This window comes from Seriola dumerili, unplaced genomic scaffold (assembly GCF_002260705.1).
Source record: "Seriola dumerili isolate Sdu_G_001 unplaced genomic scaffold, Sdu_1.0 BDQW01000068.1, whole genome shotgun sequence".
In the NCBI taxonomy this organism is placed as follows: domain Eukaryota; kingdom Metazoa; phylum Chordata; class Actinopteri; order Carangiformes; family Carangidae; genus Seriola; species Seriola dumerili.
In genome coordinates this window covers 6,207,366-6,273,435 of record NW_019174323.1, presented here as the reverse complement: position 1 = coordinate 6,273,435, position 66,070 = coordinate 6,207,366, and the positions used below count along the sequence as shown (strand labels likewise).

At 41.2% G+C, this 66,070-nt stretch overlaps 4 protein-coding genes and 1 non-coding gene across 9 annotated transcripts in view; all 5 read left to right on the top strand.

Moving 5' to 3' along the window:
• LOC111219839 (metastasis-associated protein MTA3-like) overlaps positions 1-3,540 on the top strand; it is a 26,905-nt gene extending 23,365 nt beyond the window's left edge. Inside the window, exon 19 of the mRNA XM_022742662.1 lies at positions 2,916-3,540. Coding sequence (XP_022598383.1) covers positions 2,916-3,087 — 172 coding nt within the window. The 3' untranslated portion in view covers positions 3,088-3,540. The remainder of the gene's footprint in view (positions 1-2,915) is intronic.
• A 3,356-nt stretch (positions 3,541-6,896) lies between these two features.
• On the top strand, positions 6,897-6,990 carry trnai-uau. The gene is made up of 2 exons: positions 6,897-6,934; positions 6,955-6,990. It is a non-coding gene; the product is annotated as a tRNA-Ile (tRNA).
• A 5,236-nt stretch (positions 6,991-12,226) lies between these two features.
• LOC111219773 (protein phosphatase 1B-like) lies at positions 12,227-33,294 on the top strand. 5 transcript variants are annotated; one of them, XM_022742556.1, is made up of 6 exons: positions 12,227-12,595; positions 21,028-21,870; positions 24,192-24,309; positions 24,883-24,994; positions 26,416-26,473; positions 31,803-33,294. In XM_022742556.1, the coding sequence occupies exons 2-6, from the start codon at positions 21,040-21,042 to the stop codon at positions 31,830-31,832; spliced, it is 1,149 nt and encodes a 382-aa protein (XP_022598277.1). In that variant the 5' UTR covers positions 12,227-12,595; positions 21,028-21,039; the 3' UTR covers positions 31,833-33,294. The 5 variants fall into 5 exon arrangements, with proteins under 5 accessions (XP_022598277.1, XP_022598275.1, XP_022598276.1 ...); XM_022742554.1 differs by lacking the exon at positions 31,803-33,294 and adding an exon at positions 31,525-31,790; XM_022742555.1 differs by lacking the exon at positions 31,803-33,294 and adding an exon at positions 29,274-31,496.
• A 10,394-nt stretch (positions 33,295-43,688) lies between these two features.
• Positions 43,689-45,889, top strand: LOC111220214 (homeobox protein SIX3). Its single transcript, XM_022743225.1, has 2 exons — positions 43,689-44,432; positions 45,118-45,889. The coding sequence occupies exons 1-2, from the start codon at positions 43,738-43,740 to the stop codon at positions 45,254-45,256; spliced, it is 834 nt and encodes a 277-aa protein (XP_022598946.1). The 5' UTR covers positions 43,689-43,737; the 3' UTR covers positions 45,257-45,889.
• A 5,691-nt stretch (positions 45,890-51,580) lies between these two features.
• Positions 51,581-66,070, top strand: part of prkce (protein kinase C epsilon) — a 34,948-nt gene continuing 20,458 nt past the window's right edge. Inside the window, exon 1 of the mRNA XM_022742524.1 lies at positions 51,581-52,762. Coding sequence (XP_022598245.1) covers positions 52,418-52,762 — 345 coding nt within the window. The 5' untranslated portion in view covers positions 51,581-52,417. The remainder of the gene's footprint in view (positions 52,763-66,070) is intronic.

The following is a 66,070-nucleotide window of genomic DNA, read 5'->3' as shown; positions in this document are numbered from 1 at the left end:
ATGCTTGCTTTCCTCCCGACGGCCAGCTGAACAGACAAACAGCAGAGCTTTAGATAATGTGCCACCAGAGCAAAAATCTGTTCCGTTCCTGCCCGGTTTATATTCTGCTCTGACTCTAAGCGACAATATGTATGTAATGCTGTGTACCAGTACAAGTACAATACAGAGTATACGACATTATAGAAAAATGGGGGATGTGTGTGTAGATGCGTGACAGTTGCATGCACTTTTGAGACGTATTTATTGAGCGAGGATATACATGCACATAATGTACAGAGTCTGCATGAGAGCTCTATAGTGCTGATTTTATCAACAGCGGGGATCTGGAGGGGATGGATGTGTTTTCCTGTTCACTATACAAGAAAAACATCCCCGGTGCTGAGGAGAGAGCAGTGAAAGAGGGAGAAAATGATAGCACATGTAGAGGGCTTTGCAGTGCATTAGATTTGAAAGGCTTCTCCTTGACCGCCTAAAGGGAACAATGAATAATCACCTATACATTGCGGTGCATTTGCATTCATTTGTCTCCAAATGAATTCCATTAGTGGCGTGTCCGACATTGGTGAGTGTGCCACGTGGTCTTTGTGTTTAGTGTCTGAGGCTGCTAAAAGAGCCTCCCTCTCGCGGCACAGAGCCCCTCTGCAGTCTGGAAATTACCAGTGAGCCACTGAAAAATCCCGCAGAGATGCCCCTCTCTTTTGCTTCATAACAGAGCTGCGTCTTCGTAATTCTATTCCTGACGCTCGAGACATGTTGCACTCTGCTTCAGTGAATCCTCCCGAAATGAGAAAAAGTGACTGTCTCTAATTACTTTCTCAGCGGCCTTGAACCTTAATTTGGTGCCCTTAAACTGAACTCTTCTTCTTGTATTTAATCATTTGAACTGACTTAAAGTTCACAGTCTTCCCTCTTTATTACTTTCTCCATCTTTTGGCTCTGCGCTTTACACCTCATATAAAGCTGCCGCTCGTAACGGCAGGGCCGCTGAACAAAGAAAACAAACTATGTTCTTAAAACGGAATTGATTGTTGAGTAATGCCATTTTTACAACCAAGCAATCAAGCAATTAACTACCAGTAGTTCAGCATCATGCACTGTTTGTCAAACTGCCGGTAGACCAATAATATACATGACGAATAAGCCATCTCCTAAAGCCCACAGCCCACAGCCCACAGCCAATATTTCTATGTGTTGCCACTTTTTTTCCCACTGCAGGCTGCTGCAGCCAAACTGCAGAATGGCCACAGTAATGAGAAGCAGCTAGAAGCACTAGACACATCAAGCCTGTAGTCAGCTACATATAAATAATGTATTCAGACAAACATTAGCTGTAGACGTAGTCACTGTTACTCTCTGAGACATAAAGATGCAATCATAAATTTTTGGCTACTACTGAATTTTCAGCTGTAATGTTTAAATGTAAGGCCTCAAACATCACATTCAAAACACGTTTCATGAAGAAATGCAATGTGTTTTGAATCGTCAAGCTTCTCCTGAGTTTCCTGTAAAATAAAAATGTCCTAGTTGAAGTAAAGGTTAAAGAAAAGAAATAAATGCAATCAAATCCAAAATCCGCAATTTCCCAAATCACAAAACATGCAGTTAAGAAAAAAAACCTTAAAGGAAAAGTTTGACACATTTGAAAATATGCCTCTTGACTCTCTTGCTGAGCGTACAGTAAATATGAAGCTAAAGCCAGTAGGGGGAAACGGGGAACACTTCGCCTGGCGTCCGTCCAAAGGTAACAACACTGACCTATCAGCACCTCTGAAGCCCCCTACGGTATCTTGTTTGTTTAATACGAATAAAAACAAAAGAAATAGTTTGGCACATACCCTTTGCTTAAAATTGTGAATTGCCATTTTTTACTCTTTGGCTTTTAAACAAATGACATGTTAAGCAGTGAGTTATAAAGGCTGCGGTAGATGAGTTCTGTTAACCTTGGATGGAGGCCGTCGAGCTGCTTCCCCCCTGTTTCTAGTCTTTTCGCTAAGCTAAGCTAACTGGCTGCAGACGGTAACTTCATATCTACTGTGCAGAGTGGCAGAGTGGCATCAATCTTCTTGTATAACCATGAAGAAAGTGAATGAGAGTAATTGCCAAAATGTTGAACTGTCCCTTTAAAGCACTCAAAAACAGTGAGTGTGCTTTTTATCAAAGTGAAACTGACCAAATATCAGAGGCAGAGATGAATCATTTTCTCCTACATCAATAAACTCAACAGACCAGAGCGCAGTGCAGCCACAGCGTACGTTGTGCTCTGAGTGAGAGTTGTGACTCAAATTAAAATGTCATCACTACTACTCTGTCCACCCACTCGCATAACATAACAGCTGAGCCCGACAGGTTCAAAACAGTCTCAGCACAAGTCATCAGAAAAACAAGGATTGAACAGCTGTGATGGAATTGTAGAGGCTTTATATTGTTTATCAACTCAAACTCAAGTTAATGGGCAAATTGATATATTCAAAAATACCAAAAGTGAGAAGCACTCATTATGCAGATTGCCCCATTTTAAGTTAATGTATATTATTGGATAAAAATAATTAATGCATTAATGTTGCAGCTGGTAAAGTTGGAGCTAATTTTAATTACTTTATATTCTGCTGGGTAGTTTATTCCAAACTAATGCATCTTGGTCTATTTGTTGATTATACTAATTAATATAAATCTGTAATGTAACTAGCAACTACAGCTGTAAGATAGATATAGTGGTGTGAAGACTATAATATTTGCCATTGTATTGCAATGGAGTAGAAGTATAATGTAGCAGAAAATACCTTAACTTGAGTAAATGTACTTAGTTACCACCACTGCAACTGTTATTACTGCTATGATCTTTCAGTCTGGATATTATTCTGTTATCAGTGTATGTTCTCCTGCACTTATGTCCTGTCTTGTCTCCACACCCCCAGGAGGGCCAGGCGGCTGCTGTCCCGCTCCCAGCTGAGGCACGCCTGCCGGCAGCCCTGCGAGCAGATCACCCTACGCAGGGTCTCCCAGGGCCCTCCGCAGGGACTCGTCCTGGCCCCTCCGCACCCTCACCCCAGCCTGAGGATGCGAGGCCCCATCGTCATCCACGACTGACCGGACACAGCCGACCTCCGACCTCCACACCCCCACCTGCATACACACTAACAAATTCTCACCTCCTGTTCTCTCATTGAATCCTCAAAACCCTCCTTTGCTTTTAGTCCTGGAGTTTTCTTCATAATCCACGACCACACTTAAACAAGCTGTCTCACTGTTTGGCAACAGAAGGATGTGATGAGCCGTGATGCAATAGAGACATACACCTGACCTGACTGCAAGTGCTGCCTGTCTTTAATCCCCTGGGAATGTGTTTGTGTGCATGTGAGTGTGTGACAGAGAGGCAGAGAGTGTGTGTGTGTGTGTATGAGTGTGTGCGTGATCATGCCAACAACACATGAGCGAATGACGGGGATGCTGACGTGTGCTGTTCTTAGTTTTTCTGGATGAACATAATGACGGAGCTTTGTGTGACCTTTGTGTTGATGGTGAATTGTTGTGAAGTTTTATCGGTTTGTATAAAGTTATTTTGGGAGGGGGGGCTGGGGTGGGGGCATGGGGGATTAAGGTGGGATGGGAATGGGATTGGATGGGAAGGGTGGGGGGGTGGGTGGGTTTTCATTTGTGGGGGACTGAGGGTCTTGTAACAATGGAGGCAACTGTCCGATGCTGACATACAAAAAAAAAAGAAAAAAAAAGAAAAGAAAATGCACTATACTGTGAGTGAAGCAGCAGCCTCTTGAGAAACGGCTTGCTTTAAATTGTGTTTTACCTGCAGTTTTTCACGCTCATCTCAAAGTCTAAATCAAAAAGCTGGAGCCAGCGATGACGAATGACAAGCTGCAGACATTATTTAACAAACCCTCTGTAACTCTACCCAGAAAGCGGATTCACGGCGAATCTGCAGGTTCGGAAACATAACAAGGCAAAGAAATAGAGCATAGAGCTAAGCCTCCCTCATGAACCAGTGTATAATATATTGTATATCTCATTACAGCACTGTAAATCTACTCATCCTATTTCTATGGGCGACTGTACCTACCTAGCCCTAACTTGGGTACTAAAGCACTTCCTTTGCAGCAGAAAAGGGCATGGATCTGTCATATTTTACTCAAGTCTGTGATGAACCAGCTATATTTTGAGGCCAAACATGAGAGCAACTTTGCCAGCAGCTGTTTGCTATTTGCTAGCAACATCTATTTTCTTCATTGCATTTGTTCTTTCAAGCTCCTGGTCAAGTCTTTCCAGTTTTCAGACCACTCCCTCCCTCTCTCTTTCTCTCTCTCTCCCTGCTGCATGACAGTATTGCCAAGGGGGCCTCAAAACATTGCCGGTTAACCCATCCAGGCTTCAGGTGTGTTTATTAATGAGTTTTAAAACTGGCATCGCCGCCGCATGTCTTTGAGGTGAGAGCCTCCTCTGACCAATGGGTCACGTGATTTCTTCTCTTTCATTCAGAATGTTTATGTTAGTGTTTCCTGTATGTATTGTGTTGAATTATGAATATGCTGAAAATAATAATAATAATAATGATAATAAAAAAAACCCAACAACAACACAGTGCCAGATTATGCTGTCCAGTCTCAGTGAGTCATTTCCGGGTATTATATACTGACAGCCTGTCCTTTCTCCCAGCCTCCTACTTCATCTTTGTGTCTCTGTCTCTCGTTGTGTTGCTCTTGAGGGGGAGTGTGATATATGGGACCTGATACACACTGTGGCCTGTGCGAGGTTGTCGTAAAATACCCCCACAAAATATGGCAATTTGACACAGTGATGAGGAATAGGGAGCGCTCTCAGATTATAAATCTTGCTCTCGGAAGCTTGCAGCCTGCCTCGAGGTACTTCGCTGTGTGTGTTTATGTGTTGACACAGCCTCCTTCGTTGTGTTAAGAGAGGTTTTTCATTTGCCACTTTGCCCTCTCGTTGCAGCACGCAGCTTTAAAACGTGACCGTGGTCGACTGCTGCAGCTGCTGGGTGTCTCCACCATATTTCTTATACAGTCTGTGGCACCCAGGGGTGAAAATGAGAAACAATGTTTAGATTGAACCTGACATGCTGTAACTGGATTTGTCTTTAAGCTATATGCATGTGGGGCTTCAGTGGATAAGAAGAAAACTGCTGTGTCGACACAGTAGTGGCCAAAAGTATGTGGACAGCTGAATGTGTATTATAGATTTTCCACAAGATTTTGGAACCTGGCTGCAGAGATTTGTTCCCTGTCAGCCACAAGAGCATTACTGAGGCTGAACTCTGATGTTGGGCCCGGCTCACAGTCCACACAGTCCATGGTCCAGTTCATCCCAAAGGAGCTGGATGGGCTTGATGTCAGGACTCTGTGCAGTCCAGTTATTCCACACCAAACTCAGAAAAGCATTTCTGATAACACTTTACTATTTAGCATTTATAAGCAATATATTTAACACACTACAAAGTAATTGTAAGCAGCTATTAGGGCACGTAAATTTTTATGAATGTACTGAAGTTGTCAAAAATGATATCATTTCCTATGAAGACATGTTTTATGTTGTTACTATATTATGATTTGTTATCTGCTTATCCAGCAGCTTCCACTTATGTTTGCTCACAGGTGGAATTATTAACAAATACATTAATAAACACTTGGCTCTGTTTACAGTTATATTATAGTCTGTTATAAACCACTTGTTACATGTTTATATACTGATTATAAATGCAAGATAAGGGGGGGCTTAAAGTCAAGTGTCACCGCTTCCCTTAACTGGAGCTATGAGTCCTAAGCAACACGCTGAAAAATATCCCAAATCGCAGGAGTGTCCACATACTTTTGGCCAGGTAGTGTATATTGAGTTAATCAGTAGCACAGTCAGCACCTGTAAAAATCTGCTGCCTTCACCTGCTGTCTGAAATATTGAATTTAAGAAAGGACTAGCTTCAAGCAATATGTCACAGTAACACCAAGTGAGTCTGATGATTTATCAGACTATGAAAGTCTTATAATCAAAGTGATATTTTTTTTACATATTAACATGAGTATGGGTTTATTAGCACTGTTTTGAATTGCATTACTAATTTCACTTTCTAATGAACCTAAACTTGCCATCTACCTACTACATCTGTCCAGTGATGGAAATGTAGCCTTCATACATACATTTACTCAAGTCCTCAAGTAACTTGTAGCCTATGTGCTCTGCTGCTTCAAATCAAGTGGAAAAGAAGCCCATCGAGGCCCCCAATCCCAAAAGTATCCAGTTGTCATACAGTAGCTAGAAGAGCTGGGGCAGTGGTGGTGCATTGTACAGTGACTTTATGGGAAGGTTTTTAGTTGTCATTGCAAAATGTGCCAGTATTAGTGGCCATTGGGGCACTTTTTCCAAACCTTTTTGGGGGGACCCTGAACATCACCTTTATTCTGAGGCAATCTATATATTAATATTCTCCAGCTATTTCCTTTTTACTTCATTTTTTTTCACTTTTGTCTTGATTTGATGCATCATATTTTGATTTTCTCTTTATTTTGTCATGTGTAAAATACTTTGCATTTATCATCATATCATATCATTAGCCTATCAGAGTCACCACCACAAAAGTCACATTGTTTATTTGTTTGTTGTTCTTTTTTAAAAACAGGAACAGTAAAACACACAAAAGGCTTAAATACTGCTGTGTCGGAGCTGTGTGAGAAGTACTTGAACGCAGCATGTGAGTCGGCCCGTGTGTAAGCTGTTGACTGCCGGACTCTCTGCGACCATAAGTTCTCATCCAGTCTCCATTATTTATTTCGCTGCACTGACTGAAAACACAACACGACGTAATTATAACATATTGATTGTAAACGAGAGCTTTCGTCTGTCTTAAACCGATTTCTTGACCGAGCATTGCCGAAGCTCCAGTGGCGCAATCGGTTAGCGCGCGGTACTTATATGACAGTATTCAGCAAAGCAATGCCGAGGTTGTGAGTTCGAGCCTCACCTGGAGCAGAGTTTTTAGATTAACACTCACCTGGTGACAGGCAGGTAAATCCTCATGAGCCGAATGTGAGGGGATCACATGTGCTGAACACCGACGACGTCACACAGTAATCCCCTCTATAGCACTTGTGGTATATTCAGGAGCCACTCTAAAAATACACTTAAATGTCCTGGCTTCTTGCTTCTTGTCATCAGCTGTTTGTCATCTATAGACTAAAGGTTGGTACATCAGTCAATGCAAAACATAACTGGCACATTACATAATTAAATCGTGACTGTGTCAATATAATGCAAGAGGCAGGTTTTAGGACTCTTTAGGATTTTAGGGAATAAAATAGCCTATATTCAGGAAAACACAAGGTGTGATATATATATATTCATATTCTTGTGACTTTTCTGGAGTAGAAAAAGACATCTTTCATAGGGTTAGGGTTAGTTAGTGGATTAATTAGTTAGGGTTAATTATTATTGGTCTATTTTGTTTTTTATTCTAACTATTGCAAACTGTAGATTAACTGTAGAACTGTATAGATTTTTTCATGAATGGTGCAAACTTTCAGTTCATTATTATTATATAGCTAAAAGTAACATAATAAAAATAATACAGGTAAAACAAGACATAAAGCTTTTTTCTAAATACTTAATTGGTAACATTCTTCCTGGTCAATCATATTGTTTGTTTTTTTTGTTGTTTTTTAAAAAATCTTTTTCACATGAATACTCTAGATATTTAACTTCTGTTTGTTTCAGGAGCTTTGATTTCAAGAACTTTACTTTTTGGTGAAGGGATAAAATGTAGCTGCAGTTTCTACTCTGTTGGTTAAAATCCTTCATTCATAAGTTTTGTGTCATCACAGCCCATTTTATCTGCTTCATAACTATAAGTATACTGTCTTGGATTATTGATATAAACTGCAGTAAAGCAAAATATTTTTATTTTATACAAATTATGTCTATTGAAGACAGAGTTGCTCCTGCTAACTTTAATTCACCTGCCTCTTTGCTCTGTTGTTCAGCAGCACCACCTGTTGGTCACTCTGTGGAACTACCACTCTATTGTAAAACCACTTTTCTGCCACTAGAGGGCGATGTGACTGCACCAAACAGATACATTGAACTTCCTCCAGAAAACAGGTGATTGCTGCAGGGCAGTTTGTTACTAGTCCACCTCAGGTCATACTTGTAATCATTTATAATCATTTATATTCATTTATGTATTTTATGAGTTTATAAGAGTGGCTATTCAGAAACACTTTAATTTGGCATACACACATCTTTAAACAGCATGTACATTATTCAGTTTCTTCAATGTAGTTCATCATCTGTCTTACTCAGAAGCCTAAACATCATTTTATCTTCTTTCAGACGTGATCTATTTCAACGTTTGCAACTGTTACATGCTGGATATATCTGTATCCTTGTATGTGTGTGTGCTTTGTGTCAATGTTTGTCTGCAGGTCTGTCACTCTAAGCCCCGTAAAGCTGGGAATGAACAAGCAGAAGATTGCAGTAATGATGTGACCCAGATGTCCCGGGTGCAGATCTCCAGGCTGAAAATGAGAGTGCAGATCAGGGCCTTGTACCGCCTGTCACCCCACCCCCCCCCCCCACGCCCCACCACCATCCACCCCTCCTTCCCTCCCACCATCCGGCCTGGTACACAATCACAGAGTATTTACCAGCAGGGAATATGTGTGCTTGTATGCGGTGTATGTGTGTATGTCATTTAAGAGGGAATCTTGTGTTGAATGTGTGTGTGTGTGTGTGTGTGTGTGTTTGTTTAAGCTCATCCAGATCCATGTAAACACGAAGGATCAGATTTTGTGTGCCACTTGTTCTTGGTGCTCCGGATTAGACGTAACAGTTTTTTAATTTACTCTCCTCAGCTGCCTCCATAAGACGCTAAAGCCATAGCATCGTATCACAAGAGACCCCCCCCCCCACACACACACACAAAGACACACACACACACACACACCCTCACCCTCACCCCCTCCCCCACCTCCACCCTCCTCACCCCGTCCCCTGAGGTGACCAGGTGGCTGAACAATCACACACAACACCCTGACAGTAGGCTCAGTGGGCCACTTTCCTCAATGAGAAGCTCGGCAAGCATCTGTACGTGTGGAAATGTGTGTGTGTGTGCGCGTTTGTGTGTGTGTGAGACGGATTGAGGGGAGAGGGGTCAAAAGACAGAGAGTTTAATATTTGGGATAAGCTGTGATTGAACATCCTGAGATCAGAGCAGAACGATCAAATTCTGCTAGTGATAATCCCTCATCTTGGAAAATTAAATACCACTCTGCTGCCTCTCTTCTGCTCACTCACACTCTCTATCCTTCTGTAACACACACACACACACACACACACACACACACACACACACACACACACACACACACAGAAAGAGTATTTAAACAGGGTCTTAGTCTGACCTGTGTCTCATAACGCTGGTTGGTTCCTTAGGGAGCTGTTCTGATATCTGATGAGTTTTTCATTAATAAGACACAAGTCTAATCCTGAGGGAGAAACACAAAATGACAACGGATAAGCCCCGCTTTCCCCATCCTGCCATCACACACACTGATTCACTGATACACTATCTAACTAAACATCTTTATACATGCACTTAAACTCTGTGCTTTAATCTCCCCTACCCCAGTTCTATTCACTCCAGCCTACATTTTATTTCTTTGCATGTCTTTGTTATTCAGATCTTTATTTAGAATTTGTTGGTGCAAGAATTGCTCCAGGCTTCTCAAAAACCAATCGATGTAAAAGTCCTTATATTCCATTTTCATGAGTATAATCTTTTTACAACATTTTTTGTTTAAACAAGCCCATACACTGCACAGTAAAAGCACCGGTATACTTCATCAGCACTGCTTCAGAAACCCACCTCTTTCCAACATTAACACCCATTGCGCTTCACTTCACTTCAGGTGAGAAAGGAGCTTCACTCTCAGGAGTCTTCCTGGAGATTGTGTTGTGTTGTATGCCTATGTACAAAACATTTATGTGAAGAAATGCAATGAGAGGAAAAGGGTCAAAGGTCTGTTTTATTTTTCACATGATTTCCCAAAGAGAGACTTTGAATATGTCTTGGGTCTAACTATTCATCAGACTGCCGATAGAAACTGCACAAAGCTGTCTACTTCTTGACTATCTCAGGTAAGACTCATTCGTCTTGAATTCTGGGTAAATTATAACTTTTTTCAAACTATACATGGTTGACAAAGTAACCGCATCAAGCAGTTTGGGGCCATTCATGGCTGTTGTGTCACAATTTTTATGTTACTGTGCCCAGTGAGAGTCATATCTCTCGCTGTGAGACCAGGCAGAACTCATGTAAAACACGTTATTCATTACCCATGTCACATGGGGAACCATCTGACCTACTGCATTTTCATGAAAAACTTCCTCATTGTTTCCTATTTTTCCTTAAAACCCAAAACTTGTATCAGGCCAAGGAAAAAATAAAAGACACCTCCTTGTATTGCATTTATTTATTTAATGACTCTGGTCTGACCGCAACAAGAAGTTTGCACAGCTTCTTGCAGGTTCAGTCCTGGCTAGATTAACCTGCTGGATTGCCCAAATGAGTAGTTGGCCTCCTGTTAAACTCTAGCTCCTCCCACTTTCTATTCAATATGTGCAGTTTTCATATACTGAAATACTACCTGTTGGCACTTGTGCAGCCCTGAGGGAAGTTCCTAACTGATCCTAGATGGTAACTTGACTTTGGGCACAGTATTAGTTAGTGTTGATTGCAGGTATGTGTTGTAGGCTGGATTAAGCTTGAAGTTTCCTTTTGCTCTATTAGTTTTCCACTTGACTAGATTCTGTAGAGAAATTGGAGTGACTCAGGAAACGAGATCCAACAGTTGAGGAATAAACATCTGAATCCCTCAGTGGTTTCTATAGAAGAGCATGGGAGTAATAATTATAAATGCCACCCCCTGTGACTTTACTATAGGTACAATCAGTGGAAAGATAACGCTGTCATTTGTTTTGACGTATGCAGAACAATATGTGTTCTGCAATAACACAGTGGCCAATGTTCAAATGTCAGTTTGTCCCAGACAAGATGCAGCCGTATGCTGAGGACCAGATAAGGAGTAAAAAACATTATACAATATATAAAGAAGATGTTTTTGTACAGTACAAACAAGACTACATGTGATTTTATTACGTGTTTTGTCATTCACCCAGAGCAAGGTGGCGGTAAGAGCATATTTTAAGGAACAAGTGTAAGCTGACAACGTTTTTAGTTTTGACTGATGAAAAAACTATAGGATATTGATTAGGTTAATCAATGACTATGTGCTGGGCCTCAACAATAAAGGTGATTCAGTTTCTCAATGTCCTTAAAAAGAAGAAAAAGAAAAGAAAAAAAGATTTTTGTCATGCTTGATTTTGTTTTACCATGTGTAACTGTCTGCACGAAAACATTCAGGCTAAAAGGAGTGGTAGTGGAGTGACTGACAACTTATAGTTATGTGTAAATTCTTGTCATTCCAGAATTTGTATTGAATTTTTGTAACAATTAATTTTATTATTATTATTTGTCACCAACTGGCTTGTACATAATGTCATATGTTTATTTTTGCTCAGCTTTGTCGTCATTGTTTTTAAGTATGTCCATGTGTACCTCCCTGGATATTATTATTGATATTCTGTACTGGGTCTAAGTACACTGAGAGCCACCAGAGACCGGTGTCAATTTCCTTGTATACATAAACATACTTGGCGAATAAAGCTGATTCTGTTTCCGCAGGAGACTCCCCCTAGAACCCATTCAGGCATCCCTGCTGTACTTGAATTATGTTGCGCTTGTTATTGACTACGGGGCACTCGGCTCGTGTGTGGTAACTTGAAAACATATTTAGGATAATAAAATATTTATATCTCAACTGTGCCAGCTTTGGTTTTATTTATATTTTGATTCATGGTCGTCATGTTAGGTTCAAAAGACTCCCACAACAGCGATAGGCGTTTTTATTTCAAGACTGACTCCGCCTACCCAAGGTAGCTTCGGCGTGCGCAAGTAAAAGTTACGAGTGTATCCTACCGATCCAGAGCGTCAGAGAACTTCGGTAATAGACCAATGAAAATGTAGTTTTGGACAGGGGCAGAGCTAATTGACATAACAAGTAGCCAATTAACCGACGTTTCGCCTAGCAGTTGTAACCAATCACCGAGCATATGCCAAAAATAACACCTCCTCTTGTTCAGCACCCAAAGTCGAAGGATAGCTCTGGCCTTTCAATGGAAGAAAGTGCTAGATTTGTCAGTGTTGTATAATATAACCAATTCTCAGTGTCCATATTTGTTTTGGAACGATCGGAATTGTCTTCATTTAATGTGAGAGACAGAACTGGCGTCAAACATGCGTAAAAATCAACGCTGTCCAAGCAGGGAACCACCGAGAAAGGAATTATCGCCGCTCATCTGAGGCCAATCTCGATTATTTTAGTCAAATAAGGAAACATAACATAGCTAGCCGGCTAACGTTAGCTCCGTAGATAGCTAGGTTATCGACATATCTTCACACAAAAGCAGAATCCAGCAGATAATCAAGATTGGATCTACATTCGCACAGCAGCAGGAAAACGTAAGTAGCATGCTAGTATGTGCGCTAACGTCATTAGCTAGAGTTTGACAACCTAGGGAATTGCGTTGGCTCCAACGGCAGCTAACTGTTAAGTTAACATTAGCACGCCAGCTAACGTTAGCGCATATCAACACACTAGCAAACTAGGCCTTTCCGTGGAGGGACCAGTGTTAAGAGGACTGGAGTTCAGCATGTGGTCAGTGGATTGGTATTTAACACAGAAACGCATTTCCTAAAACAGTCAGTCGATTCATGCAACATGAACTCTGTTGTGCAGTTACGTTAGCGTACAAACAGACCATTTCCAGAATAAAACCTGGCCCTTCATGTGTTTCAAGTTTCAAAGTAACTCTGCGACCGCCAACGTTAGCGAGCCAATTCTGAATGAAGAAAATTTAAAGTAACACCAATGTTAACAGACAGACGACACGTTGGTTTCCAGTTCTTAGTCTGGTCCCAAGCAAGCTAATCTAGCATGGTACAGGCTACATATGCTATAACCAGCTAATGACAGCTTAGCGGACTTTGTCATATTGGTGTCAGTGGTTAGCTTGACAGTCTTTTGATATTTCTAACGAAATATATGTTGAAAATATTGTTTTACTTAAACAAGTACACAGCCACAGACCGCTATAGGTCCAATTAAGATCAGTGAGTAACCATTTAACGATATTAACGTCCAGAGTTTATCGTCATTATGAGTCAAATAAACTGCATGCAGTGCCATTTGGATAGCTAATGTATGTCTTGTTGTGTATGCAGCGACCTTAGAGGGTAATTATAACTACAATGGACCATTTTTACATCCAATATCTTGTGAAGTCAGTCAGTATATATGAAACGTAGCAGATAACACTTATTGTTAGTCACATGCTGGTAAGGTGTTTATAAAAAGTCATGTTTCACTGCGGCAGCAACAGAAATGCTCCTCCCAACACTTAACCGATTCTCATTTGTTCATTTTTTTTCTTACCTAGAACATTTCATATTGACTGATAGACTTAAGTATATGACAAAATATAGTGTAACATTTTTGGTGAGCTTCAGTAGTTACCGTGGAGTTGGAAAATAATTTTATGTGAAATGAACTGTAACAAAATATTGTAACTCAAACTGAACATATAAAAACAAATAAATAGTCACAATTGTTTTAGTTGAAACTTTGCTTGTTAGCTTCTCAAGTACCATACTAGTTGTACAGTTTTTAGTTTGTGCCTCATGCCTCAGTTGATTGAAGGTACTGCAAAGACAGATGCTATGTATGTTTATTTCTTTGTAATATTTTTAAAATATATATTGCATATATCTCAGGCATTCACAGGCGCAGGGAAGCTGTGTAAAATCTATAGGGTTTGCCCTGACCACAAACATGGGCTTGGTTGGTAACTCCTTAGACATACAGCATTATAGGTTTATATGGACTTGTGTGATCAACCATAACTTGGAGACTTTTTCGCTAATATGACAATTAAAAACAGCCAACAAACTCGGGCATATTATAATTATTATATGATACTCGATGCACTGACCCAGATCAGTAATCAGACCTATCAATCATCCCTATTAGTTTCTTTTTCCCCCATACTGTGATAGGATTGTCTTAAACTTTTAATGCAATGAGGGTTTATTTTTAGTTTGAGCCTGCCAAAACAGAGTCTTTCCTATAGGTTGTTGAAATGACAAGGTCTACTCTGACTTGACTTATTATTAAGCAGACACTCCACCAGCAATGCAATGAGTGCTCCAGCAACTTCTAATGCGTGTCTACTGATTTCATGGCAAACAAAATGTTTGCTTAGATTTTACATCTAAAGTGAAGTTCTTGACTTCCCATTTGAAGAGGGCCAAGTGTGGGAGCTGTCTTTTTATTACCCTTAAAGTTTGGGAATTTCATATGATCTTAGATCATTAAGTCATCTTAACTTGCCCTACTATATTGTAGCATAAAAACTTAGACGTGTGGTTAATTCCCAATTCATCATCAGTTTTGTATTGTGCAGTGTTAAAATTGAGTCTGGCAGCCACCCTGCTCACCTTCTTTAGTACATCAGATTGCGATAAGGTGCACAGGTGACCAGTATATGACATCACTTGGTGTTGGGCTGGTGCCCTGAGAGCCAGATACGGGAGGAGTTCAATAGCTGATAATCTTATCTGAGTCAGCAGTCACTGTGTAAAGACAGAGGAGCAGATGAAACACAGTGTCAGTGTGAGATTGAGACAGTCATCAAGCTTAATTTTAGCCCACATTGGTCTGAACATTGAAGACTTTGCATCAGTTAGAAAATTTTCACTGCAACAGTTTTCAGTGGAGTAAATCAGTTTGACTGCTGCTGTCTCATTTGCTTACCTAAATTACTCACTTGGAGCAAGAAGTACATATCAACATGAAGGAAACTGAGTAACATTTACCATTGAATCATGCAGATATTTTTTGTGCTGATTTCATTAATGAAATATTCTTGGAATCCTTGGATGCTGTTGCATATTGTAGGACTAGATATCGGCACTAATCTCCCGATTGGATTTTGATTCACAAGTGCACAATTCATTCATTTCCATTTGATTCTTGATGATTCAGTTATTTCAGATCGTGTTAACAAGATATCCGCCCAATATTTACCTAGCTACCCGGCAGGGTCAGACTGAATTAAGTATAATCCACACACTGCTCACTCGACTTCCATGACATCACATATTGTAGCCAGAGATAATATCTCTTAAAAGACAAAGCAAGAGCTCAGATCAGTATGCAGTCGTTTTTTCAGTCTATCCCTCTCGTAGATGTGATGTATAGTTTTGTCACGAGATAGCCAGGGTCAGCTAAACATCCTGAGTTATGACAGCCCCGTAAACTGCTGCGGGTCCACTTTGACTGTAATGTCATTAATGTTACAGTTTACAGGACTGTTGTGAATAAAGTTGGTTCATGTAGCCAGCTGTCATCTATGTTACTTAAAATAACTTTTTCATACATGTTGTAATAACTCAGCTTCCACAAAGTCGACATTTTACACATCATGCAGCCTGAGCTGAACTACTTGCGTATCTATAGTATACTACCAAGGAACAATACATGTTTACTGAGAAAAGGCACAAAAGCAAAGATTGATCTTGGGATTTTAAGAATCAGTATTGGATCATTCAAATAAAACTTGTTGTGTTTTCAGAAAATTGTTTCTTCATACCCAGATCATCTTTGTTTTAGTTTGTAAGTCACTCTTGTTTTAAGAAGATTTTTAGGAAACTGGTACTTCGACTATAGTTGAGCTGAGTTTGTTCTTGAATGGACGGCCCAGATTCAGACAAAATAGAACCTTTTATTACAAACTGTGTTTGACTGCCTCTAGAGCAGCTAGTCAAGTAATTATTAGAGTTGTTTAGTTAAGCACAAATGGCAAATATTCCTTGTTCCATCCTCACAAATATGAAATTTTGCTGTTTTTCTGTGTTTTATTTTATTTTCAGTTGGATCTTCAGGGTTTTGAAGGTTTGGTCAGAGAAAAAAAAACATCTGCAGATGTAAACTTGGAAACTGTGATGTTATTCATAGACTAAAATAATAATCTCGTAATTAAAAATGTAACAGCATATTTATCAAGAATGAAAATAATCATAAGTTGCAGCTGTAATTGCCTCTCCCTTCATGTGGAACTAACTTGGACTGTGAGACGCTCACTAAATTATAAGTTGTGGTTGTGTTGATTGTTGGTCTCCGCATTGTGCACCTTGATGCTTTTGCCTCTAAGGATCGCAGAGGTTTATCAATGTCACTATTAGCCTAGCTTTGAAGACTAGCTTTTATTACTCTTGTCATGTGTCACTTTTTGTCAATGAAGTTTATGTTTCAGAGCGTATGCTGGGATCTCGCAGTCATGAAGTGAAATTCAGATTGACTGCCAAAGGAATGAAAACGCATGAGAGCAAGTTTTACTGGGATGATTTCCATTGATAGGTATGATTCAGGACAGGAGCTGTATGGCCGGCATTGGAAGCACTCCGCTGCAGATTAGTGCGCAGAGTGAAGATGAAGAAATGAAGGGTCAATAAAGTATAGTGAAGTGCTGCATGTTCGATCTGTGCACCTTTGTTCTGTGTGTGTAATAAAAGAAATGTTAAAAGGGAGGCAAGGTCAGTGTTGGTGTATAGTAAAGGTTAAAATAGTTTCAGCAGGAACCTTTTTAAGAGTGTTGGATAAGATAAAAAGATAAATGTAAATATGTAACAACAGATGTAAGAGGAAGGTGTGGCTTTAGAAGTCATTGCTGTTGCTCAGGGGACCAATTACACAACATAAGCTGTGTCCCAATTCAGTGTTGCCGGCTTCAGAGTCCATATTTCATGACGGAATACGTCATAACAGTTCGACGGGGCTGTTCCATTCCAGAGACTTCTCCAAATGCGGCTGTGAAATGTGACCCGGTGTATCCTTTGCAGTCCTCACTCACTATCCCAGAATCCACTCCGGGTTGGTTAGGTTAATGGTGCATTCAGGTGCTACTTCTCTCCTCGTAAATGTGGTGAAATATCATATGACCGTGTCACATTTATTGGGTGTTTTCCTTCAGATGGTCATCACTCACTAAATCCATCACATGGACTGGACCAATGAAAAAGCCACAGCAAAGTGAAAATGCTGTGAGACAGAGCTCTGATTATTCTTGTAAGCTTCCTGGAAAATTTAGTAATCACGGGATGTCGCAGAAAAATATTATGGATACTTGGTACTGGAACTTGGTACATTGTTTGCTAGTGTCTTTCACATGTAGAGCTGAAATGTTCTGCTGATATTGCTTTGTTAGTTGGTTTCAAGGTAACTCAGGATTATCTAATCTCGAGTTGAGATGCAGGTATAGCTACGTCTTCAGGTATAGAAGAATCATCAAGAGGTTTGGTGTAAAAGGTCATTGTGCCAAGTCCATTAACTGTAAATACATTTTTGGTAGCGTAGTATTCAGATTGAACGACCAATTTAATCACCACTCCATTATTCAGTCGCTGTTGCCTTCTTGAAACTTTTGTGAAGATGTCCTCGTCTGTCAGCTTGGTATGGTACCCACTTTAGTTCTTCGTATAATGGCCCTTATGGGCTCCATTGTTTATCCAGTTATTTATGACAGCAACACCAAGCCAATGTCTAATGCTCAGCAAAATATGACAACTCAAATGTCTGGAAAGTTTCTGGAAAAAGCTTGAATTTTTCTCAGTTATATTACCTAAATTTAAGGTCTTAAACAATCTTTGAGAAGTTTAAAAAAAAAAAAAAAAAAAATTCTCAGACGCTGTGACTCTGAGACTGTAATCTAATCAAAATCAAGTAATCAACAAGCTGTTGTGTCCCTGGTTATCACGTTGTCATGGGAGTTAAACATAAACTTACAGTCCCAGTGATTTGCAACATATTGTGTATGCTTGGATAGTACTGGAAGCTGTGTGTTAAACTCTTCTGAGATAGCTTTAACTGTTTTGTGTGAGTATGACTGCTTTCAGAGCAGCACTAGGGCTCTCTGCAGCATTATGTAATCCCCGACCTTCCACTTCCCTCTTCGTAGCCAGTGGTTTTTGGCAGACGTGCGTCTCAGCATCGGGGGTGTTAGTTTTGACCTGTGGTTATGGCATGGGTGACAGGAGTTTTGAGGGGGTTAAGTGGTTGAGAGTTCCTGGTTTCAGTGTGATGTCTCAGTGGAGATATTTTCTGGGCTTCTTCTTGTGTGTACGCACACACGCGCGCGTGTGTGTGTTTTTGCCAGCAGTCTCTTGTAGCGTTGTCAGCCAGAGAAATCTCATAGTATTTGCATGTGTTCTTGCAGTCTGCACGTCTCCTTTCAGGGTCTCGCTGCTGCGACTGCTTTAATGGATGGATGATGCAACTCCCCTTTCCTCTCTCTACCAGGCAGCTGTGTGTGTGAGTGAGTGTGTGTGTCAGAGCAAGTGAGAGAGACATGGAGAGGGGGATGTCGTTGAATGAAGCTTAGCCTGGATGTTTGCACTGCAGGGTGGGTGGTTGCTAGGCAATGGCAGTGTGTTTGTTTTATTTTTAGAGAGAATCACTGCTGGTGAACATAACAGATTTCTCTTTCTCTCACACACATATGTGACACTGTTTCCTACCATACATGAACATATAGGCTACTTTTGAAACTCAGTAGCTGATGAAAGCTTGATAGAGGGAATTCTGTTTATATAATCATTTAGCTGGAAAGCACTAGAAATGTGAATGGCGTGGCCCACTGCCCCACCCTGGACATGAAATCTAAACCGGCCTGGCGTATTTATAGAGCGCCTTTTTCTCGCACATAGACCATGACACTCCACTACACATGCGCTGAGCAGACACAAACACACGCACACACATACACGTTCCTGTGAAACCAGCTGTAGTCACTCTCCTTGCATGTACCAGCCTTTTTTGGGCACACGCCTGTCATGCCGTGTGTGCGCTCATGTGGGAGGTTATGCAGAGCGAGAAATCAATATGTTGAAAAAAAAAAAAAAAAAGACACACTCAGGGCGCTTTCAATTTTATCGCTTTTTATTGATTTCAAGATCTCATAACTGCCACAACCCCAACTAAGCAATGCATAGTGTAAGTAGCTCCATACTGCAGCAGTTGTTGACATTTAGGTTCAGAATTGGTGTGATGGGAAAATATAGTGCAGGTTAAAAATGCCAGGGATGTGGTGTTGTGTGTTTGGATACTGTGGCCAGTGTAAGTACCAGGAGGAGCTGCTGGTTGGTTCAGGTGCAGTCGGTAGTAAAGCACAAGCAAAAATGACAGAAATAATGACCAAAATAATATATAAAATAATGTGTCTTTTCATTGCGTATAGTAGAATAGTCAGAGTTCACATTTTACATTTCCTTTTCAGCTGTAGCTGCAATCAGGCTTTTCAGGGCAGATGACTTATTGTATACATTTCCTGCATTATATACATCGGAGATGTTTTGAAAGCCTGCCCTTCATGATGAAGTGTTACCCATGGTGTGTTCAAGTACGATTCAATACTCCAAAATATTGTTGGATCCCTCTGTACTCGAAAGTAATTTCACAAGTGTTTTAATTCCATTCTTTGTCCATTTCCTGTCAGCTACTAAATCCTTTTCCCCTTCAACATTCTGGAAAGATTTCTCTTCCCCTTTTGCCTCTGTGAATGATCACATAGCAGCTTTAGTTATTAGACAACAAAGTAGCTATTTCAGTTTGATTTTTTTTTTTTTAACCGAATTTCTTAAAACAGCATCAGGAGATGACCACCTCTATCAGCTTGTTCGCAAGTAGCATGCTGTCACAGATTCCCAGTTTAAAAAAAAAAAAAAAAAAACAGTTCATCCACTAACAGACCAGAGATGCCGTCTGCGTGGCTGACTACATCAACACCAATAACTAAGCCTTTGATAGTGATCAGTTCATGATCAGAGAAGAGTGTATGGTGTTAAGAATGGACAAAGTTTAAGTAAAGACCAAATACTAACCCTCCAAGTGCGATTTCATTCCCCTTCAGCTCTTGGTAGAAAGAATTTCAGACCCCACATCAGTGATGTTAGTTTATTTCCCGCCAGCAAGTTAACTAATAGTATTAGTTACTGTGTGTTGAGAGTGAAAGAGGCTCTGTGTGCTCAAAGAAGCTTTACAGCTTCAGTGTAATCCTCAGCTCTGTGGTTCCTTCTCTGCTATCTTTGTCTTGTTGTCAAGATCTCTGGCTCTCACCATCCATTAAGTAATTAAAAGTGCCCTGTAATATTAGCACGAAGCAGCCTAGTGAACTACTAACACAAAAAACCTGCGATTTACAGAGGAATTTATAGGTCCAAGAATATTAAGTAATCTTGATATCTGTAGGTCTGATGAAAGGAGTCAGTTGTGCTCACATTTGTTTAAAACACTGAACTGAAAAGTTACCTGAGCATTGAGGCAATGCCCGCTTCTCTCCTCATTTGAGTTCTCATTTCTACTATCACATTTTTATTCTTTTTGTGAATAAGAATCCCTACATGCTGATATTGCCTATATTCTTTCGATTATTATATATTCTAACTATATCCCAACTGGTCCTGGATTTGGAGGCTGAAACAATATTGATATCTGGGGGTTTCAAAATGCCATAGATTTGTTTCTGAAAAGAATTTTGAGAAAGATGCGTACTGGACATTTTAAAGTTGAAAAACTATCCACTGGTAACACTTTTTTTCATTTTATTACCTCAAACCCAGCTTGACATATCGACAAATACATCAGTACTGATTTATCTGCTAATATTGGCCAAGTTTTCAGTACAGCTCTAATTCTAATTCTGTATTCAGTATATTTGTGGTACAGTAGTGCATTAGGTTAAACATGGCTGACTTGGTGAGGGATAGATTATCTGCTTTGTCCTTGCTGGTGATGGTGTAATGGTTCCATTTCTATGTTTCCTGCTTCTCTTCATCTCCAGCTATAGGCAGCAATGGGTGCATTCCTGGACAAGCCGAAGACAGAGAAGCATAGTGCCCACGGTGAGGGCAATGGGCTGCGTTATGGCCTGAGCTCCATGCAGGGGTGGCGGGTGGAGATGGAGGATGCCCACACAGCTGTGGTGGGTCTCCCCCACGGACTCACCGACTGGTCCTTCTTTGCTGTCTACGATGGCCACGCAGGCTCCCGGGTGGCTAACTACTGCTCTGGCCACCTGCTGGAACACATCTTGTCAGGGGGGGCCGACTTCAGTTCAGGACCCAGCTCCGTGGAGGGCGTGAAGGACGGCATCCGCTCGGGCTTCCTGAACATTGACGAGTACATGCGCAGCTTCACTGACCTGCGGCAGGGCCTGGACCGCAGCGGATCGACGGCGGTGTGCGTGTTGCTCAGCCCGACCCACCTCTACTTCATTAACTGCGGTGACTCGCGGGCCGTGCTGAGTCGAGACGGCAAGGTGGGCTTCTCCACCCAGGACCACAAGCCCTGCAACCCCCGTGAAAAGGAGCGCATCCAGAACGCTGGCGGCTCAGTCATGATCCAGAGGGTAAACGGCTCCCTCGCTGTGTCCCGGGCCCTAGGGGACTACGACTACAAATGTGTGGATGGTAAGGGCCCCACGGAGCAGCTGGTCAGCCCTGAGCCCGAGGTGTGTGTGTTGGAGCGGGCGGCCGAAGGAGATGAGTTTGTGGTGCTGGCATGTGATGGAATCTGGGACGTCATGTCCAACGAGGAGCTGTGTGAGTTTGTCCGCTCACGACTCCTGGTGTGTGATGACCTGGAGAAGGTCTGTAACTCAGTGGTGGACACCTGTCTGCATAAGGTAAGCTTTTTTTCCCCCACGTATATTCTCACACATTGGAGGTGAAAGTGTACACATAGATAACTGCTTTTAAGAATTTGTATTTAAGAATTTCTAATGAAAATTTTAACTTATAAACTAAATAATAATCAAAATCTAATATTGAAGGAATACTGGACAGAGCAGTATCCTAATTTACAATATCCTGGTGATACTGATTTGAATGTGTAAAGTAAATCTTGACTTATCGGTTCAGACATTCGATTTACTCGCGCATGTTTTTGAGTATTAATGAGGAGACTTGATTTGCTCAGTTGTTCTGGTTACTGTGACACAAGCAAATAGTTAAAGCTGTTGCCTCTTTGCTTTGACTAAATTTGTGATTAAGTGGCTGGTGAAGAGGGTTCAGTATTGCTTGACTTATAAACATTTAAACAAAAAAGCGACCTGTATTTTTCCTATTAAAAATACGATACGTATAATCATCAACTATACTAAAGTAAATGATGGATAACGACATCACAATGTAAGAAAAATGATCTAATGTTTAATCGAACTTAACATCTCGCAGTGAGAGATCAGATAAATCAGACGATGGATAATGTATCACTGCTTTCAGATCAGTCCCTGTCCGTTGGCCTTCTCAGCCTATCGATCCAAGATGAAGCAAGAACCAACTCTTTGCCTTAGCTGAACTCATCCACCAGTCTGCATCTTAGACTTTTTCCTTCCATGTATCGCTTAGTTTTTCTGTCTGGAGCACTCCCAAGAACGAGCGAGTGCACAGCAGCCGGGTTATTTTTACTTTACTGGATGGGTTATCTCAAGTAACAGCCACACGCTGTCATAAATCTCCTCTGCTGCCACTGCCTTTTGTGATGTATGTGACACTGTACACTTACAGAAACTTACTCTGAGCACATTGACTTTTACATGGTAATGACAAGGTGACTAGCCATTGGTTTAAGGCCAGAGCTCTATCTTGGCTGTAACAGACTGTGTTCCCCATGAATGCCAACTAATGTGCTGTCTAATGTTTAGACAGTGGCTTCCAGCCTGATGTTGAGTTGTTTTTATAATACACATACTGCAAGAGAATAAATTCCCTAAAAGTGCTAAGAGGTTCATAATTAAAGATTTTAGAGCTGAAGCAAAAAGTGAATTAACAGAGAAATAAGTTGGCAAGTGTTTTAGTAAACGGTTAATCCCCCTTTTTAAATTAAATTATACTAATTTTAGCTTCTCCACTGTAATGATTTACTTTTTTGTATGTTACATGATTGTAAATTAAATATGGCCTGATGGTCTCAAAAAAACAAGACATTTGAAGAAGACGCGTTGGACTCAAGGAAAATGTAATGAAAATTAATTATTGCTATTTTCTGAGGTTTAAACGAGTAATCCACTAATCATTAGTTCATTAGCCCTAAAAAAAAGATATTAAAAGGGACACAACAATTGTAAAAGATTATTTGGAATCCAGTAAGTTGCTGAATAAGGTCAAAGTGTATGACAGCGACATGTCAGTTTATCACAGCCAGGTTGTTTTTCTGTAACTGGAAAAAAAAACCTAATTTAAGACATTTGAGAACATGCATGTTAGCTTGTCTTCTGTTGTCTCCAAGTCACAACCCATCTTTCTCTTATAATCCTGGCAATGGCACAAGAAAAAGGAGTTTCCCTTAAAGGTGTCCGGTAAACAAACAAAAGTTGTATTTACATTGAGAGTTACTTACAAAAATGACATGTATGTATCCTTGAGGACCAACAAACATGGTGAATACATTTCTTTACATTTCATCTGACATGTTTACTGTTTAAAAAAAAATCCTTCTCCAAAATGTTGAAATTGTCCAAAAGTACAAACTTAAAACCTCTCTTAAAACATAGGTCACCTACATTATTACCAGCTACTATTGCTCAACATTTACACCATGTGCTGGATAGCTTTGCATAGGAAAAGATGTAAGAGGTATTGTTGAAATATAAATAACAGCATGCAACGTTGCCTGTTTTTAAATATTTTCAGCAGCAACTTTACCCCTTGATTCTTGTGATAAGTGATGTTTTTAAATAGCGAGAAAAAACACCCTGACTGTTAGTTTTCTCAGATTTATATTAACCAGGAAGTTAGTATAAGGAATTTATTTTAAATGAGTAAAAGGACTGTTACTGCTGCCTAGGTTCCTGGTCAGTGAACCAAAACATTGCCAATATCATGCTGATCTTTCAAACCATATTTGTGTCAAAGTTGTTAAAAAATAATAATTTCCGTATACAATAAACCGTCACAAAATAAACCTTATGTACTTCATAGATTTGTATTTGTTCTGTCTCTGCAGGGGAGCAGGGACAACATGAGTGTGGTGCTGGTGTGTCTACCTGGAGCCCCCAAGATCTCAGACGAGGCTGTGAAGAAAGAAGAGGAATTGGATAAATACCTGGAGACCCGTGTTGAGGGTCAGCACGCTTGACACACATGTACACCCACACCTTCACACACATGAACATAATAGAATGACGGTATGCATTTATCATTGGTGTTCGGTCGGACACAGTCATATTCATCTAAAATTAGCTTCACGAAGACTTAAAAAAATGGATAAAGTTTGATAGTTGATCATCATTAGTTTCAGTGTTTTTGCAACTATCACGTCTGTATTTGAAACTTGGGCTGGATTATTTTAAACAAAATGCCTACACTGTCCTTTCCACCCAGAAATCTTTCAATGCTTTTTTTTCAAAAATTGTTTTTTTCAAAAAGTTAACTGAAATGTGTGGCCACATACTGTGCTCAGTTTCTGTGTACATAACCAGGACAAAATAAACATTCTTTAGGGTAGTACAAATATTTGAAATCTGTCTGCTACACAGTCAGTGCTGCTGCAAGCAGTGGCGTATCGGATTTTTCCACTACTATGGATGATTTCTCAGCCTCTGCAGAGAAAAATGGCGGTTTATAATATATCGTAACCGTGCCTCAGCATTCACCATAACCTCTCACAAACTTGTCCTCTTTGTGTTTGTGTGTAGAGCTACTGGTAAACTGCGGGGAGACGGGAGTCCCTGACCTGGTGTCTGTCCTGAGGAGCATTGCCACAGAGAACATCCCCAACCTTCCACCTGGCGGCGGCCTGGCCAGCAAGTAAATACGCAACTACGAACAACATTTAACTGCATGTTATACACTTCAAACTATTTATTTACTAACTTTGTTTGTATAGCACCATTCTCAATATAGTTACACAGTGCTAGTTAACAAGGGACATGAGCGGCATGAATAGGATTATACAATAAAAAGAAAAGACGGATAAATATAAGATAATCAGCCAAAAGTTTCTTTATTAATCACCTTGTCTATAAAATGTCAGAAAATAGTGAAAATGCTATAATTTTCTACAGAGTGATGTAATAAATTCCTTATTTTATTCGACCAACTGTCCAAAATCCAAAGGTATTCAGTCTAATATCAGATATGACAAAGAAAAACAGGAAAATCTTGATGTTTGATATTCTGCAACAAGAGCAACGTTGTCAATTTCTGTTTGCTTGAAAAAATACTAAAACCATTACTCGGTTATCAAAATAGTTGCAGGTTAATTTTATGTCGAGCAACGAATGAAATAATCATTCTATAAATACAGTCTAATAAATACAGTGATATGATGGTATCCAGGAGATTTAAAATCATATAAGTCAGTGAAACTGACTCTTTGTGACATTATTTAGAATAATCGACAGATAAACTGATACTGAATTGTTACCGTAACTTTAGTAACACACAGTTGCATGCATTTTAACATAGACCCAGTGTTGCCAACATGAAAGAGAGAAAAAGTAGCTAAATCAGAGCCTGCAACCCACAGTCATAAAAATGAATGAAAAAAAGGTATGTTAATTTAGGAAAGGGTTAATACGTGTCTTTTTGATAATATTGCATGTAATACTACATGTTCACATGTTACAGTGTTGACATATATGAACAGATGCAAGTTTTTATAATTTATATATCACACAGCCATGGCAAAATAATAATTGGACTAGGAAAAAAAAAGTGAGTCGATTTAATTGGAATAATCTGAAATGACATTTGGTTTTGACGCTCATCAGTTATCAATCAGTGCCTGTCGGGCTGAGCCTACTGAGCTCAGCCCACTGTCATTCTCAATCATTCTACTTGGAGGAGAGGACGGGTTGATTTCTTGAAATATAGCTTCACTTGTTGGAAACTGCCTAAATGGTACAAAGGTAGCTCACATTATCACAACCCGGGCCAAACAATTTTTACCCACTCTATTAAATAAGAAGTGGAAATGGACGTACACATAAAAGCTTGATGATAACACTCTTCAAAACACCTTAATGTACATATGAATAAAGTGATTCTGTAGTCTCTTTATGCACGAGTAGCGGATACTCAAGTATCCACTCGGTTGCTTTCTTGCTTCCATTTATAATCTCAATCAATATACATTTGCAAAGAATGAACAGAGACTGTTTATGTTATGTCGGGTGGTGTTCTCTTCTCTAAGCAGAGAGCTGTGTCCTGCTTGTGTGTGTTTGCAGACGCAGTGTGATCGAGGCGGTGTACAACAAGCTGAACCCTCACAGAGAAGAGGAAGGCGTGAGTTGATCTCTCTCTAAACCCCTCACCTCTTCAACCTTTCACCCCACCCCCTTAACATGACCACATAAACACACACCAGCCCAGACAAGGACACTCTTTTGTGTGTGTGTGTGTGTGTGTGTGTGTGTGTGTGTGTGTGTGTGTGTGTGTGTGTGTGTGTGTGTGTGTGTTAGAGTGAGAGAATATGAACGTGGTTAAAGTGTGAAAGAAGGTGGAGGATAGACTAAACAGAATAGCCTCGGCAAGCTTAGTGAAACTCGGTTCACTGCATTCCATGTTGAAAAGCATTGAAGGCATGGGAGGTCACCTTCAATTTGTATTTATAATTGAAACAGGATATATAGCTAGACCTTCAGAAACCTATTGAACTCCTCAGCAATGACCCCTTTAAACCAGCAGTCTGATGCTATTTAATGCCTCACAAACCTGTTTTAAAAAGATCTCAATTTGACGACTGAAAGCATGTCAAAGCATGTCAAGTGTAAATTGATTGAATAAACCAGCGATAATATCCCAAACTTTGAGTACAATTATTAAAAAAAAAAACAGGTAACGATAACGTTAAATATATGGCTCTTGATGATGATAAACTAAGTAGCTGTAATATCTCAGAGTCAGCAAAATGTGTCAAAACTGCAAATTAACTTCTATGATAGAGCATGTCATTGTCAAATTTATTGACCGGCACAAAGCCAAGTGAGAAGCTTTGATATATATGATGTGCAGAAATACAGGCACTTACGCAAGCACAGGTTTGAAGAAGGAAACCGTTATTGCTCACCTGTTTGAGAAGTCTTTATTCACTGTCTTTTATAAAGCTATTGATTGACCATCACAAAACAGCAAATAATATCTTTAAAAAATCATTTACTTTTAATTTATTTACAATTTTCAGTCTTGTTTTTTAATCAGGTGGAAAATCAACCAGTAGTACAATTCAGTTTTACTAGAACATTTCCAGGAAAAAACCTTTTTAGAAACCTTCTAGAACAAAGCCTGAATTAAAATAAGAAATGTGCTGAATTTGTAAAGTAATAACTATGCTGCATTGACATTGTAATGCGTGTTTAAGTCTGAGTAACGTGAATGAGTGGGATAAAACACAATCACACAAGTCCTACATTCTCAGACACATTTTTCCTACATACATCAAAAACAACAAAAATGTAAAGTAATTCAGTTCAGTGGTTAATTTTGTCCTGGAGTGGTAATTTCATTTCTTAGTACATTATAAAAAAAACATAAATTGCACACTGAATTTTCATCTTAAGACTTTGAACAAATTCCAGGGTAATTTAAAATACATGGTGCACAAGGTGGCTACCAGGAAGTAAACTCAAAATAACTGCATTCCAGTATATACAGCTACAAACAATATAGCAACACTTTAAGCCAGTGGAAAATAAAGCTACATAATCTGAACACTAATGTCATCTCTAGATTTAACTCAAAAATTCTGCCTCTGTTGTAGGAAGTTCATGTGTAGATATCAGAGGAAATCCCGCAACCAGCATCTTAAAGACACAGCTGTGAAGTTTTACAAATGTTATTCTGAAGAAAATATGGCTGTCAGGATCCAAACAGTCTGGGTGTGTTGGTGGAGGTGTGTGCGGATGTATGAGGTCACATGAGCGTATTTGTCATATTAATGTAAGTGGAGTCTTAACTTGCAGGCTCTTTTCTCTGGGCTGTGTGGGTGCTGACCAACCCCCTCCTATCTGTTACACCATACAGCGAATATCACAAAGGGTTGTTGGTCACAGGGTCAGAGGTAGCGCTTGCATGGGCTTGTCCAACTGGCGCAAGAATGTCTCTGACATTGTCACGCTAGTGTGTGGTAGATATTTGTGTGACAATGATGTGAGTATTGTGCCGCTGCTTGTTAGATGTATATGTGTGTGTTTGACCATGGAGCGTGCCTGCAGAGTCTGACCCCTGGCGTGTCACCTCAGGCCTGTGCGGGGGGAGAGGAGGAGAGTGAGGAGGGAGGTGGCAGTACGGCGGCTCATCTGTTGGAGGCTCTGCGGCAGTTCCGCCTCCACCACCGGGGGCAGTGCCGCGCGGTGCTGGAGGAGTCCCTGGCCGCCTACCACCTGCGGGGGGAGAGCACTGCCGAGGGAGCAGGGGAGAGAAGGAGGACCTCAGACGACGGCAACGACGGCCAGGAGCAGCCCGCCTCCCCTCCCTCTCCCCCCTCGCCCCCGCCCTCACCTGCCACTGCAGAGCTGGAGGCCAGCCAAGATGCGCCCGCGCCCGCCCCCGCCCCTGAGTTTGATCCCTCCTCTGACTGAGCACCCCGCCCGCATACCCACCCCCTCATCTGCCCGTCCGACCCCTGAGCTCCAGTCAGATGTGCAATGACCTCTCCTCTTTCCCTCATCACAGAACTTGAATGGACACATCGGCCATTTCCGGCTCTATCATCTTCTGCAACCTCAGCTGCCATTGCCATTCATGAATATATCAATGAAAAAAATGGCTGGAAATAAAAATGGCCCCTCTGTCTATTCAAGTTCTGTCTCTGAGCCATATACATACCATCTACCTAATGAGGACTCTCTCTGATTTGTTTCCCCTGTCCTCTGACCACCTTGGCTTGGATTCCCCAAACTTGCCAGCCACTTTTACAACCTTACCACACAGACTTATGTTTACAATAGCAAATAATCTAAACCAATTATTATTAAGTGCAAAAGTGGCTGGTGAAGCAAATAAATGAACATTGCACTCCATGATCTACATTTACCAGTGTTGGCTTCTGGCTGATTTCCCACCTGACTCCCCCCCTCTCCCCCAGCCTCACCCCCACACCTGCTTACAGTGGACGAACTGACAAAGAAAAGGAGAGGAGACACTCTGAACTGCAGCTGTGTCTCCAGGCCTACTCCATCTACAGACTCAGAACACACTCTTTTGTGTATATGTATGTATGTGTGCGTGTGTATTTGTGTGTGTCTGCATGAGTTTGAGAGACCGAGCAAAGAGACCAGTCATCACTACAGAAATACAGAAACTTGAGTGTTAGCCCTTTTATCAGCATGTTAGGGTTGTTCAAATCACTGGGCGATTTAACCACGGAGGGATGTTGGTGTGGGTGGGTGTGTACTTGTAGTTTGAGCGACAGTTCATTGAAATCATTCTACCACCACATATCCCTGATTCCATATCGCCACAGTTTAGTAGACTGCCTCACAATCATGCACAAAGGTTCAAGTTTGTTCCTTTTTGGTGTTACTCTGGTGGATGCAAATGTGTCAGTAACACTCAAGAAGGCTACTGTTAGCACTGGTATCATGCTATTGTTAGCGTTCATGTGAAAACACAGCTGAGCGTAAGAGGAACTATTCTGACAAAGCACATCTCAGACGGATGAAAGTTGAGCTCAGTCAAACCGTGTAGAGCTGAACCTGACAAGTTTGACATAAAAAAAAAAAGTCTCTGTAAGTGATTAACTCGCTTGCTTTATCTAACAACATGGCCTTTCACCTAGCGACACCCTCAGGCTAACTCATACCTAAAGTTGACATTTTAGCACACATGCTAAACTGTTAAATGTTACCATGCTGACATTTAGCATTTAACTTGTTAACATGCTAACATTCAGCATGTGATGTTTGTCCTATTGGCTAGCTAATATGATAACATTTATCATGGTGTTCGTCATCATATCTCAGAGGTATTCTGTGATGAACTGAAGTGTTTGACCTGATGATGGCGCTAGATGTTCGATTGGGACCACAAATGTTTCTTCTAAATATCACTCCATCCAGCAATTGTTTAACATACTGCACCTCTTGACCAAAATTTTAGACCAGCCAACCAACATCACATCCCTGATGTCACACTGCTCGCAACGTCCAGTCCAGGCCTTAAACACCCGATTTAGCACCTGTACAGTCTGTTACACCTGGACAACAGTGAATGTGTTTTATGTGAGATGGTTGCGTTTCTGAAATCAGTTCAAAGTATAGCTGAAGTATTAATGTACCTGTTTTTTTTGTTTGTTTTTTTTTTATATAAATTTCCCACAGCTCAAACTGCCAGATGCTGGTGTTAACTGTGGCTTTATGAGTTTCACAGCTTGATAAAAGCCCCCCCTACAGCATATTTTATTCCTCACAGGTTATGACTCAATATCAAACTCTTACCTCATTGTGGAAGTTTGATTGAAACAGACTGCTGAAGCTAGTGTTTATTCTTCCCCTTTGACAGCAGGTAGAGGGAGTCTGTATAATGCCCTGTACCCAATGACTCTGGTAATGCATGCACTGCACTTATCTTTTACAATATCTAAGGCACTTAACTATCGGAGGGGAGGTTATGCTAAACACTGTGCGTGTGTGTGTGTGTGTGAGAGAGTGTGTGTATGTGTATGTATGCGTGTTTGTGTATGTATGAGTTGTATTTGTATGGGCTTACGTGGGCCAAATCAGTCCCACACAGTTAAAAATGACAAATGAACAAATAAAAATGATTTGAGGTATAATGCTACGATTTTGTGTGACGTGTATGATCTCAGTGTGAACGGGCTGCACAGCTGTGTTTCCTTTCTGCCTTTTAGTCATGTGCCAAATGAGTCACCTTGAAAATGTGTAAATCAAGGTTGTGATTAGGGATTCAAAAAGGAGAAAAAAATGTGTTTCTCCATTGGATGTGAGTTAAATATCATGAAATATCACTAGTGAGCTGAAGATAATACAGTTCAGAGGAATTTTTCAGTGTCCTTTACAATATTGAATGTGTTGTGTATGTGTCTGTGTAGGCTGTGAAGTGTTTGGGAACAGCTCATGCAGAAAATAAATCCTTACCTTCCTCGCCCTCCTCTGACAGCTTTTAGCCTCAGCCTAGACTTGTAATTTCATGTCATCTGTTTAAAGACATTTTAATCTGTTGCCTCTTTTAAAACAATAGCAACTCTCAGGTTTGAGACGTGTCAAACAAAATAAACGCCTGCCGCTGCCGTTGATTGAGCTGGCGGCGACGAGCGAGAGGGAAGCTGCGTAGACTTGTAGGGACTCCATTCTCTCCATTTCTCCCCTGTTTTTCAGTCTGACAGTTGGCCTCGTGATTCTCCGCAAGGTGAGTCATCAGAGGTCTGGGTTCTGGTTGTGTTAACGTACAGGCTGGGCAGGGGAATCTCACTCACTTTCACCATTATCCATTCATTTTGAGTAGATAAAAGAGGGCAGTGAGGTTCAAAGTTTGCCATTGTTTAAGGCATCAGGAGCTGTATCTTTACTACTGTGTGAAGTGGAAGACGCAGCAACAACAACCAGAAAAAGCTAACGCGCATCTCTCCATCTCTTTTGCTTTTTTACTCACCCAGAGTGCCGGTGAGCTGGAGGACCCCTGGTAGCCGTGGCGACGACCCCCTGTCTCCTCCATGGTGATTGGTGCATCCGCCCAGAGGAGGAGTGTCTCTCCATTGCGCCATGTCTTTCTCCACTAAAAAGAGGACATGTGGTGTGTGTTGGAGTGCGTGAGTGTGCGTATGTTGGTTGTGCATGTGTGTGTGTGTGTGTGTGTGTGTGTGTGTGTGTGTGTGTGTGTGTGTGTGTGTGTGTGTGTGTTTGCAGCAGTGGGACAAAGACGACAAACGACAACAACTACACACACACGCATACTGCTTTAAACCTGGAGGAAAAACAAAATCACTTTTCAGACATGTCAAGATTTTATGAACTGAAGCATTGTGATGGTAGAGATGATTTTTACCATTGAGGTGTTTTTTCTTTTCTTTTTTCTTGAATGTTGACATTGAACACCTGACTTCACAATGACATGAGGACCTATAATTTGTGTGTGTGTGTGTGTGTGTGTGTGTGTGTGTGTGTGTGTGTGTGTGTGTGTGTTTGTATGTGTGAGAGACGAGTTTGTGAGTGTTTCGAGGAGGGCCAAGAGAAGACAGATGGTGGACAAAGACTTTATATGTACTACTTCTCCTGGACGTTGTTTTTTTTTTTTTTTTTTCTCCTTTCTTTTTTTTTTGTGCTCCTGGGTCTGATAATTGCCTAACACCCTTGCTTCTCCCCTCTTAAAAGACACACACACACACTCTCTCTAACACACACAGACACACCAAAATCATAAACGCCCCTCCCCACCCACCCCCGCTTCCACCTGTGCACGTATGTGATGTGCCACCTTCGCAGGGCACTGCATGAGGACTTTGGTTCCACATGTACAGCTACGTGGTTTTCTCGTCGACCCGGATGGACAGCCATTGGTTGAGATTGACTGAACCCGAAGGACCTCTGGGCTCTGATTGGCTCTTGCCGTGTGAGAAGTGGATTTTTTTTTTTTTTTTTTCCTTTTTTTTTTTTTCTTTGCTGATACTATTAGGATGATGACGATGATAATCATGATGGGGGAAATGGGAGGTTATTTAGTTTACTGAAGAGCCGAGTGCAAGTTGGGACTCATGGAGGCGCGGTGGTGGGTCGGGTGGGTCGGTTGTTGTATCACTGGTTGGACTTCCTTTAGGAGGAGGGGTTAGGGCAGGAGGGTGGGGGTCAAACAGGCTTCCCCACCTCCCTCCTCACCGTTGCGGTTGGAGGTACACATGACAGCGGACTGTCCTGACAGGAAAGATTTTTTTTTTTTTTTTTTTTTTTTTTTTTAATGTTGTCCATGAGGTTACTAGCTGCTCGCTGTGTAGAGTGAGTGAACTCCCTGTTTTAACCCTGTTCCTGGTTCTCAGACTGCATTGGTAATGTTTGTATTGCTGTTGTTTGATTGCACTCACATTTGATTACAGAAAGCGTCTATATATGAAATAAAATACCTGCCAAGGACCCAGCGGTGGCTGTGTATTTTAATAAGAGTAGTCATGTCATTTGTGGGTGTTTGTGTACGTTGGTGTGGCTTCATGGAGGCTGTCAGCGCCTGTGTAATATGCGAATGTTGTTTGTCACTTTCGAAACAGATTTACAAAAAAAGTAGGACTTGGTTATCACTCATACAGAAAGCTGCAGCCTACATAATTTCCGTTTTCAACGGTTTTAGCTTGTTTTGTCTCATGTTTGTTATTCCTTCTTTACAGGATGAACTGTGTTCCAGTGAGGGTTGTACATGTGGCAGCAGAGTGCTGACACATACACCTTAAAGTTTGATCTCTGAATGAAATAAAGAACGTGCAGAGACTTTTCTGCAGGTGGGAGTATAAAGTATTTTATTATCCCTTGCAGCAGCATAGAAAATAACCGGGAGAAAATACACCCAAATATTTAAAATCTAACAAAGAAAAACTGGATTGTTCAAAGGTCAACAGATATCTGACAGAAAAACAAAGGTGTGTACCTATAAAACAAGTATGTGACAAAAATGTGATCTGTGGGGATCGTAGTGGACTAGTGCTTAAGTTGCATAACATACAATGCTACTGCGACATCCATGGGTTAAAATTCAGACAACCTGTTGCCTCTAAACTCCACTATCTGCTATCAGACAAAGGCCAAAATGCCCAAGATTAATTCAAAAATCATAGTTGACTGCAAACGTTTGGTCAAATTACATGTTTTGTTGATTTTTGAATTGGAAAAAAGTAAATATAACCCATTAAGAACATGATTTTTCCTGTGCAGAACTTTGGGCACCCTACTCAGTCTGTTCTTAGTAAGCCTTCCTACTTTGGCAGACGTCAGAGCTTGCAAAAGCTTTTTGCAGCAAAGCTAAGAGTCTTCATATTGTTGATTTAGGGGTTTTCACCCACTCTATTGAGATATTTTTGGGTTTTCTTGCACACACAGCATGTTTAAGATCTACCCACAGATTTCCAGTGATAGTTCATGTCAGAGGACTGTGAAGCAGAACTTGGTGGTTCTTGAGGTCTGCCTTAGATCGCTGTCCTGTTGTAGAGGACAGCCTCTTTAGTTTCACTTTCTTGACTGACTGCAGGAAATATGATTCCAGAATGTTTCCTGTGCCACAACCCCAAAGTAGAATATTTCCGACCCCAGGCTGAAAAGCCGGCATGGGTGAGGTTACAGCCTCAGTAGGGTGCCACAATTACAGTAACAGTACATTAACATTTGATGAAAGGCTCAGACTATTCAGTTCAAAAATCAATAAAATGTATAATCTGCCCGGGGGTGGCCAGACATAACAAGCCATGTGCATAGAACAGTATTTAAAAAAAAAAAAAAAGTGTGTAATAAAAAATAATGACTATGTACAAGGGGAATACACATACACAAAAACTAAATTGGGACAAATAAACACTGGATTATTGCTCATGATCTGGGGACACCTCAGTGAAGCACTGACACACATGAAATCATCCGAACATCTGCAAAATGCATTCACACAAACCTTCAGACATGAACCAGTGAGTAGCTTCAACCTGGACAACTATAAGTAGAAAACGAGTAAATGAAAATTTGAGTGTCATTGAAGTACAAAAAACAAAACAAAAAACATATAAAATTTATGGGCGTAACAAAAAAAAAAAGTCCATATGCCGAAGAAAAGAAAAAAAAAATCATTGATGTGGTTCAGTTGTGATGTTGTAAAAAGCAATCTCACAACACAGTCCCAGACAAAGACACATACATACTTATGTGTACAAAGTGAGAGAGAGACTTTGGACGCCTTTTAACAGGATACCTCAAAGCCATTATTTTCATGAGGTTCAGTAGTTAAACGCTCTGTGCTAAAGAATAATCAGATTTTGGAAGTGATCCACTCCTGCGATCCCTACTATTAGACAGCTATCGTCTGGAGGACAGAATTATGCACTTCACATCCAGATTTACCTTTTTCATTTTCTCAAACATTTCTGCTCCTCTTCACTGTTAAGTGTGAATATCAAATAAAACCAGAATGCTGTACAGAGAAAGACAGGTTCATAAATGATTGTATGTGCTGCATTGACAACACCATATCCCCCCCCCCCACACACACACACACACACACACACACACACATACACACATAACCCTTGTCTAATCTGTCACTCTGTCATAATTTGATCATAATCCCTAATAATAATCACATAGTATCTTAAAGGTGTTCTCAATCTGGAGTGGGATTATGGGATTGCAGGGCATGTGTGTTAGAGTGTGAATGAGCGATCCAAATATATTACGGTGGTGTGTGTGTGTGTGTGTATTTGTGTGTTTGTTTGGGGGGTGAATTTAATTTGATGATGGTGGGGTACGGTGTGCGCCTTCTCACTGATTCACCCGCTGAATCCACATTAAGCCTGATATTACAAAACAATAGACACTGACCTGTTAAAACTGTGTTTGTGCACCCCTGCTCGCTTCATCTTTAATCTCTTTCACTTTAATTTGTTTTTACAGAACTACACGACATATAACAACAGATCTACAACGTCTTCTGTTGAACATACACATTTCTTTTCAGCCAAGCCGGTGGCATGGCTCTATGTCGGCATCTGTCGATGGTTGTCAAGGCTGAACTATCTCAACAACGATTGAAGGTAATACCAATATATTTTCTACAGATATTCATGGTCCCCAGAGGATGAATCCTAATGAATTCAGTGATACTCGACTTTTTGCTGTGGCGCTACAATGAGGTTGACATCCAACAACTCTTGGATGGATTTATATGAAATTTGGTACAGATATTCATGATCCCTGGTAATGACTTTTACTCCAGTTTTCACTAAGAAGTTCTTAGTTCTTTTACTCAGTAGAAATACCACTATTGAAAAACACATGGTTGTGTGTAATAGTCCTGCATTCAAAATTTGTGTGTTGCACAACTCTCAACATGTAGGTCTCATAGGTCTAAAGCATACAGGGCCTTTTATCTATGACAGTGCATCATATTTGATAAATTGTATGTTTTGTATGTAAAATCAAATTAAGCAACTACAGATGTTAAATAAATGTAGAATTTACAATGTTTCCCTCTGAAATGCAGTGGAGTACAGAGGAGCATAAACTGGAAACATCCAAGTAAAAAGACCTCAAAATTGTACTTGAGTACATGTACCTAGTTACATTACACTGCTGGCATCATGTTCCCCAGAGGATGAACCGCACTAATCTTGTGATTTTTCCTCTTGCGCCACCATGAGGTTGACATTTGTGGTTTTGAGTCAAATATCTCAACAACTACTGGAAGGACTGCCATGACATTTGGTACAGACATCCATCATCTCCAGATGATGAATCCTGCTTACTTTCTTTTTTTATCAGAATTTTAATTTGTTTACTGCTTTGGTTTATAACCAAATACTATGAACTAACGCCTTTCCCATCAGCCTCAGCTGTACTTACAGTTATGTTTAGAACGGCAAATGTTAGCATGTTTGCTAACATGCTAAACTAAGGTGATGAACATGTCCCTGTTCCAACATAATCCCGTAAACACTGTCACTGTGGACATCCAGATGTTAGCATTGCTTTTCCTGTGTAACAGCCTCGCAGAGCTGCTAGGATGGCTGCAGACGCTTGTTTACTATTCTTCCCTCCTGCCTCTTTTCTTGTTTCCTTCTTTCTCCTCTTATTTGAATTGATAACAGCTTCTGTGAAAACCTCAGAGCTCCTCAGTTCACAACTTATGACCTGGAGCTATAAAGCTGCAGCTGCTTCAGAAACTCCATTTACAGGGCACATATGCTTGGCATACAGATCCTGCTCTGCGTTACAATATTTATATAATATATCTCAGGTTGTTTTTGTGTTTATTCATTCCCCTCCTGAAAGGGCAGCGGCGGCGTTCAGTGCCTGTGTTGTGCTCTCCACATCTGAAGGTCAGCTGACCCTGCTGACCCCAACACGCTAAAGAACATGTGCCAAATGAAAAACCAATGGCTGAATTGCTTTGTTAGCAGGGAGGAAGATGATAGTGGAGTTTCTCTCTCTCCCCGCTGTTGGTCTCCCTCTATCTTTTTTTTTTTCTTTACCTGCTCCTGTACTTTCACCCGAGTTCTTCTTCTTCCACCCACTCTTGTCTTTTCACAGAGAAGGATTTTCCGCTTGTGACTGTAACCTTGGGTGAGAGAAGTGGTGACCGCGTGATTCTGCGGGTTTGAAACGAGACACCTCTCCTCTTTGAGTTTGAATTTAACGCTCCAAATGAGAGCTCAAAGGAGTGCAAATTTCATACATGGCGAAATATAAATACTGATGGTTCCCTGAAATCTGTGTGGGTGTGTGACTGAGCCTGGACTGTGTGTGTGTGTGTGTGTGTGTGTGTGTGTGTGTGTGTGTGTGTGTGTGTGTGTGTGTTGGTGTTGTCCGTGCGCGTGCGCGTGTGCGTGTCTGTATATTTGTGTGTCTCAGCATATGATTTTGAGTGGAGTAATTTAGCAGATGAGCGGGTGGCCATTGTTAGAGGGATAATCTGGCTCTTGCTGCTCAGATAGGTTAACATGCAGAAGATTAGACCAGATTACCCCAAACCACACCAGACAGGACAGGGGCCAGCCTTCCTCCCCCCTGCCTCCCTCCCTTTCTCCATCTGAGCAAACCCTCCCCTTTTTTTTTGCCATCCTCCTCTTTTCACTCATTCTTCATTTAATTTCATCCTCTCTTGGCTTTTTTTATTCCTGTATCCTTGTCCCACTTTTTATCTGTCTCATCAGGCTTTCCCTTATTCCACCACCTCCCACATTTATTCCCTCCATTATACGACAATGTCTAAAAAGGAGCAAACCCAATGAGATATATTGGATATATATATATACTATATATTGCAATAAACTATTTATAATATTATTATGATAATAATATTTACGTCTTTTCAGCCTTTATGTGTTTAAACAGGCCACAATCACAGGATAGAGGAAGCTTCTATTCTTAATGTGATATTAATGAAATTAAGAAAAATCATTCACTGCATACATGGTGTCAATAAAATATTCATTGAGTACCTGTATGTAAGCACAAGGGAACATAACATAATATGAACATAGAATATAAAACAACCCACAAGTTACACACTTGTCCAGATACTCAAAAACACACACAGATTCATCCCAGAATACAATATGGACATCGTACTATTCAAATCGTGCTACGAAGAGTCCAAAAATAAAGAAATCATTTTCACAATGAAAGTTTTAGACCTTCACTGTCTACAAAAAATTAAACAAAACACATCCTTACAGGAGAGTCCGAGTAAATATAAACAAATATATGTCAAAGTAAGGGAACAAATCTAAACGTATATCTTATGTTGTCCATTTCATTGTGACCTGCATGTACAACGATATTAAAGAATAATGGGGCTCCTTTTGTTTTCTCTTTTATGTTGCAGCACTTCAGTTTTGTCACAGTGACATGACAAAACTGTACATGTCTAGTTTTGATGTGCAAATCTTTTTTTTTTTTTTTTACTTTACTTCTTTTGGTCTTTGCTACTTTGATGGTGTGTTGAATAATCTTAAAGTACTAGCCCCGTCTGAACACCTCAACAAACTATCCTGACTCCACAGATGGTTTATAGATTTATTTATTTTATGTCACTTCCAGATTTATTAGAAACCACAGGTAGACCGACACGGTTTGAAAAACACCAAGTCAAATTTTCGAAGCGAAACCTGCATTAGAGTTAGGGAACAACTGTGCACTTTTTTTTTTCTTTTTTTTTTTTCACTCAATTTCAACAGCTCACAGAAAAAATGTCTATAATAATAGGAAGTGAAGAAGTTTAATCTGACGCACTCTCTTCCTTTTCTTCTCTTCCTCTTAACCCAGCGAGTTTACATGAGTCTGTGTAATCGGAGGATGTTCATGTGTTAGCTGTGGGTTTTAGTTCAGTATGCGTGTGTGTGTGTGTGAGTGTGTGTGTGTATGTCGTTACATCTGTATGACTGTGTGTGTAACAGCCAGACATTTGTTCAGGCTCCAGCTGTTTGTATTTTTGGTCGCTGGTGTTTGTTTGTCTCATTCAAGCTATTAATTAAAAACACCCGAGTGGTGAGATGACACTAACAACACAAAGGATAATGATGTAATTAATGTCTTTACATCTGGCCTAGCTGGCTTAATCTATAGGTTTAAAGCAGCCTAGAAATTATTAGTCAAATTATCTGAGTATTTTGTTTATTCATCTATCTGTAAGGTGTTTGTGCTTTAATGTTTGTGTCATCCATCTGTCGTGTGTAGACGCTTAACTTCTGAGCATCTGTGTGTGCGTGTTTGTGTGGCACAGACCTGGTTATGTGTTTACACGTGTATGCATGTTTGTGTGCGTGTGCCGCTATTTTCTGCTAGAACCTCTCCTCTCCAGCTGTGTCAGGACTCACACAGCTGGACTCGCACCGCATCAGTAAAAACAGCAGGATTAACTTCCAGGTATCAGGTTACAAACCAATGAGGGTGCAGGATTAGTTGCTCAGGTACAGTTACTTGATTACCTGTCCTCCTCGGCTTTTTGTGACAGAGGTCACGATGTGGTCAAATGGTGACCACACACACACACGTGAACACACACAGCTCAATGCATTGCCACAAACATCCGTCCACAGCCAGCTCTCCTTCTGTGTGAAGATGAGGAAGACTAACAATCTGTCACGTATTTTTTCAATTCAATTCAATTAAAACAAGATAAAACATGTTAATTAGTGAGCTTTAGAGGGATGATTATCATAATTGCTGTAGATAAATTTTCTGGCGGCCGACTAATTGATTAACCAACTATCTGACACTCTGATGGTTTGGGGTCAGGTTAGAAAAAGCGCTGTCCTCCCACTTTCTACATCTCAATTTTCATCCATCTCGGTCTGCTACAATTTACCCCCTCCTTCCTTTTTTTTAGGGTACCATTGTGTCCCAGACTCTCCTGGAGCCCTGTAAGAGCACAAAAGCACAATAAAGACTCAGGAAGTGATTAGTGGCTTAACGAGGAGGAGGCTTTGGGGGGAGCTGGGGGGGGGGGCCTTACGGCCTCTTCCATGAGGCAGGGTGAGGGGGTTAAAGTTTCAGGGCTTAGGGGGTCAGTGTTAAGTTGTGGAGAGGTTAATTAGGACCAGGGCTTTTGTTTACGGGGGATAAGGAGACGCAGAGGCGATTCACTTCCTCGCTGTGTTCCTCCAACCACCCGGGATGTGTCATCCACCTTCTTTTAGCCAGCTCTGCTTTCCTTCTCCTACCTGCTAATTGTCCTGTAGCTGAAAGGAGACGTAGCTGAATTAACTTAATTGTCACCATTATGACACACTTGCCCCCTCATCACAACCGCACACACACACACAAACACCTCGAGTGTGTTTCCTTGAGTGTGTTTGGTGTGTCCTTTGCTTCGATTAGAGGAATGTCTTTTCAACTTGAGGGAGCTCTGGCCATGACTATCGCTCGGAGACTGTTGAGTGAGTGTGTGTGTGTGTGTGTGTGTTTGCCCATTGTTCTGCTGTTACAACACACACAGAAACATGCTGCGATCCTCTGTGGACTCAGGCATCTCAAGTAGAACAGGATGAGCTTCTCAGAGTGAATGTGTGTGTGATTTAGACAAACAGAACTGACACTGGAGCGGCTTTCTTGGCTGCAAAATGCATCTGCAAATCCCTTTAATTCACCTTTAATCAACTTTGTTTGTGACTATTTCTTGGTTTGTGCAGTAATTTTAACAGTGTAGAGCCACTGAGTGAACAGCTGAATTTTTCCCCTGTTTGTATGTGGATGAATGACAATAAAGTGGACTTGCATCGGTTGATACAAGAATTTTTCACCTCAAAAACTTTTACTGCCTTTTTCATGAATTGAAAATACACATAAAAACACATGGATGGAAACCCACATTATGACACAACGTCACATAAACTGTGCTAATGAGGCTAGCACAGGCAAGCTACTCACTAGCTTGTGAGCACTGATGCTACCATAGCGATGAGTGAGAAGTGTTGGAGACAATGTTGCGCAATTTTCTCTCTATCATTGTAGTTTGTGTCTGACAGTGGCTGACACAGTGTTAGTGGTTGTGCTAATGCAGACTCTCTCTCTCTCTGCACTGACTAGGTTTTGCATTTACTTTGTACGCCCCTTTTCCCCGCAAGTTGAAGGGATTGGTTCCTTACTTATATGGCGTATGTAACCCTGGTTGTCTGAATCTGTTTTATGAGACTGTCATTGGTTCACTGCAGTTTCAAGGTGGAAATATACAGTCATGGCGTTGACTATTTATTTTGCACATGATCTGTCTTGTATTATATAAAAAACATCCTATGGACATGCTAACAAGGTTAAACCTTCATCAGAGGCGGTCTTTAAAACTAAAGGGGACAAAGCGTCTTTCAGGGCACCTCAGCCTCAGTGCCAAAACCCACTCTTATCACAGGGCTTTCCTACAGTTTAATTGTAAGAATGTCATTCCAAATGTGTACAAGTGTATACACATTATATATATATATGTATATATACATATATATATATATGTTTACATTGGTACTTCATTTTGCCCTTTTTACAAATTTTTCTTCCTATTTTAATTAAGATTTTCAGTGTTTCACTTGATTTTTTTGTTAATCTTATTGTTTTTTGTTTGTTTGCACCATATTCATGAACTTTATTATAATGTGTTATGATTATTGTAAAGCTTATTTCATTTGATTTACTAAAACAAGTAGAGATTGCCCTGCATGAACCGTATGCATCATCCGGGGTGAAAAACTGGCACAGAAACTCCTCACAAACCACCATGTAGGGACATCTGTCTCTTGGGGTAATTGGCATTAACCCTTTTAAGCTGGGTGACCCCCTTTTTCACGCCCAACACATCTGCACCGGGGCATTTGGATGAGTGCATGTGTGTGTGTGTGTGACAAAACAGGATGCGATGGTACATGATAAAAGTATTAAATTTGTTTGTTTTTTTTTGTTTGTTGGAAGTTATTTTGTTTGGTGAACCAAAAAATATCTAATTTATATTCATATTTTACACATGAGCTGCACACATACACACATCCTAATGCTGCACAAAGGGTGCCACACGCCAAAGCATATGGCCCAGGGCAACCAAAATGTGTTAATGTTGATTGAATATGCTGCTCTATTAGACTAATGTTAGCAGGCTGTATAGGCCTGATGTTAATCCAAGGTAACAGAATGGAGCTGGAGCGTGGCTTAGTATCTCTGAACTTATGGATATTAGAGAACAGAAAAGTGATTAGAGTGGCGGGAGACCACTTAGAGAAACATACGCTTTCAGGTCGGGGTGAGATTTCCAATCACACCGGGTACCGTCCACATTACTGCTATTAATGATGCAAGCAGCTTACCGCCAGGACCGGGGAGGTTATGAGATTTAGTTGATAGCAGACAGTGATGTCATTTTGGTTCAGTCCAGTTTGGTCAGGCGCTCATTTCCAAATACCCATCATCCTGAAATGTCGGGGCCTTCACTTGTCGGTTTATAATTATCGATCATCTATTCTGTCGTCTTTAAGGTTTGTAGTGTTGTATCTGAGTGCACAACATCGCTGATGGTCTTTGTGATGCAGAAAAAAACAAGAGATGAAACAACATTAAACTGATTTTAATTTGAAAAACTGGCAGCAGTGAAGGCCTATCCCCATCAAACATCTTACAACCCAAACAAATTTACCTCACAGCAATGTAATAGAAATAAATGTTCACTTACTTGTTTTTTTTCCCCATCACACAACCAGGTAACAGTTTTAACAGACCACCCATTGAAATAAAATACTATTAGTTATCTAAGTATATAGAGTCATGAGGATTTTTAAATAAGCCTATATGGACCCACTATTTTCCTTCCTTCATGGTTCAGCAGGAGATCGATCTGTTTAATGTGTCTCTGTCTATCTGAAGATTTCTGGACCACACTAAGCCTGAAACCTGAGCTAAAATAAAATAATGTCAATCCTGACATTTCTTTTGTTAATGATGCCATTTTTGGTCAGCTTGTACCGATTTGAATTTACTGTGATATTTCTTCATCAGTTCCACTCATTTTCATGTGGCCTTTCATCTCTTCTAGAGCTCTGGAAAAGGCAAGTAAGTGGCCCTTCATTTTTTAAATTACTTCTTTTTTTTTGGAAAACCATCTATTTCCTGCTTTATGAAATAGTTAACATTAGAAAGGCAGTTAGAAAAGTCTAAATGTGTTCGGCTTGTGTACAAAGGAAGGAAGACAAATCTTCTGTTTGATTGACAGTGCTGCCATGACAACCCTGCATCAGCTCCAGGGTGTCCAATGAGGAGTCAGAGTCAAAGTCCCTCCCTGACTCCCAGGTGAGCTAAAGAGTCAGACTTCAACAGATTTCTGTCACACTGTTTCCGAAACTCACTTCGTCTGCCCTCGGACTCCACTCAGTTGTCCAGATGGTTTTCAGATCGCCGCTCGACTTTTTCTCAGCCTCCCGTCTCCTCTTGCCGCACTTGGCGGATGCGCCCTCCATCCTGTCTCGCTCCCGGTCCCCGGAGGACCCTCCCTCCGCCTGCCCTCCCACGACTTTCCCGGGACTGTGCTTCTCGGCCGCACAGATCGCCGCCGTGTGTGAGACTCTGGAGGAGACCGGAGACATCGAGCGACTGGCCCGCTTCCTCTGGTCGCTCCCGGTGACCACAGACGGCCGCGACTCAATCTCTGAGCACGAGTCCGTGCAGCGGGCTCGCGCCGTGGTGGCCTACCACACCGGGAGTTTCCGCGAGCTGTATCACATCCTGGAGACGCACCGCTTTACGCGTGCCTCGCACGGTAAACTGCAGGCGATGTGGCTCGAAGCTCACTACCGGGAGGCAGAGAAGCTGCGGGGGCGGGCGCTCGGACCGGTGGACAAGTACCGCGTGAGGAAGAAGTTCCCGTTACCAAGGACCATCTGGGACGGAGAGCAGAAGACGCACTGTTTCAAGGAGCGCACGCGGGGGCTGCTGAGAGAGTGGTACCTGCAGGACCCGTACCCGAACCCCGGGAAGAAGCGGGAGCTGGCGCACGCCACCGGGCTGACACCGACTCAGGTTGGGAACTGGTTCAAAAACCGGAGACAGAGAGACCGGGCGGCAGCAGCCAAGAACAGGTCAGTGACCTCAACCTGAAAGAAGTTGTTCATTGAGTGTCAGGAAGAAACTTACACGTCGCCTGTTGCCCTGGAGAGTAACTGTTATCTAACAGCCAATAATCAAATACATTTTTCTTGTTATAGAATGAAAATACTGTCAAATCTAGACAACACTATGTGTCCAAAATGTATCTTTACACCCTATTGATCACTCACCTACTTAGCACTATTAGTCACTCACTCGTTGAAGCAATTTCCTCTCCACAGGCAGCTAAGGTTGTGCGTAAAAGGGCCATTCATGCGTAAAAGCACATGGCCATTCAGCTTGTAGGTTTTTTGTTTTCTCTGTGTCACAGTGCCCTGCTTGATCTTTCTTCCCCTTTCTCTCACTATAATTTGCTTCGGGGTCAGTGTGCGGGTCAACCACCCTGTTAGTGAAGGCAAAACCTACATGAATGGGTGCAAATAGCAGCATAGACTCCAACTAGTTATGACAGAGATGGTTTATTATTATCCTTTGACAAAAGATTTATTTTCAAGATTTAGGTTTAGGTGATAGTTTTGTTTTTGTTATTTTTTTCCACAATAATAAAACAATATGAGAAATTTTGTTTTTTGATTTTTACTTGTATTTTATCTCATTTTAGTAAAATGGATTTCCACCCTTGTCTTCAATGTCTGTTCTTCTTCTCTTCACTTTCAGGTTGCAGCACCACCGGATGTGTCCTGACGGTCCACGTGCACTTAGTGGAGGAGAGTGCAGTCCAGACGGGAGTGCAGAGCGCGCGGATGGACAAACTCTTCTCTCAGTAACCGACAGTGACTCTGACTTGGATGTGTGAGACTTTTCATCTGTGAAATGGACCTTTAGAGGCCTGTGATGGCCCGCCGTGGATTACCGGAGAGAGGAGCATGATGTACGGTCAGGGTTTGGGTTGCAATAAACTTTCAGGGCATAAAACAGTTTTCATCCTAGATATAACTCCAGATCATGTAAACGCAAGTTACGTGGATATTTGGTCTTTTTCTTTTGTTTCCTGAGATTATAAGAGATAATATAAAAGATTTATGATTTCCGTTTCCTGCATTCTGGTGATTTCCAGCTGCACCTCAGACCCACAGATTTTTGTTTCCAACCACATAACTGGATGGTGACAGTGCACATGTGTTGACCCAGCTTGCACCATCGACCTAATTAAAAATACAAAAAGCTGTGGACCCCTGTTGGACTTTCACTCAGGGACCCCCACATAATAATTTTCTCTCATTTTAATGGAACTAGTTGTTTTTTTAGAAGCCCCTGAAGGACCCCTGGATGTCCACTGCTTTAGACAATCAATACACACTGAAGGCTACCTCCCTGTCTGTTTGTTTGTAAGTTCATGATTTTTTTTGTTTTTTTGTTTCTTTGTTTCTTTACCTCCATTTCTACTTTATTTAAAGTTCACAGAGTTCACTGTTCAGTCTGTGTGTGATGATACGTCATACTTTATGTTCAATTTCAAGCTGAATAAATGTTTTGGTATTTTATATATAAATAAAATTATTTAATTTATGACTTTTATTGTGCCCACTCTTTTTTAATAATATATATGATAATAATATGTATGGATATGTATCCTGAATGACTGTGTGTGTGTGTGTGTGTGTGTGTGTGTGTGTGTGTGCCAGAATTCACCTTATGATTATGTTAAAGATCTGATTCCTTCATCCGCTGCCGTTTGTCCACTGTGTGCTTGGACTGAACTGAACAAAACAAGCAGGTAAAGAGAAATCCTCTTCTCTTGGCGGCAGCCTGTTACGTACAGTTTAATACGTTTCAAAATTATCTGTAAGTGTTAAAGTCTCAGTGGAATTGAAACTGTTGCAATAGCACAAATGACACCCATGCTAATGTTTCTTCATAAATGACTGAGTGGAAACCTCAAATGAGTGGGTGGAAAAAGCCTTTCTTCTTCACCATCCCATACCTGAGAATAAGAAATCAGTTTCCAAATGATGAAACACCGCCCAGTGTAGATCCTGTCAAGTCTGTTTAGTATTGTCACGCAAATGATAGCATGCATGGATTCAGTGAAGAAGCTAGATGATGACTACATACCTGGTGTTTTGACATATGCGTAAAGGGCAATTGACTTATAGTTGTGGCATTTCTTTGCACATCTTAAACTGCAAAGATCACTGATTTCCTTCAGAGGACATAACTGTCCCAGCAACACATTCAGCACATTCACTAACTGGTTTGATCCTCCATACTGCACATTTGATATGTTTAGTGTCAGTTCAAAGGAATAATCCTAAAACGTCTTCAACCAGGAAGGAGTGCAGAGAGGTGAAGATGTCCCGGCAGAGTCCAGCAAGATGCAGAGGAGAGACGTAACAAAATCATGCGACAGGACAGGCCCTGCTACTGCTGCTGTCATGAAAGGGTATGTTGTCATCTGGTGCATATTTTTCTCATTTTACTGTACCAACAAAAACTAAATACACAAAAGACTAGGGCTGTGTATTGAAATCAGTGTCTATATACAGTGATGGAAAGTAAATTTACTTAAGCCTATCATATAATGCATCATATTTTATTTGCTGACCATACTGTATGTATATTATTATTATTATTATTATTATTATTATTATTATTATTATTGGTGGGGAAGAGTCAGGTGGTTGAAAGGTTGGAAAGCCGGGGTTACTGCAGGGCAGGAGCGCATGTCAGTGTATATAATGACAGGCACATATGGCACATGATGACTGATCAGGGGTTTTTCATAATAACACATCGAGTATGAAGATGTAAAAGTTTAAAATCCCCTCTAGAAAAAAATACTGTGCTTTTTCCACGAAAAAGTTCAGGCACCTTGTTAAATCCCTGATCCCTCAATGAAAAATCTAGAATGAATGAATATGCAAATACTTTTACTCTCAGAAGTTTGAATACAACGATACACACAATGTGTCCTACTTCACAAGTCCATTCCCAGTGTTTGTACACTGAAAGTATAAGCATACATTTTCTGATTCTATCTTGAATGTGAGGATTTGATGCTTTTTTCCATCTAGTATAATTCTATAATTTTTATAGTTACATAGGGCTACATAAAACAATAATTTTCATTATCCATAAATCTGCTTATCAATTTCTTAATTATTTTTTTGTGTAAATTTGATTAAAAAAAAAGTAAAAATTTAGCATAATTTTTTATAGACCCAGGTGATGAGATCAGATATTTTGCTTTGTCAAACAACAGTCCAAAAAACACACAGATATTCAATTCACAGTGACGATTGAATATCTCCCTCAGCTTAGTCTCCCTGCTCCTCCACACTCCCAGCTTCCTCCCATCAGCGTGTCTTTACACAGAAACTGTGGCTGAATATCTCTGGAGTGTATATACTGTTCGATATCTGGGGGTATAGGATATCACAGGGAACTCCATAAAATTGACTTAGCATCCTTTTCAAACACCCTGGTCCCACTGTGTACTAAGAAGTAGCCTGTACCCCAAAGCCTTAAGACACAAGAGGCCTGTGACTGAGCCTGTGAGTGAGAAGTCTCAAATCCAGGGATGGAAAATGTCTTTGCTGGAGAAACTTTGGGTCTGCCACCTGCAAGAGACAGGTCAAATTTGCAAAGGTGGATAGTCAGAGAATAAATTAAGTTTAATTTACGAAAAACAAACACATAAAATTCAACTTACTGGCTGTTATCTGCCCTCATTTTCCTCCATTCTCCTCTAAACCCTATGGAAATTTTCTGGCTCCGTCACTGGGCATTGCACCAGACCATTCCACACACAGTACATACATTATAAACAAGGCCATTAGAGCCTAAATGGGAAACACATTTTTCTTTTCCTTTATGAGAACATTTCCATCTGATACCAGCTATAATGTAATAAAAGTAATAAGATAATCCAATGAATATCCTTCTCCAGTCACATCACATAGTTACTGATATGAAATGTTACATATGAGTCTAAATCACTCTAACAAAATACATTTATATTTTGTGTCAGCAAACATATATTATATCAAGGCTTTTTTGCACAGTGCATTCAATAATTATTGTTATTGTAAAATTTTGCACAATAACATCTATGTTTAATGCCGCACTTCAAGTATTACAGATGAATTAATAACCTAGGCTGCTGACCTATGTTGCACACATATGAAATTAAAACTATTAAAATCAATGAGGTGCCTTGGCACAAGAATGAAGAGCTGCTATAAGTTTTGCAAACCACCAGATGTCACTGTACCAGCTTTGTTTAAAGCCAGAAAGCGTCTCATCTTTTCTCAGCCACAAACAGAAAGAAAGCCACAAAGCTTCATCAGGCCCCCTCTGCCCATCACTACTTGATTCATCATACCTTCACACCACTACAGTTCAGCGGAAAACGTTGCACTTTATACCCAATTGCATTTATCTGACAGCCGTAGGTGGTTGTCACATTTTAGTTGAAGTTTTGCTTGTAAAAAAAAAACCCACTTAATAATAATAAAATAAATCAATATTACCCAAACGTTTTGCCTTGTAACTCTACAAAAAAGCAGTACAGTCAGGGTCCACCAAAGAGTGATTCCCCCTCTAAACTCCTCATTTAAATAATCATTTGAGGCTCAAGGGGATAAAGTGATCTAATATTTCACAAAAAAGCAAAGATCACTGAAAAGTCCAAAGAAATGAATACACATTTGTAAAACAGAACTTCTTTTTTCATCATCTCATGACCTCAGTGACTATTCAGACTTGACCCCTTGGTCGGGAACCACTGGATTGAACTACCTCAATGTATATATAGCAGTTACTGTAAAGTAGCTTACATTACTATTATAATGCATCAGTCACATGAAATATTTTTATGCAAAACAAGTAGGCTACTCTTCTTTCAAAACTTTAAAGTAGGCCTGCAATTGCTGATAATACTTACTTATTAATACTGGTGTACTTTTACTTAAGTAGGATTTTGACTGCACGATTTTTTACTTGTAATGGAGTATTTTTAGATGTATTAATACTTTTACTCAAGTAAAGGATCTGGAAAAGCCACTTCTTCCACCACTGAACACTCCTGAAACGTTAAATTACGAGGAGCACGTGAACACGGCGTTCCTAGACGTCACGTCCTGGAAGCGCCATCGACGCGGCCACATACGTCAGGCAAGCCACCAGGTGGCGCAGCTGGCCAGGCCTGATGTAGTCTACGGGTAGAGGTTGGATTATAATGTTCTTCTCTCATCAGTGCACAGAATAAAGTTAGACCTCTGCTACTTACAGTGGTGGAAAATAAGCTACTGTATTTAAGTTTAATTTGAGGTACTTGTACTTTATTTGAGTATTTTCATTTTCTGCTATTTTGTACCCCTGTACAATTCAGAGACAAATATTGTAAGTTTCACTCCACCACATTAAGTTACAAGCTTTTTGATTCCTTAATATGTGTCGAACAAACAATGACAGTGAGATTTGAAGCCAATGTTTTGATTAGTACCCTCACAACTGAGTATTTTGTGAACAAAATGTGTTGCATGTGATTACAGTGCAGCTGCACTAGAAGGACCAGTTGAGCTAGATGAGCAGGGATGGCGACTGGTGACATGGCATCCAGATGAAAGCCAGTGGGGCGAGCCAATGTAGTGAAAGCTAATACAGTGTAGCTATAAAGTCTGGTTAAGAGGCGGAGTATCTGCTCTTTGCCTGGGTGAGGGCAGGATTCAAAAGGCAATTTAAAGGTACATTAGATGAGGGCGAGACGATGCCTGTCAGACGGCCCAGCAGGTTTATGTATTGTTAACTGGCAGCTCAATAAACTTCTATAGTCATGTGTGTTTGTGCGTGTGTGACTAAGACTTCTGAGGACACTCACATCACAGGCCATGATGGAGAGTGACAGTTGCTATGACGACCCACTTGTCACTCATTGTGACTGTGACCAATCAACCATCAAAGCAACAAAACAAGCAGCAATCAGGGTGATGACTGCCATAGATGTGTCATGTCATGTGTATGTTGGAAAAGGGTCATTTGTCTGTATGAGGGATAGATAGATAGATAGATAGATAGATGGATAGATGGATAGATAGATGGATAGATAGATAGAAATACATGTAAATGTACATTGAGTGGCTATTTTATTAGGTACACCTGTAAAATCTTATGCAATCCAATACACCAGCTCAGCCATAAATTCTGCCTTTATGAAGACAACAATCTGCAGTTTTGATTGACAAGTATTCATTTAACTATATATTTTTATTCATGAGGATGTAGTTTGCAGTAGTGTATTGGACTACATTATAATGAGCAGGGTTTCTTATGTTTTGCCCACCCACATTCACAAACAGGAGGTGCGAAAAATACAAAAAACACTTACATACTTTTAGTTATATGGTCTAAAGATAGGGAAGGAATATCTGTGATTTTGGGCTGTAAAAATAAAACTAACTTGACTCAGGCATTATAAACAGGTAGGTTATGTACGTGTACGGAACTTATAGGTATGTGATCATACAGGTATATAAGGTGTCATAATAGGCCTATACCATGCAGATTAATACAGATATATGATGCTGTAGATATAATAATAACAGATAGGGGTTCCTGAGGAAGTTCCTGCAGTTTTGTCTCTTCCGGTCAAGCGCCCAACACTCACTGCTGCTCAGAGCACACAGACAAACACCTCTGTTATGCTCTTATAGCAACTCACAGTGTGGCTGTATTAGTCAAGAGGCATGTATGGAAACTCGATTTTGTCATGTTTTAAGACAGGATTGCAGCAACTTGTAAGAGTGTGGTTATAACATTTGTTCTGTTTTTTCATACTCTCTTGTTCTGTATTTGTGTGGGTGCGTGTGTGCGTGTGTGTCTATGCTGTCTGTGACCATGCATAAGGACCGACTGATTGACTGGCTCCATTGGCTGTCTGGCCATGGCACACACGCACACGCACACTCCATGCCTGCGGGTGAATTCCATCCCCCTCCTCGTCTCATGCGCTCAAAAAAACACCTCTTCCATCCACACACACACACACACACACACACACACACAGTCTCTCTCTCTCTCTCTCTCATCCGGCGCAACAGCCCGGCAGCGCGGGTGACGCGTTTTGCGCATTTCCTGCAGCTCGCGCTCACTCACGGATTCAGGAGAGAGGGGACGGGAAACGGGGCGCGCGCGCAAGGATCGAAAGCAGAAAAAAACGAACGGGAGCGCAGCTCCGTGATGTATTTGGGGTGGTCGTGAGCCCGAAAAACGCTGCATTGGGGGTGCACAAAAAAGGCATTGGTCTCCGAGAGAACGCTCAAATATCGCGGTACCGTGAGATCGAAGCAAGGAGCTTATCACAACGAAGACCAAGCGAGCCGAGACGGGCTGGAAACGGAGCACCAATCCCGGATGGCTAGGCGCGGCTGCTCGCGCTCTCTCCCACCCTGACCCGGGACAGAGACACAAGGACCGTGGGGAGGCTCGGGATCCTAATCGGAGCCCGTTAACCTGCATTCCCCCTTCCTAGACGTTTATATCCCGGCCTGTTTCCGCCGATACGGGAATCTTGTCTGGCGCACGGGACCGACCATAAACAAACAAGGCAGCCGCTCGGGTGGGAGAGCTTTCAGCAAGCGACCTCTGAAGGGTGTGAGTCCGCGTTAGTACTGCGTTTTTCAGCCCATCAGGGACCCATCAGCTGCACTGTGAGTGTGTGTGTGTCAGTGTGTGTTTTTGTGTGCCTGTTTGTGTGTGTGTGGATAACACAGTGTTCTGATATGGCTATACTAGACTGAGAGTCCAAGGAGCCAGCGGCATTATGGGATGTAGCAGGACTGTGCAGTGACCCCTCATTGAAAGGAAACACTCTGTGTACAGGAGCAGGAACAGGCAGACTAGCCTAAACACACACACACACACACACACACACACACACACACACACACACACACACACCCTCATCCTTTCACACACACATTACACACACACACACACATCTCAGCAGCCTGCAGCCATGCCTGTGTTCAGTGGCCTGTTGAAGGTGCGAGTGTGTGAGGCAGTGGACCTGAAGCCCACCCCATGGGCCCTTCGTCATGCTGTGGGGAAAAGCGGTTCCTTCCTGTTGGACCCCTACCTGGCCCTAAACCTGGACCAGACCCGGCTGGGCCAGACTGCCACCAGGACCAAGACCAACAGCCCTGCGTGGCACCAAGAGTTCTGCACTGAGGTCCGTGAGGGAAGGAGTCTGGAGCTGTCTGTTTTCCATGATGCGCCCATCGGATATGATGACTTTGTGGCCAACTGCACTATCCAGCTGGAGGATCTGCTGCAGAACGGAACCAGGCACTATGAAGACTGGGTACGTGTTTGATGTGTCACTGTGTTTGTTGTCCTGAAAGCCACAGGGTTGCATGTCGATACATTTGCCACATCTCAGAAATTCCAGTCAGATTCTGTGCCTGTGCAGGTGAAATGAAATTCAATAACAAACACCAGGCTCAGAGACAAGCAGGGGCCCCAGTTTCTCAAACATTCAGGGTCTGCAGCAAACCTATTGCTTCACTGTCTGCATAGCATATTTGATGTGGTGCATACTGAGCTTGTGGTTACTTGAAGGCACTGGGCAGAAAATGCAGTGTGCAGTGAAACTGGTCCATAGTATGTTCTTTCCCAGCGGCCCCTCGCCACGACATGCTTACGTTTTATTGAGCATTCAACCAAAACCACACTTTTTTTTTTTTTACCAATCCTTCCAGTAAAGAGACTAATTTTTTCAATTTCTGCTTCACAAAATTCATATATTTGCACACATTCCTTCCTGAGAGGCTCACAACAAATGCATGGCCAATAGGCAGCTTTAGGGAGTTCAGTGCCTTGCTCATGAGTAGGAATGCACTGATACAACTTACTTTGAGGATATATCTACTGATACTGAGCACCAATCTGATACCATTGTTCTCTTTTTCCCTAATTTAAAATCTGTGCAACAGCCACTTGCAGTAACAAACATGCTCACTTCAAATCAATCACATCAAAGCTTTTGCACTTGTTTCACCTTGTATGTGTTGGATGATCTCTCCACTGATAAATCCAGTAAATCATTGTTCTTACACCCATCATCATCATCATCATCATCACCACCTCCATCTTCTTTCCCTGCTTTGGCAGCACAGCAGTGTGTTAGTTAGCTGGGAATTCAGTTGTCTGTTGTCAAACTGCATGTGTGTCTCTGTGCTGAGGTGTTGCCCGGTCCTCCACCTTGGTTTGTTTTTGGACAATGACATGGCCATGTTGTCCTCTGCTGTCACTTATGTGAAGCTATGGAAGAGCTAGTTGGTGTTCTGCACTGAAACACTGCAGCTTTCCTTCCTTTATCTGTGATATGGGAGCTGTTTGAACTTGCATTAGATCTGATCTGGGCACCTCAGGTCCAGCCTGTAGTCCTCCTTCCTCAATTCCTCACATTCCTCCTGCCTCTTTGGATTGGAAGAAATAGGAGGTGCCCTTGCCCCCCCCCCCCCCCCCCCCCCCCCCCCCCCCCCCCCCATCCCGTAGAAATATAATTATTAAGCAGACACAACGGTGTGGTTGTTCAGAGACTTTGCCACAGCCTGATTGCTATATGTTGAGAGATACACTTACTGTAACTAAGCAGTGGGAAAGACTGAAGTTCCTTTCATTTGTTATGGTTTTTTGTCATGTAATCTCATTTGCGCTGGGACTGTGATGTTCGGACACATGTGGATCGACACATGAGAAGATAAAGAGCTAGTTGTTTTGGGTGTGGGAGTTCTGTCCCCAGTTGTAGCATGTGATCTTATTCCACTGCGCTTTGTTTTTATCTTGTTTTTATTTCATCTTTACATTAGATGAAAGGCAGATGAAGGTGATCTCAGGACAAACATGCTGGGAGCTGAGGACATGCATTTTGAATAACTTGAATAACATATCTTGTTTTGCATTTAGCCCATTGTAATCAAATAACATATATTTCACATCACTGCAAAGCATCTTCATGATTTTCTACCTTTCAGTCAGCCATTGGTTTCAGTTTCTGCTACCACGAAATGAAAGTCACAGAGACTAATAACCCGTTTGTAATATGATCATTATAGTGAATGTGAAATGTGCTTATCACAGCATTAGTACAATTTCTTTTGTCAAATTGTGTTCTTGTTGCACGGTCACACTGTTTTGAAGACTCTTTAATACCAGAGTTTTTTTAATACAGACCCTGCCTTCAGCTGGATTAACTTATGACCATGATGTAATATAAAAAAGAGAGGCAACAAAATGTTCATTGTGATGAATTAATCTCATCTCTGAAGTCTTAGGGAGCTTATTTTCATACTGCAGTACTGAAAAAATCTAACTGAAAGCTTTGTTAATGTATCGATGAAGTGCATATGATATAATGGGCTAAAGCAAAACTAAATGGTACACACACACACCTCGTCCCTCAGCCACCCAGAGTAAGGTCAGCATATGGATCACTCTGTTGATTGACCACATCCCATTGATCATCCAGCCAGTTCGTCAATACATCTGCCTCACAGCGACAGTCCCTCCCACTTCCCCTCCATCCTCCTCCCTTCATTACTCCATTACTCAACACTTCTGCCTCCCGTGTCTCCCCTTATCCCCACAGTGATTCCCCTCTCATCTTTCCGTACACTTTAACCCCCCCCCCTCCATTCATTTACCCATCATCTTCGTCTTCCTGCCTCGCCTGTCTACCTTAAACTCCTCTTTCATCTGCTTCCACTTGATGCTCGTGCTGTCATTTACTCTTCAGTCTCCAGTGGGGAGTGAAGGATGTAAAGTTCAGACTCAGCAAGGAAATGTGAGGAGTATAAATAGGCTGTCTGAGTAGGATCAAACAAAACTGTAGCTGATGAATTCTCTGTTAATCAACGTATTGCCAGCACTAATAATAACCTTTATATATGCTTTAGCCATGCTGGTGAAGTGCCAACAGTGATTGTCTGTTTGGTCCAGAGAGAAATTCCTTAACGAGGGGTTCATGGTGCCCAGATGATGAACCCTGATAACTTTAATGATCGTCTGATTTTTCCTCCATCACCACCAAGAGATCCACATTTGTAGTTTTTAGAGAAATATATCAAGAACTACTGCATGGATTGCCATGTAATTTGTAAATTTGTTACACAAATTCATTCACCCCTGCAGGATGAACCGTAATCACTTTGGTTATCCTCTGACTTTTCATCTAGCGCCATCATCAGGCTAAAGTTTCAGTTTATCCAATATGATGATATTGCCATCAGCCAGTACTTCGTGTTTAGTGCTAATTAGCAAACGTTATCATGCTAACACACACAGTTAAGATGGTGAACAGGGTAAACATTATATAGTACCTGCTAAACATCAGCATCCTCATTGTGAGCATGTTTGCGTTAGCTCAGTATGGCTGTCAGCTCTTGGAGTTTACAAAGTGTTCTCCAGGAAACACAGGAGGAATGTGTTCGGTCAAATAATTTCAAACCGCACCTACAAACAAAACCTTGAGAACAGCATGACGGGAAACTGAGTGGAGGCCAATATTATAGTAATATTATAGTAAAATAATCTTCCTCAGTGTGATGCCATAAACCAAAGCCAGGACCCACAGTGAGGCCCAGACCAGAATCCAACCAAATGGAACAGTTCCTGCTGTTCAGATGAACATAAAGGCTTGTGCACCTCAGCTCAGTCTTTCTCACTTCCTCCGCCCTTCTGCTGCCTCTCTCATCTCATCATCTCTCTCCGTCTCTCTTGTCTCTGCGCCGTTATTCTCATCCTCTCTGCTTCCTGTTCTCTTTTGTCTTCCTCCACCTCTCCATGATCCATCTCCCGTGGACCCGAGCGCTGTGGCCCAGGTTCCTGCTCTGTGCCGCCGGTGAAATATTAACCAGGCTTTGATGCTTATTAATTGCCCCACTCAGTAATTGAGATGCTCTGTGGAGCCCATCCCCATGGTGACAGTGACAGCCCGTCCCCTTGGTGACAGCCTCTCACCCACAGAAACACCAGGGAGAGAGATGGGTAGCTGAGAGTTGTGAGGGGTGTGGGGTGCGGGGTGCGGGGTAAGAGCAGAACAGTGCCTTAGTGTTTCTTTGGGAAGTCAGAGTAGTTTAAAACTCAAGTCCTTCAAAGGTAGAGAAATTTAAAAGGCTTCTTTGTGCTGAATGGCCATTCTTTAAGGGAAATTCCATGTTACTCACCAACATCACTGTAGCTGTTGTTTATGTAGGTAATGAGCATCATTTTCACCACTGATTTGTTGGTAAAAAGTGAAAGTAAAAAGTCTCAAGGTCAAAGGCACAGTCATAAAGTCACAAGTCAAAAATCTATAACCCCGAATGTCCACTACAACCATCCATTGCTGTGTAGAGCTACATCTGAGGACACAACATATCCTCTACACACAGTTTTGTCTAGCAGTATTTGCCCCTGATGTTAGCTATCATATCAATCCAAATCCTGCGGACACATACTCTAGGTTATGCACATATTTTGTGTTACCTGTTGTGTGCATTTTAATGTAAAGCGCACTGAGTTTACTTATGGTGAAATGTGTTATATAAATAAAAATTCCCTGCATTGCCTTTATATAGAGGTGAGCCACATACCACTGTAAACAAAACTGTGTCTGTGCATTCCTGTGGCAACTATGGTATGTCAGTGGCTGAGCAATGCAAAGGATGATCACAGCTTCACTTTTCACTTTGAAATAAGCTGTTACGATAAATTGATTTCATTTGGCTGCTGTCACAGACGTTATCGTAAAGATTTATGTAAAATCCTCTGTGTCCACAATGTAGTCAATGAGTAAAATGTGATATTATGGCTTTGAGCAAACCTATGAAAAAAGCAGCTATGATATAAAATACTGTAATGTTTCTCCACGCATACCATGCATGTTCCAATAGTGAACTTGTCTTGGCCAAAATGATCTTTGGGATAGAGAGTTAAAATTAGAGAAATTCCACTGACATTTGTAACTATGCTAAAAACTGAAAATACACCCTTGGAACAGAGCCTTGGTAAGCAGTAATATATCGAACAGTGTGAGCCTGGCTTGTTGACAAAATGACAGAATTTGACGTATTTTTCTTAAGGAAATATTTATTCTGCCAGAGATGACCTACACATGATTGAATTTGTTTGCAAGAAATATGAAATCAGTTTGTTAATTTATCATCTTATTTGATTTTTTACACTTTTTTTTGCTGTGAGACAACAAGATAAAATCAGTTTGTCAACTTGTTAGCGATGATATCTGATTTTGCATCAGTAGCAAGAATAAATCAGCTACGGTATCTGGTCGTTAACTTTTGTCTTGATAGTAAATCTGTGTATGCTGTATCTGAATATGCACAACAGTAATTCAGATAACTGGCGCTAGCTGATATACCACATAAGTTTGAATTTATTAGAAGAGAGATTAGAGCTAAAGATGGGGCAGTTTGATTGGTGGCATTACTTTAACCCACCTTAAAAAGTTACCAAACACATGTTACACAGCAACATATCTTTATTTTTGTTTGTCAGCTGATAAAAAAAGTTTATAAAAACACATACCTCCATACCTCCAGGATTGTAGCAGCCATTACTGCTGAATGCTATAGCTAAACATGATTTGTGGTAAAATGCACAAAACAAGTTGGTTAAAGTATTGCAGTTATTATCTGCAGTCATGACTTTTATTACTGTCTTTGAATTGGAAATAGGCTGGTTTCACCCGCTTTGTTTTTGGTTATAGAATTAGGCTAAAAATTGATTCAGTTAGCTTCAAAAGGTGTAAAACGTGCTCAGGAGAAAATAGAGCCGGGAGAAAAGAGAGAGAGAGAGCAGGAGATGAGGTGTAGAAGTAAACTCTGTGTACATGTAAATACAACAGGCTGGAGGTTGAGAGCTGTGCAGGCTGCCAGAAGCTCCGTCTGAGACACGATGACCACACAGTGTGTAACGTTTCCTCGCAGGGACACGGGCCACGTCAGATGTCAGACAGCCACGGTTTGACACTTGGCATCAACACACACATACACTCACATGCTCATACTTAACAGCAGCCAGGATTAATGACTAAAGGGCTACAGTTGGAGGCCAGACTCCGTGGCTTTTTTAAAAAAGGGTTAACAGTTATAATTCATTTGTATTTTACATTTTTGACCCAACACATGTAGCTTTGTGAGGACAGTAAAACCACTTATTCCTACTAACTCTGTCTCTAGCCTTATAGTAGTATTTGCTTATGTGAGGCCTAAATTAGTTATTTTTATAGCAAATTACAGATACAAACAGAATTATATTAGTGCTAATATTTAATTTTCTCACTTTTTTTTTATTAGATATCGTAGCTGACAGAAATTCCTGAATCCGAATTACAACTAGAAGGTCGACATCAGTGTTTCCCCATTTGGCTGCTTATAATTAAAATGATTATGATATGAATCATCCATCTCTTCTGTATATTGTTTATAAGTTACATGAAAGCCTGGTCACACATTTACTCATGTGGGCAAAACCAAAACTTCAAGAATCTTTTGCATCGAGTTGAACTCTAGTGAACTTTGATAGGTGTATTTATGCCGTAGACCAATATCAGACTGTCCTGACACTGCTGAGGGGAGAGCCACAGAGTCCAACATGGAGGGAGCTGTCGTAGCTTATTAGCCGTTTCACAAATCTGCTTTTATTTAATTCTCCTTTATTGGAGTATAAACTGCTCCACAAAAAAGACAGTTTACAGACGGCTATGAGACAGGACCTGATGGAACAATTAAACACTGTGTGAACTTACAGTAGTGGTAGCTTGTTTGCTAACTAACTTGCGAAACGAGAGTTACTTAGCTCAGAGAGTGTTTTTCCCTCTTTGCTAATTGAATGAAATGATCTACAGTCTTGAAAACGATATGCCAGCTAGCCCCGCGAGTCCCAACGTCTCCGAGCGTTTAGCTTTGACTATTTTGCAAATACATGTGGATGAACTTTGCTATGGAAAGCACTGAGGATAAGTTGAAAGTATCACCCATTACCATCATAATGTCATTGCACTTTTGTGTCAGGGGCAGCGCTCGGCCCCGCCTTCCCGCTTTTCTTATCCAGGACATGACTCTAATCATCACAGCCATATTGTCACCGTCCCTTTCTTTATCCCTGACCCCCAGACTCCATTCCCTCACCGTGGCACGTTGCCGGACAATGACATCATGGGCTCCACCCCCTCGGTGACCTGCTGGTTAAGTAGGGCAGACCGGATTTAAGATGCACTGTTGCCACAGTGACAATACACACACACACACACACACACACACACACACACACACACACACACACACACACGCACAAAGACAAGCGCGATTCTCTGCCCACCGATGCCAAATCAGGTCAACCTTTGGTGTGTGTGTGTACGCTGGAGGGTGTTTAATGCATGTTCTCAGTGAAAGGGAAGAAATGGGAGGATATTTGAGAGGTCTGGGACAGCAGGTGAAATGCACACTGTTTGTCCCGCTCTCTCTTCCTGTGACCCCAGCAGTGTGTCTATTTTTGTGTGTCTGCACAGAAAGATCCACTTTGAACACGTTCAGACAGTTATCTGTGTTTTATTTTAGGCTGAGTGCTTACTTAGCTTATTAGCATTTCCTGAACAAGTTGTAAGAGATGAAGGTTTATTCTGCGACTATGATGCTGCCAGTGGGAATGGGTGCGGAACGTCAATTTTTTCTTTGTTATTTACCGACATGTATCTGAAAGGAAAACTCTCATGTACCACAAAGCTGGCATTGGACGTGTGGACAGAAAGCCTTTGATCCTTCGATCAGTTCGTTCCCGATTGAAATCTAAATTTTGCCATTTTACTATTCAGACAGCTCCAGCAGGAACGACTGTCTGATCCACAGGGGCTGCTCATCAGGCCCACTGCCAGTCCATCTGGTCATCACACACTCGTCTTGAATGTTTGTGGTGACCGAACAGGCAGGAGGATTTGAGTGGGAATGTCCACTTGTCTAAATCTAATTCTCCTCCTGTCTTGTAGACGCCACCGGACAGTTGGACCGGTCACTCACGGCGGGGATCGGGCTTTGCTGAATCCTCCCCTTTCAACTCCTCCTCCCCCTCCCCTCCCCTCTACCACCACCACCACCACCACCACCACACAGCTCAGCTCCTCTTACATTATTAGCCGTCTGTGATGTTACATTAAAGATGCATGACTCTCACGCTGTCTCACTCAGCATGGGCCTCCTGTGAGTGTGTGTGTGTGTGTGCAGGCAGACAGACAGACATGTTCGAATGATAGAAAAAAGGACAAACACACAGAAGCATGCACGTACGTACGCACGCACAGACGTGTTATTGTGTGAATGTGGTCGAGCTCTCTCAAAGCCCAAATTTGTTATTTGACAGATGGATGTGGGAGGCTGTCACTGAGACTAAATGCTCCTGAGAGAGACAGAGAGAGCTGTCTGGTTGGACAGAGATAGCAAGCTAGATGGACGGAGAGTGGGAGGGGGTTAGCTCCACAGTATTGATATAATGCAAGCTTTGAGTGCCCTGTCTGCTTGGTTGAGTGCTTCTCTGTGCTGCTGCATATGGTGTGTGTGTGTGTGTGTTTTTTGTATTCTATCAGTAGTGTGTGTGAGTGTGTTGGGAGCCCGTTTGGATGTGTGGCGATGGAGCAAATGCACGAGAGTTAAGCTTGTATGTGTGTTTAACATTAACCTACCTCTGAAGTCCATTTTAAAATCCCCAGCCATTGACACACAATCACACACACACACACACACACACACACACACACACACACACACACACACACACAGAGTTCCCTGTATGTGTGTGAGAGAGTGAGTTGTGAAGTTATCCGTCTCCCTGGCTGTATCAGTGTCCTAATTGGACTAACAAGATTAATGAGGCAAACTAGATTCTCCGGCTCTCTCTCCTCCCATCTTTTGTTGTCAGGGTGGGGAAGCTCAGGGCATGTGTGTGTGCGTGTGTGTGTGTGTGTGCGTGTGTGTGTGTGTGTGTCTGTCCAAGTCACGTTACAATTCGTTTAACAGGAGTGCTGATGTGGAGAAAATTTTCTATCGCGCTATAGGTAATTTTATCAGTGCCGAAATGATTAGTTGTTTAATCAATTTCTCCGTTGATAGAAAATAACTCTACAGCAATTTTCATTATCATTTAATGGTTTAAGCCACTTATCGGGCAAATGTGTCAGACAGTGTCTGGTCAGCCTTCTCCGTTTAATGACGTTGTAAATTGAATATGTTTGGTTTTGGACTCAGATGGAAAAACGAGTTTGAAGACATCACCTTGGACTCTGAAAGAATCAGTAGTTGCATCCCTAGTATATTTCATGATTTACTACATTGTCTGGAAAATCAAGGATCTTTGTCACATTGATGTTTAATCTTGTAAGTTCAATACTGCCAAATAGCAATCACACTCATTGACTCATAATGTCGCCTTCAGAGGTACAATACATCAACAGATGTTTAAACCTTTTAGAGCTGAAATGATCAGATGATTAATCAATTAGTTGATCAACAGATTTGCTGTTTTTCTTCGTCATATACCATTGTAGGCGACGTCACTTTCAGCCCAGCAACACGTTTTCACACCAGCTATGAAGCCCTTCTACACGTTAACATTCTGACCCAGAAACACTCAGTAGGTATTACTACATTATTACGTGACTACTCAGTGCTCTTTGAACACTGCCTTCATTTTGATCTCAACTACACATCTGTAAAGTTTCGTGATTGTGACAATATTTGTCCACAGACGCATAAACACCTGCTTAAGTCCTTAAAACCGCCTCTGTATCTACAGGACACACACACAGACACACACACACAGACAGGCTCACAAGGTGAAAACAATACCAGCCACTCAGTCGCGGCTGGTAGAAATAATTGGCAGATTAATTGATAATGAAAAATAATCATTGGTTGCAGCCCTACAACCTCTATTACCTCTCACTGTTAATTGGAACAAACCGAAAACACAAAATTAACCGAGGTACATTAGCATTCATTTGGAGTCGTGTTCCTGCCCACCTAATGAATTTCACTCTAATGTTCGCTCTACATTTAGCTTTGTTTTGTTCACCACTGGCCTTTGAGGGAAACACTTGGCTCTGGAACTGATAAAGCATCCATTAAATTCACAAGCGTTGTCTCTCTGGTGCTGGGCAGGTAGTGGGTTTATCAAACCAAGACATCAAATAATGAGGTAAAAAGGGCTAAACCAGGTATACAGGTGTAATTACTAACATTACTGATGGCTCTGGTATGTTTCAATGTGACATGAGGCCTGAATGTACAATACAAACATGATGGTTCTAGTACAACTAATGGAAAGCAAGTTGTACAGGTTTTATTAATACTCACAGTTATTATTATATACACCTTTTTTCACAAAGGACATACAGCTGTAACTTTCCATTTAGGTGTCCTAAGCACAAACCCTGTAATTGTGAATGCTGGCTCACTTGTATGGCAAGTGAAAGAAACAATCGTTAATGTTATTAGTTGCACTTTGCCTTTCGCACAATGAAAATTCAAAGTGTGTCTACTGTGAAAAAGGATTCTATTGCCTAACGTTTGTGGCTCAATGGTTCTTCTATCTGGCACCTCAATAGGTCAAAATTAAAATATTAAATATTTATGCCAAAATACCATTTGCCCCAGGTTTGCCTCGAGCTGATCAGTTATCGGGGATGAGCTGATACTTTGCATGTTAAGCACTTAAAAATGAATTTTCCAGAATATGTTGACACACTCTTACCAGCGTGTGCGTGTGTGTGTGTGTGTGTGTGTGTGTGTGTGTGTGTGTGTGTGTGTGTGTGTGTGTGTGTGTGTGTGTGTGTCATCATGGCAAAATGTGGTTCTGGAAACACCTGCTGTAGTGGGACCTACCACAGATGCGGTTTTGAGCACTTTGGCGTTTGTCTGTCTGTGTGTCTGTGCGTGAACAGATTTGGTCTCCACAACAGTGTCACAACCGTGCAGGGCACAGTCAAAACTTTACAGGCCAATGGATGGGATCAAAATGAAGGTCGAGTTTGAAGATGGTGTGGCCTGAACAAGGGCGCCACAAGTAGGGGGGCCGGGAGTAAGGCAGGGGCCATTGGCCACCCGCTTTACACCCCTGGCCCACATTTGTTTCAGATCTACTATATCCCAGTTTCATTCATTCCCTTCTGCTCTAAGACATGAGGTAAAACTGCAAACCATGGGATCACACCAGCTCTGACCCCTGTGATTTCTAGTCCATTTGTAAATGTTTAATTCCTTATAGTGGGCTTCCAACTTCTAGGTTATGTAACACACCTTGTCATGAATGAAGATCTCAACAGAAATCTGTGGGTGAGGGTCAGTTCCCCCAGATTACAAAAGACATGTTTTCTCTCTTACCTCTAGTGTTATTGTTTTCTAACATGGACCCATTTTCTACCGAGGTCACAAATACTATCTACTAATATCTCTTGTATTTCATTTTAAGCAATTCTTTTACAAGCTACACTATATTACAAGCTCCTATTTAAAAAAATATACAAATAAAAGCAGCATTAGAAACGTCTGTTGCTAGGATACGTGGCTACACTTTACTGGAGCAGTAACCATAGAAACATGCGTAGCTTACATCAGTATCAGATATTTGAATCATCTGTTTGTTTAGGTTAAATGAGGATTTCCAATGTTATACATTCGCTATTGATTCTTACGTCATTTCTGAATGGACTCACACTCAGGTACTTTAACATTTGTTCAATTAACTTCTGTGATGTTTTACTGTACTACCACTAAGTAATCAGTACTACACTGGCCACTGGCAGCCTTTTGAGAAGAATTTAATCTAATGTACCATTTGGGTGCGACTGAACAAATTTCCACACGTCATTTCATTGTATTTAACAGCTTCATTAGTGATCGTATAACCAAAGCTGTGATCATTCTGGGTTACATCTTACCTATCTAATGTATCAAAAATATTGTACTATTAAATGATGGTGTAAATGCAGCAGAAGAGATTTTTCATCCTGCCAAGAATAAAAGTCAAGAGAAACATAAAAAGCCTGTGTTTATTTCAGATTTTATTTGGCGTGATATCGAACACTGGCACAGTCTTAAATCATCCTCAAAAACCCAGATCTGTGTAGTAGTAATTCTCATTGCTTTGGATATGAAAAATGAGCTTGAAGGCACTTCACAGCTCCACTGGCCAGTAACTGGTGATGTGAGAACAGTGCAGTTTTTTTTTTTTTGGCCGGCATGCCACCTCAGGACCCGAGCGCTAAATCAATGGTGGTGCCGTCCATTTGCTCCACTCTGTTCCAAATCACTCTGAGTCCATCTTTCAGCTGAAATCCTCGCTGAGATACGCCATTATGCAAGAGGTTGCATTTGGGGATTAGCACAACATTTTCAAGGGTACACATCAAGAATCCAATGGCGTTTATGGGTCACCAATCCCATGCGGTTGTTATGTGTTATGCATACAACAAAAGAATGATAACGTGTGCATGTTCATACATTCCACATTCTTTTAGTGTATTTGGCTTGAGATAGACTCCTTCTCATTAAGGCTGCAACTCACGATTATTTTCATTAACTTTTGCTTTTCCAAACAATCATTTCTCATGATCAGTTCATGAAATGTGAAAACACCTTGAAAAAACTTCCCAGCTTCTTGTTCTGTTCAATCGAACGTCCAAAACTTCCCTTTACAATGAAGAAGAGAGTATTTGGCATTTCTCACTAGTTTCAGTGGCTGGAAAAACATGTATTACATACATATATTAAATTGTTCAGTTATTGAAAGAGTTACAGATTATTTTTCTTCCTTTGATTTTACCAAACTATAAATAAAATTAATGTTTCTCCTTCCGGGTATTGGATACCAACTGTAGGGTTTAATTCATTGCAGCACAAAACACGCAGCAGGAAAATAAGAATCGATATAAGATATCAAATATCAAATGATAGGATCAGCACACTGTTTCTTCTTCACACAATAATTTTTTATTCAATGGTGCCGTGCTGTGTTTCAATCAGTCATAGAGTAGCCTATAACAAAAGAATATATATGCAGCTAAACTATGGTATGCACTTGTGCAGTTTCACGTTTGTTTCTGTGCGATCTTTGTGTCTCATGTTCAGCAATGCATGGAAGCGTATGTCTGTGCTGCCGCTGCCTGTGTGTGAGTCTGGCTGTTGCATAAGAGGATCTGCTGCTGTCCCAGAGCTTAACTAAGGATTTAAACCTCTCTCTCTCTCACTCTCTCCAGCACTCTCTCTCCCTCTCTCTCTCTTCCTGTGTCGGCCGTCTCTAGCGCTCTCTGTCGCACTCTCTCTAATCTCCGTAATTGCATGTATATTGTTGGGGGGGGGGGGGGGGGGGCTGATGATGTCATTATTTGTTGAATAAGTCTGTGTGTATATGCATTGTATGTTTGCTTATCCGGTGGTGTTTGAGCAGGAACATTTATTTTAGTTCTGTGAATATGAAATTCCCAGAATGAAGGAGCCTCCATTTTGACGACACCTGCATGCTGAAGCAGCGCTCATTAAGACTTGTAATTCAATCATGAATATCTTTCAACAGGAAGAATTAATGACACCATAATGATTAATAAAGATAAACATGGCCATTT

What these genes read in the sequence shown, in the direction of transcription:
- LOC111219773 (XM_022742552.1), top strand. Translation starts at nt 21,040, where the DNA reads ATGGGTGCATTCCTGGACAAGCCGAAGACAGAGAAGCATAGTGCCCAC. An exon ending in TGGACACCTGTCTGCATAAG is followed by an intron (nt 21,871 to 24,191) that starts GTAAGCTTTTTT and finishes CTGTCTCTGCAG; the next exon opens with GGGAGCAGGGACAACATGAG. An exon ending in CCTGGAGACCCGTGTTGAGG is followed by an intron (nt 24,310 to 24,882) that starts GTCAGCACGCTT and finishes GTTTGTGTGTAG; the next exon opens with AGCTACTGGTAAACTGCGGG.
- LOC111220214 (XM_022743225.1), top strand. Translation starts at nt 43,738, where the DNA reads ATGGTTTTCAGATCGCCGCTCGACTTTTTCTCAGCCTCCCGTCTCCTC. An exon ending in GCGGCAGCAGCCAAGAACAG is followed by an intron (nt 44,433 to 45,117) that starts GTCAGTGACCTC and finishes CTTCACTTTCAG; the next exon opens with GTTGCAGCACCACCGGATGT.